Below are 72,089 nucleotides of genomic sequence, written 5' to 3'. Positions count from 1 at the left end.
CCTCTGCCTCCCAGGTTCAAGTGATTCTCCTGCCTCAGCCTCCAGAGTAACTGGGATTACAGGCATAATCCACCACACATGGCTAATTTTTGTATTTTTAGTAGAGATGGGGTTTCACCATGCTGGCCAGGCTGGTCTCAAACTCCTAACCTCAAGTGATCCACCCACCTCCCAAAGTGCTGGGATTACAGGTGTGAGCTACTGCACCCAGCCAGATTTAATATATACGTTTTAGCATAAGGACAATTCATAAAACTGGTATTTTTTTGTTGCTGACCACATATTATCTGCTAATTTAATATAGACACAAGGTATAAAGTGTGCCCGTTTATTAAGAATGCATTGATGTTTCTTCTCTTTAATTCTAGAAATTTCACTCAAGTGACTGTAGTTAATACTTTTATTAGTGATAAGACAATTAAATCACCTTATTTTCTTTATGTGAAAAAGGAGATGTTGCTCAAAAATAATACTATGTCTCCTCTCTCACCAATGCCAACCTGTAACAAGTACAAACACAGTTCAATCATTTATTGCTAATTTATTTTATATTGACTTCATTTTAATAAACTTTAAATATATGAACTAAAATATTAGGAAAGTATTATGGGAGCGGTTATTAGATTATATTAAATAATACTCCCCATTAGGCTTTAATGGAGAAGATAACCAACTTGTAAGGGGTGAAGCTTTCTGTCACAACTTAAGAAGTTTGACTAAATTGACTATTGTTTGCTTATCTGTCCAGTGGTTCTATGAATTAGCTGTAGGCGAAATCATAAAATGAATTTAAAAAATTCTTTAGACTGAAAAGAAAAAGCCTCTCAAGTGACCCAATAATGTTCTCAAGGCCCTTTCAAAGGCTGCTCCTTTGGTTCTAGACTCTTCATGGATTTCCTGATTGACCTTCAATGTTATCCAATACCATTGCCGTAAATGGAAAGGACTGATAATCTGCCAAGGCCTTTCTCAGGCTTAGAAATCCATTTCTAGAAAAAGATTTGACAATTATTCATCTTCACTGATAACAGGGCAACATTATAATAAAATAATAAAAAGAAAAAATAAAACCTTGACTTAAATTTCAGGAAGATTTAGAAGGGTAAGAACACAAAGACAAGTCTTTTCAAAAAACAACAATCTCTTAAAATACTTTTATATATGCCCACCTAAATGAATTTAGAATCAAGTTAGTTTTGCCATAGATACAGAAGAAAGAGTATTAATATTTCTTCAAGTTGAATGAATTTAACATCATAGGAACAGATACATAAAATAATATAAACTATGGAGAGACTGTCTTTAATATCAATATTATTATTAATTTGCAAAAAATTTTAGGGACTAATGCAGTTTTTTTCTCAAGTCCTGGAATCAGTCTCTGTGTACCAATAAATGAAAGTTACAGCTTCCTGTAGGGTACATAGTCCATGTTCAACATGCTTCCCCAATTACAATGAAAATATTTGTCTAATTTTTAGTTTTCTTCCTAATTCTAGCATCAACTAAAGTTGTCCTTCTTCCTGAACATAGGATTAACAGTAAATTAGATTATAAAACTATATTTTGATTATTAACCATTCCACTAGTAAGAAATAAAATACCTTATTCTTAGGAATTTTTACTTTTCCCCATTTAAGAGGGGAAGGTATTTCTGCTTAAGTAAAAAATGTTTCAGTCACAAAATAAAACATATCAGATGATAAAAATGTAAATGTGTATTCATTGGAATACTCACTTTGTTTGAGGAAATCATTTTAATTCAGAAATTAATCAAAAAGAACTTTACACCTAAAAAAGGAAAAACACATTAATTACAGAAATTTGAAAATTCTCATAAATACAAATGCTGCTAGTTGAATTTTCTTGAGCCAAATTTACCAAGATTACTTTATTATGTTTGATTGAATGGTAAAGTAAATCACCTAAAAAAAACTTAAAGAAAAATTAGTAGTCAGATTTATAAATCAATTATCATATATTTAGAAGAAATTTTCTTAAATTAGTTTATTATCAGTAATAACACAGTTTTTGAAAAGATAACCTGTTTATTATTCTGTATCTGTTTTATCTGAATGTGTAATTTGTATATATGATTCTTATTATTTTACATTCCTACATTCTATTCATTAACATTTCTTGAAAATATGTATTAATTCTCACAAGTATTTAGACATTAGTGGGGAAAAAAAACCACCCAAAACTACCGTAACTTTCTACCTTAGAAATCACTGCAGTGTTTTGCTATATTTTAAATCCCATCTGGGAAGTATTTTTGTTAATTTGAAAACATAAAATAGTGCCCTTTACTTTACATAAAATAACATTTTCTTCAAACTTGGTACTTAGAGCACAGTTACAGAACCAGAAATACAAGGAAATTGCCTGGTAAGATATTGAGTGTCCTACAGCTTACACACTGAACCTGAAGAGAGAATGACAGAACTGCTTGTCAGCTATGTAAGGTTTTAGAATTGTTCATAAAATTACCTTTATTGATTTAAGTAGCTTGGTTAGAAGGGACAGTAAATCAGAAGCCTCACCTGGAATCATTCAGGCTGGAAAGAGAGAGAACACTGCAGCTTTAACCTGGAACTCTTATCTTTTGGAGTTGACTGAAAGTAAAGGAATTTATACAGACAACAAAGCACAGAGTTTAGGTGATCACTTAAAGCAGGAAGCATATCACTTTAACCCTATGTTCTGAGCATCATCGTCATTCTGTTCCACATAGCAAAAAGTATTAAGCAATTGAAAAAGTTTTGGAAATGTTTTTAAATATTTAGCCAAAAACAAAGTTCCTAAGGAATAATGCATATAAAAAGGCATATATTTATGTGAAAAATTTTATTCTCCACATACTCCAAAGTAATAAATGCGTGAGATCATTATTTGTAAATCACAACAATATACTGATACAACAAAAAGACTGACTTTAAAATAATATATAATATATAATAAAAATATACAAATACTACGTATTGCATTATATATTATATATGTATACATATATTACATATTATATATAACATAATGTATTGCATATATTATATAATATATTATGTGTATAATAGATGTATGACTTTGATGCTCAATAAATGTTTATTAGCAACAATAAAATAAGGCCCAATAACAGTAATTGCTCACAGTGAGATAAAGTAGTCTAAGCTGACATAAAGTCAAATTAAAAAGAAAGAATAAGCATATTGAAAATTAAACGAATGCATGGAATTTCATCAAAATGTGAAGTTCAACATTGCAATTGATAGTATAATGTAAAACAAATATTTTTCCATAAAACAAATTAATATAGTCATTCATCAAAAGAATTTATGAAACTCCTACTACTATGCATTAAATGTTGTCCTGGGTACAAAAGGTTGAAAGGCAGTTTTAAGGACAGAAGGAGATTGAAAATTTTCAAAGAAATTGTATGTAGTCTCTTGAATTTGCGGCGGTTTTCCAGTTGTCTTTTACTTCACTATTATTATTGTGCTTTCTCCATGGGAGAAACTATCAATTTTAATTTTCCATTTCCTAAATGAATAAAATAGCATGCTCAAATAGTTGCCTAATGCATAATTTTATAGCTTTATTGAGATATTACACATATCATAAAATTCACCAGTTTAAAGCACACAGTGGAATGATTTTTAGCATTTTCAAAGAGTGTACAACCATCAACAGAATCCACGTTTGGAATACTTAACTGGTGCCCAAAAAGCCCCATACACATTAGCAGCCATATTCCATCCTGGCTTCACACCCTGCACTCTCTCATTCGAGACCCCACTTCCAGCCTCAGCTCCAGAGATCCAATGATCTATTTTCTGTCTCTGGATTTACTTAGACTAGTATTTCACATAAATAAAATTGTTCTTTATGTAGTCTTTGTGACAGGCTTCTTTCACTTAACACAATGATTTCAAGGTTCATCTATATTGTAGCATGGATTAATATTTCATTACTTTTATTGTCAAGTAATATTTCATTGTACGATATAACATGTTATATTTATTAATAGATATTAAACATTTTCGTTTTTCCCATATATTGGCTATGAATAATGCTGCTATGTACATTCACCTATAAGATTTTTTGTGTATCTAAGTTTTCATTTATTTTGGGTATACACTGAGGAATGAAATTTCTGGGTCATATGGTAAATTTATGTTTAATTTCTTAGAAGAACTGTAAGTTTTTCAAAGTGGCTATGCCATTTTAACTTCCTACCAGTGATGTATGTATAAGGCTTCCAATATCTCCATATCTTCATCAACACTTCTTATTGTCTGTCTCCTTTATTTTAAGCATTCCATCATATGAGAAATGGTATTTCCTTTTGGTTTTAATTTGCATTTTCCTAATGACTAATGATGTTCAGCATCTTTTTATATGTTTATTGGCCAATTGTATTTCTTTCTTTTTTCCTTTTAGCAATTTCTATTTAAATGCTTTGCCCATTTCATTACTTGTTGTTTTTACTGTTGAGTTATAGAATTACTTTATGTTTTGTAGATACAAGGCCTTGGTCAAACGTGTGATTTGAAAATAGATATTCTGACCGGGTGCGGTGGCTCACGCCTGTAATCCCAGCACTTTGGGAAGCCGAGGCGGGTGGATCATGAGGTCAGGAGATCGAGATCATCCTGGCTAACACGGTGAAACCCCGTCTCTACTAAAAACACAAAAAATTAGCCGGGCGAGGTAGCGGGCGCCTGTAGTCCCAGGTACTCGGGAGGCTGAGGCAGGAGAATGGCGTGAACCCAGGAGATGGAACTTGCAGTGAGCCAAGATCAGGCCACTGCACACCAGCCTGGGTGACAGAGTGAGACTCTATCTCAAAAAAAAAAAGGAAAATAGATTTTCTCATTTTTCCACTTGACTTTTCACTTTCTTGATTATGACCTTTGATGGGCCAAGTTTTTAATTTTGATTAATCCAAATTATCTTTTTTTATTTATATTGCCAATTGTGCTTTTGGTGTGGTATTTAAAAGATCCCTGCCTAACCTGAGGTCATGAAGATTTACCCCTATGATTTCTTCTGTAACTTTCATAATTTTGACAATTACTTTATGTCTATATACACCTTTGAGTTATTTTTTTTGTAAGATGAGATAGAAGTCTAGATTTGTTCTTGTGGATTTGGATATTCATTTGTCCTATCACTATGTATGAAAATATTACTTTTTTCTCCATTGAATTGTCTTGGCATCCTTGGTCAATTTATATTCAATTGATTTATGGTCAATTTGCATATCAGTTGACCATAAGTATGAGTTTATTTCTGCATACTCAATCATATTCTTTTGATCAGTATGTTTATTCTCATGCCAATATTGCTTTGCCTTGATTTCTATCACTTGTCATAAGTTTTGTATCATTTTTATCCCTTCAATTTATGAAGGCTTATTTTTTGGTCTAGCATATGGTCTGTCCTGGAGAATGATTTTATACACTTAGGAAGAATGTGTATTTTGCTGTTGTAGGTTGTAGTATTCTAAACATGTCTGTGAAGTCTAGGGGTTGCTCAAGTGTTCCATTTCCTTGTTGATCTTCTGCCTAGTTACCTCCTCCATTACTGAAAATGGGTTATTGAAATATTCAGCTATTACTGCTCAATGTTTTATTCTCATCCACCACTGTGCAGCAGAGCTGAGTTCTCTGAGTTAAACACAAAACATCGCCACAGTCTGAGAATAGAGATTTTGTAGTTATCTGCAAGTTCAAACAAAATATTGCCTGTGCTCTAGGAGTGATGCTTTGAAGGGAACTCCAGAAGAGGTTAAATCTCATTGTCTGCAGTACTGCTGTATTTTTGCTACTGTGCCATTGATCTGGGGTAAAAAGGAGTGATAGGAGTAGCCTCAAGTTAAAGCACCACAGATCCTGCTGTCACACTTATATTCAATAGTTTCTCTAGGATCACTCTAATTACTAGAGTTCTGCTATGGTAGGTTTTAGGTGGTTTTGCTAGTATTTTTATTATTTTAGAGGGAGTGAGTGTTCACTGAGGTCCTCATTATGTCATACTGTAACTATGTATATGATTATTGCACAATACTAGTATCTGGGAAAAGAAAGCTTTTTAAATTCTTTACTGGAGCTAATGAGTCTTGCTTCCATATTCTAAGATTCTCTAGGAGTTGTTAATGTCATTATAGTTGCAATAAATAAAATAAATATAGCTTCTGAAAAATATATTCTTTAGTTTACAGAAGTAACATGCAGAGTATCTTGATGGGTCATCTTAGTCCATTTTAGCTTCAACTGTATAGTTCTAAAAATCAAAATTGAGCAGAGTATGTAGAGATAATTTGATTCAGAGGAACCGATTCAAACTAACAAACTGAAATGTGTTAACCAAAATGAAAACTTTACTTTGATTTATATTAATCACTATGCCTTACTGAGGGGCCTAAATATTCAGGTCATCAGTATAGCTTGAAAGTGACTTAAAGCCATATCTAAAAAAAATTATAATGCTATTCAATTAACAAGAAACCTAATCATTTATATCAATATTTAAAATATGGAATCACTTATTATGTGCTAGGCATTATGCTAATATTTTTTGATGTATTATCCCACATTATCTTTTCAAACGTTCATATAATGGCTATAATGATTATTGCCCCATATACAAAAATGGACTAGAGTAAGAGAGATTAGAAAATCATTCTCATATTTTAATTAAATATTTGATGGCCTACTTATAGTTAAAACACTAAGAAGATAGAAAGAGTGCAGCCCTCCTTGAAACCTGTTTCTCCCTAATATTTTCATGCCGTATCCTATAATTTCATGCCGTACTTTTATCTGTTAAATAATTTTCACATGTGTATCTTCCTATTCATTTTTGTTACTACTGCCCAAATATAGGTCTTTAATATTTCTTGACTGGGTCATCTTAACAGTTCTCCTGTTGGTTTCTTTCCCAAGTATCTTTGACCTATTAACACATACTTCATATTGCAGCCATAATTATCTTTCTACAATGCAAATATGACGACGACACCTCTAGTTTTTGTACTTTAATTTCCCCCTTCCATCGCAAATGTAGTTGTAAACACAGAGACGGTCTTCTCAATATCATTGAGGGAAATATGTAAAAATTATCAGAGGAATCTTCTGGTAAAAGGCCCTTCTCACCTTGCCAAATACATAATGGAGATTCAAAATGTATTTGTTGAATAAATCAATGAATGCATGAAATATAACACTAAGAAAGTGAAAAGATTAGGGAGATGGAAGAAATAAGATATGTTACAGCCCTTTTCCGGATAGTACTATGATCAAATGATAGGGAGAATAAAGGTGCAACTACATTAAATATTACTGGAGTTATTTTTTCCCCTTTTTTTTATTGTATTTCCCCCATTTTCTCCCAAAATATTCTATTAGAGACAGAAAAATAAGACATAATCAAACAAGTGTTCTACTTCAGATGAAGATGTTTACTACTGTATGAATTAACTAAAAAATGTAAAACTACATGAAACAACAGTTTTCAAGATATTAAACATCAGGCAACAATGGACAGTGAGCCCTCAAAGACCGGAACTCAACAAAGTAAATCCTACAATTGTTCCAGCTTCTAGTCTTGAGAGTTTCTACTCCATAACAGGAAGCGAGTAACTAGTCCAACCCTGGCAGACTCCCTGAACTGAGCCGGCAAAGTTGGTCAGAGTTACTAAGGTGGCCAGAGTTCATGAAACAGATATGGAGATAAGACAGCTGCACAGAGAGAAGGCGGGAGTCTGTGGAGAAAAGGCGGGAGTCTGCGGTGTCCTCTTTCAGCATCCAGCAGTGCTGGTCAGAGCATGCAAATAAGGAAACAGTGGAGACTCACCTCTGTCAGAGGCTTTTAACATCTTTACTATTAACTTCCTTCCTACCACAGTGAAGACTGTTTTTGGCACAAACCTAGGACTTTATAAAGATGTCCATCTCTACTACTAATAGGTAAATAGTTCTTTAGCAGTACTTTCTTCCTGGAATCAACTTAAGATTTTAACATTTGATTGATAAAATCTACAAGTGTGGTAATGAAAGATATTTGTTCCATATTTTGCTTCTTACAAATGCTCATAGCTCTTATCATATTCTCATAACTACCACAAAACAAAGGTCCAGTTATTTTCTTGCACAAGGTAAAGATTTGTGCCTTCCAAAGACTGTGAATATATCATGTCAGTTTTTTCATCAGTTTCATATTACTAAAAACTACATCTAAGACATCCAACTAAATGCAAATGAATACAGTTTAACATAAAATGCTATTTCATTGATAGTACATTTTGTGATTTTAACCTCAATTTTTATCTATATTAAAGTACGAGAGATAAAGATATGAGAAATATCTTCTATGTAAATACACAAAATATAATGGATTGTAATGAAAACATTTATTGCTATATATGAGATAGTATTTTACCAACTGCAAAGGTATTATTTCTTCTACTGCTTTCCATTTAATCAAATACAAAATATGACATAACACTCTTATGAAGTACTTTGGATAAATTATGTATTAAAAAATGTAAAATATATAGAAATATACAATATTATACTCAAATTTGAATTTTTTTAAAATTGTCATGTGAACTATAATGATACAATGTTAATTTTTCTTGTTTAGAAAAATGCATTAAGGTATGTTAAAACCAATGTATATATATTTTTAATTCTAATATCAAAGTTAAAATATTAATGTTATGTCATTTGATATGATAGCTCTAAAATTCAAAATTATTTCTTAAAGAAATACATAATAGTGCTTATAGTAATATGACTTTAAAATATATATTCATGTATTTATGGGAGAAGAGATGGGAGAACTTAACCCTTTTTTTTTTTTTTTTTTTTTTTGAGATGGAGTTTCGCTCTTTCACCCAGGCTGCAGTGCAGTGGCGCTATCTCCGCTCACTGCAACCTCCACCTTCCAATTTCAAGCGATTCTCCTGCCTCAGGCTCCCAAGCAGCTGGGATTACAGGCGCCTGCCACCATACCCAGCTAATGTTGTATTTTTAGTATAGACAGGGTTTCACCATGTTGGCCAGGCTGATCTCAAACTCCTCACCTCAAACTCTACCTGCCTTGGCCTCCCCAAGTGCTGAGATTACAGGTATGAGCCACTGCGCCTGACCGGAGAGCTTAACCCTTAATTGGCATTTTCTGTGATGACATATGAGCCCAAACATCAAACTGCATATGTTCATCCATTCAAACCTATCACATATATGTGCAAAATACCATCTCAGAGCTGGTGATGAACTATTCATAAGTTTCTATTTGTTTACTCAGGCACAATTCTAATTTCCAAAAGAAAAATGTTTTCAGTTTTCAACCTTTTAATGTTAAGTGTTAGCCCTATACATACAAAATTACTACTTCAATAAAAACTCATTAAATTTCATGAGAGGGCTGCAGAATAAGGTGGAGGAAATCTTCTGGAAATACGACAACAGTACCAACATATTTTCAAAAAATACATGAAAAATAAACTAAATTTAGAGCATCAGAATCCTTGGATAAGAATTCTGCTGCCAATAAGCTAAATGACAGAAAAAGAAAGAGGAGAGAAAAAAAAAGATTAAAACGATGAAAGGCATTTACCAAAGAAAGACTGCTCAAATAGAACAAAACAGAAACCCAACACAAAAATTAGCTGTTGGGGTCCCAGACATGATCATAATCATCCCTGTGGCAGGCAGAAGCAAGGGATGGGGTTGCAGAGAGCTCATGTCGACTTTCACTAAACTTCATTTCTTCAGGGTTACCCACTACCCTTCACTGAATTTCACTGGCCAGATTTTGGTCACATGGCCCAATCTAGCTACTAGGGAGGCAGTTTACATGAAATAAATTAAGAAGAAAAACAGGCTGGGCATGGTGGCTCATGCCTGTAATCCCAGTGCTTTGGGAGGCCGAGGCGGCAGATCACAAGGTCAGCAGTTCAAGACTAGCCTGATCAATATGGTGAAACCCCATCTCTACTAAAAATACAAAAAATTAGCTGGGCGTGCTGGCACGCGCCTGTAGTCCCAGCTACTCGAGACGCTGAGGCAGAAGAATTGCTTAAATCCAGAAGGGAGAAGTTGCAGTGAGGAGTTGAGATTGCACCACTGCACTTGAGCCCAGAGGACACAGCGAGACTCCGTCTCCAAAAAAAAGAGGAAATAATTGCAAGGGCAATAGTACCCTGTCTGGAATTGGTTCCTTCCGGTGGGTTATTGGTCTCACTGACTTCCAGACTGAAACCACAGACCCTCGTGGTGAGTGTTACTACTCTTAAAAACAGCACAGACCCAATCACTGACCATCAGATTTACTGCTAAGACCAAAACAACAGACCCTCCACACCGCAGTAGTAGACCCAGGTGAATCGCCACTACTGACTGGCACAACCAGCTTTCATTCCCTTATTGGCCCCACCCACACCCTGGAGATTGGTTCATTTTACAAGAGCTGATTGGTCCATTTTACAGGGTGCTGATTGGTCCGTTTTACAGAGTGCTGATTGGTCCATTTTGACAGAGTGCTGATTGGTGTGTTTACAAACATTTAGCTAGACACAGAATGCCAATTGGTGCATTTACAATCTTTTAACTAGACGGAAAAGTTCTCCAAGTTCCCACCCGACCCAGAAGCCCAGCCAGCTTCACCTGTCAGTACTATAGTCAGAGAATTTACAAGAACTTGAAGGACTGGAATTGATACATTAGCACTGACAATAGGGGTGGCCATGGGAGTTAATGGCTGAGCTAAGTTGGAGAAATGTTATTAAATTCTAAGAGGTTAAGGAACTGAGAAGAAAAGTTTTTGAATCTTTCATGGGAATGATGATAATATCACCAAGATTAATAATAGAAGGACTAGATATTTTAGTAAATGAGGAGAATGATCAGGAGGTAGATGATAACTACATAGGGAAATATGGGATGGTATAATCATTTGACATCTGGGTCACATGAGTTGTGAGTTTTAAAGGCAGAAGATAGAAAAATGATTTGAAAGTGGTAATGAAGAAAAGTGTGAGTCCTATACCTCACCACTGAAACCTGAGCTATTTAGTTAGGAGAGGAAAGGAAAGAGTCCACCTGAAAAAGCTGCAGAGAAGATGGTGTCTTTATCAGAAACTCACTTATTTAGAAAACTGAGTAAGGCTTAAGGAGAATTGCTGATGATAGCCCATGTATTTCAGACTTGGGATGTATAAAACATTATGAGCGTTATAACTGGTTGGTATAAAAGGGAGTGGAAAGTCGGTGTTTGGGCAAAGATATTAGTAAAAAGAGAAGTAGGACATCATGGAGTTAGTACCTAATGCACTCAACTGAGTATTTCCGGTGACTCATTGTTTTCAGAGACAGGTCACCAAGACATCAGGAGACTGTTAACTCCTAAAGGAGAGCTCTTCTGGAGTTTGATGTGGTACAATTGTGCTCAATAAGTTTAAAAGTAATTTACAAATAAAGCCATGGTTAGAAACATGAAAATTCAAAACTATCTGAAAACACTGTTATCTATAAGCAGGAATAAGATTATTACAGAGAGTTTAAAATACAGGAAAAAAAGAGGTTAAGATGCTGATCAGAAAGAAAAACTATGCAAGAAAGAGAAAAAGAAATGGAGGAGAGCTACCTAACAACGGGAAATGGAACAAGAAAATACAGTGAACGTAAACAGCACTGAAAGGGAGCACTGTCGGCAGTGATTAAAAAATAAAACTGTACGGTTTTCTTGAAGGACTGCCTTTGACTTTACGTCGTATTCAGCTTCCTTTGCTCCCCATACACAACATGCTTGCGAGCCTCTAATAACCATTGACTAGCAACATGAGGCCTAAGAAATACAATGAATTTCTGTGTCCACAAAGAACTGCTTTTATTATCTGCCAAACACAGCCTAGAATAAAGTTTTGGCAACAGCTGAGTAAATTGCTTGAGTAGATGGAAGTATACTTTTCTTGGCTTTCTAGGTAGGAAACCTCCAGGGGCCTCTGGAGGCTGACTGAGAGAATGGATCCCATTATTTATTGATATATCATCTCCTTAAGACTGATAAAGATGTTGTGTAATTATTTTTATCTCTTAAACTCCTATTGATATCAGAAATTAGATTTTAGTCTTCATTTATCTGTTTCTAAACTTCAACATGATTTAAAGTATTTTCAGCTTTCGTAATTCTCCAAACTAAAATATTGTGGGTTTGTTATCATGAAAACCTATTTCTCAAAAAGGCACTTCTCTCTGAGATAACACTGGGGGCAGCAGTGCATATACTGGTATATTGGATATTCAATGCTGGATAATTCTGAATATGATCTTAGTTCTAGTCTAATAGCCAGGCGTATAGTGTTACTTATAGCCACTACATCAACAGAAGTTTTTGTTTTAAAAGAAGATGCTACAGTATTGAACATACTAATACAGAACTAAAATGTTTGGGGAAAAAAGACATTATAAGAGTGTGAATTTTAAGCTGTTTTGTTTCTCTTATTTAATCCATAAATATAGTGCCATCATTAGGTTCAGAAAATTAAAAAGATGAAGCTTTTATAAATCAGGAAGTTTTAAGTCTCTCCTAATATTGAAATAATCCCATACATCAAGTTTCCTTACATTCCAAATACAAGAGCAAGACTATTCTTAGAAATCTTTACATCGGGCCGGGCACGGCGTCTCAGTCTCTAATCCCAGCACTTTGGGAGGCCGAGGCAGTTGGGTCACCTGAGGTCAGGAGTTCGAGACCAACCTGGCAAACATGGGGAAACCCCATCTCTACTAAAAATAGAAATATTAGTTGGGTGTAGTGGTGCACACCTGTAATCCTAGTTACTCAGGCGACTGAGGCAAGGGAATCACTTGAACACGGGAGGCAGAGGTTGAAGTGAGCTGAGATAACGCCACTGCATTCCAGCCTGGGTGACAGAGGAAAAAAAAAAAAAGAAAAAAAGAAATTTTTACATAGCTAGATTTTAGGAAGAAAAATATTTCTTTTTTCATAGAGCAGTAAAACCTTATTTCCCACACAAGTATGATTCTTTCATAATCAAGTCTGCAGTCATCTCTTTCCACAGAAGAGAAAAACTATACGAACCCACCCGAACCAATGGAGAAAGTGTGTGTGATAAAAAAAATGTATGCTTATTTCCTTAAGTGCTTGAATAAAATAGCCAGTCAGCCAGGTAATATACATAATTGTTCAGCATTTTGAAAATATAAAAAACAAACTTGAAATGGCAACACATTTTTTTATTTTCTTTTTTTTTGTCATTTTTTTTTTTTTCTTTTATGAGACGGAGTCTCACTCTATTGCCCAGGCTGGGGTACAGTGGCACGATCTCGGCTCACTGCAACCTGTGCCTCCCAGGTTCAAGCAATTCTCCTGCCTCAGTCTCCTGAGTAGCTGGGACTACAGGCATGCACTACTATGCCCAGCTAGTTTTTGTGTTTTTAGTAAAGACAGGGTTTCACCATGTTGATTGGCCAGGATGGTCTCGATCTCTTGAGCTCGTGATCCGCCAGCCTCGGCCTCCTAAAGGGCTGGGAGTACAAGCATGAGCCACCACGCCCGGCCCATTTGTCTATTTTCTTAATACTCAACACTTGAAGGCAAATAATGTACAATAATAATCTGACAATTATTGAAAATTATGTATTTATTTAAAATAAAACTTCTGGTTTCAAAAAGTTTTTTAATGTGGGGTACTGTATTTTCTTAATTATAACTCATAGAGAACCTAGCCAATTAAGAATGTTCATAAATCAATAAATATTACTTGAATAACGATGCTACATACAAAGACCAAAAGAAAATTATGTGAGCAAATTGTTGGCAGCAGCTAGATTTTCTTTAGAAATTCCTTTCACATAACACTATTTGGACAGAATGTTACCTATTTCAATCACTTCAAAACCATCTTGAGAAAAGAAAGTCAAGGAGAGTTGCAAGGTTTTTTAATGTGTGATGAGAACTTTTCACCTTTCCTTTGATGTGTAACTTTCTCTTGAGCAAGGCCTAGGGCAGCTCTGACCCAGATTGGCATCTGAAGAATCTGAGTGTTGCAACATTGTGGTCCCTTCATTGTACTTGTTTGTAGGTAAATATTTTATAAAAGCCTTCACAAATAAAACTTCCCCCGTCATGATTATTAACATTCTCTCTGGTTTAACCAAGTTTCTTTTCTTACTTTGTCTTAATAATAGGGAAACTGTAGTAAGCACTTTTCAAACATCAAAATCAACAAGCTCATAAAGAATCTTTTATATTATAAAAGATTTTGAATAGACAGTTAAATACTAATCCTAAATCATTTCAAACAATGCTGCCTAGTAGTTATCAAAAACTAATTTGTCATGATTGGCATTTTATTATAATCTTTAACAATAATAAAGTGATTGTGTTTGATCACTTTCAAAATTTTAACAGAGATCTGTGAACTCTTTATGAATGAGTATCACAAAAAACTTGAGTGTTGTCTCTATGTTCCAAAAATATCCATACATTTTAAACTTCAATTATTATGGGATTCATCTTTTTGACTAAGGAAAATAGTTTAAATAACATATTCTGTAAAAAAGCAGTTCTATCAGAAAAATCTTCAAGTCGTGGCGCACGATGGCTCATGCCTGTAATCCCAGCACTTTGGGAGGCCAAAGCAGAGTGGATCACTTGAGGTCAGAAGTTCGAGACCAGCCTGGCCAACACAGTGAAACCCTGTCTCTACTTTATTTTTTTAAATTAATTAATTTATTTTTACCTCTGAACTTCTTATTGGCCTCTTGCTCTCCAAAGAGTACCCTGCTGGCTTAATGTCTCAGAACTTTGATGGTGTTAGTCTCAGATACCACTTTGTCATCCACTATCCGGCTGGTGGTGGACTTTTGGTTGGTTTGCATGGAGCTGCTGCTGTCCAGGGCATCACCACGATTGAAGTTCTCGCCATCTTCCAGTGGGCTGTGGTAGGTGGCAAGCCTCCAGCTTGACCTTGATGTTCAGCAGGGCCTTGTACTCCTGGGCCTGGTGCTGTCCCTCTCCCTGGGTCTGTGCCAGCTCTGACGCCAGGTGCAGCAGGATCTCGTTGAGCTGCTCAATCTGCAGGGCATAGCGGGCCTCCACCTCCCTCAGGCTGTTCTCCAAGCTGGCCTTCAGATTTCTCATGGAGTCCAGGTTGATCTCCAGGGACTAGACTGTATGTCTCAGCTCCGTGAGTGTCATCTCAGCAGCTCCAACCTCAGCGGACTGCACGGTGACCACTGTGGTCCTCTCCTCAATCTGCTGACACCAGTACTTGTCCAGCTCCTCTCAGTTCTTCCGAGCCAGCTCATCATACTGGGCCGAATGTCTGCCATGATCTTGGTGAAGTCCTGAGATTTGGGGGAATCTACGTCCATGGTCAACCGAGAGCTGGCAACCTGGGCTTGTAAGCCTTTTACTTCCTCTTCATAGTTCTTCATGAAGAGCAGCTACCGCTTGAGAGCCTCAATCTCTGTCTCCAACTGCAGCCAAGTGACATTGGCATCATCAGTGACCTTGCAGAGCCCATGGATGTCATTCTCCACAGACGGGCGCATGGCCAGCTCTGTCTCATACTTGACTCTAAAGTCATGGGCAGCAAGACGGGCATTGTTTATCTGCAGAAGGATGCGGGAATTGTCCAGAGTATTTGTGAAGATCTGAGCACTCAGGTCCTCAGTGGTCTTGAAGTAATGGCTCCAGTCTCTGACGTGGGGTCCCTTCTTCTCCAGGTGCTCCCGGATTTTGCTCTTCAGGATTTTGCTCTGTAACTTCGAGTTTTCGGTCTCCAGGCTCCTCACTCTCCAGGTAGGAGGCCAGGCAGTCGTTCAAGCATTGCATGGTCTCCTCGTTCTAGATGCCTCCCATTCCTGCCAAATCCCCTACCATCCCCATGGCCAGGCCCCAGGACCCCATGTCACCCAGGAAGCTGGTAGAGAGCGACATGGAGATGCGCGAACCAGAGCCCCTGGGGCCTTGCATAGATGCTGGTCATGCTGCTGACTGGCCGGGCACCTTAGCTGGATGCCTGGACAGAGCCCAGGGAATGGTCATTGGTGGAGAAGGTGGAGCGAGTGGTGAAGCTCATGCTGTTTGGGGAGGAGAGCAAGAGGACAGGACTCAGGCCTTGCCAACGACTCCCTGTCTCTTCTTTAAATACAAAAATTAGCCAGGCGCGATGGTGCATGCCTGTAAATCCAGCTACTCGGGAGGCTGAAGCAGGAGAATCACTTGAATCCGGGAAGTGGAGGTTGCAGTGAGCAGAAATCCCACCAATGCATGTACTCCAGCCTGAGAGTCAGAGTGAGACTCCATCTCCAAAAAGCAACCAAACAAACAAACAAACAAACACAATCCTCAAGTCAACCCAAAAATTGTCGATAGGCCTTTTTTTTTTTTTTTTTTTACCTAATTTCTCTTAAATTAATGTTGCTCTTAACTCTGAGATAATAAAACAAGGGACTGGTTCATACGCAGGAATCAGTAGAAGTAAAGAGGGAGAGGAACTATAGGAAATGATATTTCAAGGTGAGTGCTTTAATGTGGTATCGTTTAAACCCAGCTATTTCAAAAGATTTTGTAGTCTTATTGATAATAATATGTCATTGTCATGGGAAGAAAGATACAAACACAAGTTAAAGACAATATCTGTAATCTAACTTTGAAACAACTTGGGTGCTACTCAGAACTCATAATAACGAACTCTAATATTGTGACTGCTGAATAAAATTACTTTAACTTCCAGTATCTTCTAATTCATGTACATTTTTATTATATTTCTTCTTTGTGTTTGTATAGATGTATACAGCATGGGTTTGTAAGAAATTTTTCTTGTTGAGAATACATTATTATTAAGCCATAAACTCAGGACAATTTTGGTTTACTAAAGGTCAAGGTTGCTTTCATCACTTGCACTAAAAATGGTTTAGTGGTACCACTCACCACCGTTGCCTCTCCTTTCCAGCTCCAGAACATTTAATTCTCTGTCCTCAGTCCCTTCATAGTACCACATGTATACTTCTGTCCTAGCACTTGCCACATTGTGTTGCCAGGTTTTACTATACTTGTGGGCCCAGGAGAAAACTGAGCAGCCCTGATATAGGTTTCTTGGTATAGTTGATACCTTTTCTTTATCATTTCATAACCTGTGCTGAATATAATTTCTGGCTCTTGTTGGATCTCAATGAGTATTTTTGAAAGAATAAATAGTGTGAGCAATGTGAATTTCTGCAAGCAACTTGCTTTTGGAAATAAGTTAATCCATTTTCCTATTCTGTGTGGATAGGGAATGTGCAAATTGTTAACCTCCAAATTGTGAATGTTAATTTTTATTCTTTTAAGTAGAATGAGCTGAAAAGAAGTCAAATTGTACATTAACTCAAAAATTTACCTGGAACAGTAGTAACTGAGTCAATGAATTCTGGGAAGAAAATTCTTCTTGAGTTTTTAATCTTGACTTGTAAGTTATAAATTCTCTGAATATATGCTCCCTGTGTATGCCATAGCATGAAAATAGTAATAATGGCAGAGTGAGCACATCTACAATATCAATTTAACAAGAAGGAAATGGGCCAGGTGCGGTGGCTCATGCCTGTAATCCCAGCACTTTGGGAGGCCGAGGTGGGTGGATCACTTGAGGTCAGGAGTTCAAGACCAGCCTGGCCAACATGGTGAAACCATGTCTTCACTAAAAATATAAAAATTAGCTAGGCCTGGTGGCATGTGCCTGTAATCCCAGCTACTTGTGAGTCTGAGGCAGGAGAATCACTTGAACCCGGGAGGCGGAGGTTGCAGTGAGCCAAGAACATGCCACTGCACTCCAGCGTGGAGCAACAGAGCAAGACTTCCATCTAAAAAAAAAAAAAAAAAAAAGAGGGAAATATTCAGACACAGGACATGAAATAACCTCATTGATATTATGTTGGATAAAAGAACCTAGATACAAAAGAATATATACTGTATAATTACATTTATATAGAGTTGAAGAACAAGCAATCCTAATTAATGTTAATAGTTGTAAGAATAGTGGTAACTTCTAGGGAATAGGTTACAATGTAATTAAGAACAGGGGCACCATTAGAGTGCTAGATGTGTGTGGGGGTTACATAGGTGTAAGCCTAGTTATATATTTGTGGCTGCACTATTATACTATTCAGATTAGTTCACTTTGATAGTAGAACTTTCCATATTAAAAAAAAAAAAAGGCTGAATATGGTTTGTAAGAAGGTGTGAAAGAATCTGAGAATAGGTGAACCGCGTTAATTTGCACTTTATGCAAATTACTCGGTATGTTTTGTGTTTACTCAGTATGTTATGTGTCAATAAATTCAAGAAGTTTTGTCTATACAGATGTCCATGCGTGGAGGAGAGGAAGATGAAGATGAAGAGAGAAAGGAGGAAGGCTATCCAGCAGGTGTCTTTCCCTCACTAGTGTTTTCTGTGAGGTAATAACACAACTTTAACAATTGGAGGACCAATTGTCACTATGTCTTAGTGTTTCAGATGGCAGTAAAGACATCTTGAGAACCCCACAAAAGAGATTTTCATATACTAAGTGAGATCAAAAACCCCCATACGATTTCAAGATCCTTTTAATAGAAATGTGGATAAAGATATCAAAAAATAAAATATATTGTCCACACTACAAAGTTAAAATCTAGAAGAATAGGCTGATCATGGTGGCTTACATCTGTAATCCCAGCACTTTGGGAGGCCAAGGCAGGCAGATCACTTAGGGTCAGGAGTTCGAGACCAGCTTGGCCAACATAGTGAAACCTCGTCTCTACTAAACCTCGTCTCTACTAAAAATACAAAAATTAGCTGGGCGTGGTGGCGGGCTTCTATAATCCCAGCTACACGGGAGACGGAGGCAGGTGAATCACTCGAACCCGTGAGGCAGTGGTTGCAGTGACCCGAGATCATACCACTGCATTCCAGCTTGGGCGACAGAGGGAGACTCTCTAAAAAAATAAATAAAATAAATAAATAAATAAAAAGTAAAATCTTGAAGAGTAGCTAAGATTTTACTCAAGTAATTATCTATTGAGAGACTTACCTGGACATGATTTTGTTGCTGATGGAATTTGGCCTTGTCACCACTTCCGGCCCTAACCCCCTTTTGAATTTGCCTTACACTGCTCATCTGCAAAGCTCTCTGAAACATAGCACTTCTTTGCCAGGGTAGGAAGCTTTGTTTTCCTGCCTTCAATCTCTGAGGACTATGTGTTAGTAATTCTCTTTGCTTAAGGCCCTGTCAACATATGCTGTGTGAGCTTACTGATTTGTTAAGATACCCACAATGGTACACTCTCACTAGAGTAGAAATGTAAGGTATGGATAATGAAGTTCAAAAGGTTTCTTGAGCCATGAGAATACAACATACATCAGTATTTGGGAGACAAAAAAGTGTATTTTTCTTTTCTTTTTTTTAGACAGAGTCATGCTCTGTTGCCCAGGCTGGAGTGCAATGGTGCAATCTCAGCTCACTGCAACCTTTGCCACCCAGGTTCAAGGCATTCTCCTGCCTCAGCCTCCTGAGTAGCTGGGACTATAGGCATGCACCACCATGCCTGGCTAATTTTTGTATTTTTAGTAGAGATAGGATTTTGCCATTTTGGCCAGGCTGGTCTCAAATTCCTGACTTCAGGTGATCCGCCCACCTTGGCCTCCCAAATTGCTAGGATTACAGGCATGAGCCACCACGCCAGGCCCAAAAGGATGTATTTTCTCTATCTTTTAAATTATTCTCTAAATATAATACATATGTAGAGGAATTTAGAAAATATAAAAATGTCAAAAAATATTTGGGAGTCTGACCTATTATGACCTCACAGGATTTTTCAAATTTGCTTCTATGACACTATATCATACTAATACCTGCAATTTTGATAAGTAGGAAAAAATTGTATATTGCTTTTAACAAAAACTTTGATTTAGGCACTGAATTATTCTTTCACAATATTCAGTTTGCTTTCTGATTTCAATAAATTTGCTATTTTAATAAGTCCAGTTTCTTAGCCTATTATACTCTGACATTCATTATTAGCAGGATTTTGTTAAATAATTTGAAATTATCTGTGTGGGACCAAGCTGAACTAAGAAATGTGGCTCTAGACCTGTTTTCATTAGAGACTTGTCTTAATTTCAAATACTGACTCCATGTGCACATATAGACACAGCACCTCAAGGAGAAATTGAGCAAGGTTTGCCTCACCAGTGATTACCTGCTGTTCTCTTTCCTGACACTAACAGCGTCCAAAATAGTAATCACTGCTTTAGGTGTGTCCAGATAACTCTGTTCTAACCAGTGAGATATAAGTTGACTTCACAGAATGAGGCTTCTAAGAACCTATAAAGGGAGAAATAGGCTGTGAAAACATTTTATCCTTTGTTCTTCTCTGACCTGGAGTGCACTAAGTGATGTTGAAGATGAAGCAGGCAATGAAAACCTTTTCACCTTAATGTCCCCACTGATTATTTAGAAAACTATCACTGTTACCTCCTAAAACAAGCCAGTAGACTGACCAACTAGAGTATTTTTTTTTTAATTTAGAGAGACTATAAATTGAACCTGTAACAGAAGCATTTAAAAATCTGTTCAGACAGAATTCTGAACTGAGTATCCACAACCACCAACCTGATAAACTGTCTTAAACGGATACTCTTTTTTTTTTTTTTCTGCCTCTACATATCCAGAAGTTTGAAATAGTCCTGGGCTAATACAAGAGTTTCAGGAGATCCACCCATCTCAGCCTCCCAAAGTTCTGGGTTTACAGGCGTGAGTCACTGTGCCCAGTTTAATTTTATATCATTACAGACAGAGAACAATATTGCATAAGATTTTATTATTCTGAAATTTGAGTCTGGTTTTATGGCCCAAATATAGTAGAGCTTACTGAACGCTCTATGTGCATTAGAAAAAATTGTATATTCTGCAGTTGGTGGGAATAGTATCTTATAAATGTAAATTAGTTCATGCTGACAATGTTGTTCCAAAGACATAAATCTTATTATTATTATTATTAGTTTTTGATAGAGAGTCTCACTTTGTTGCCCAGGCTGGAGTGCAACGGCATGATCTTAGCTCACTGCAACCTTTTCCTCCCGGGTTCAAGTGAAGCCTCAGCTTCCCGAGTAGCTGGTATTACAGGCATGCACCACCACACCCAGCTAAATTTTGTATTTTTAGTAGAGGCAAGGTTTCACCATTTTGGCCAGGGTGGTCTTGAAATCCTGACCTCAAGTATCTGCCCGCCTTGGCCTCCCAAAGTGCTTGGATTACAGGCGTGATCCACCACGCCCGGCCCCAAATCTGATTTTTTTGTGTACTTGTTTTATTAATTAGTGAGGAAGCAGTGCTAAAAACCTCTAAGTATGATTGTGACCTTCTCTGTTTTTATTTTTGTCACTTCATATATTTTCCTACTCTATTATTAGATATATACTAATTTTGTATTGCCAGGTTTTTCTAAAGAAATCACTCTTTTATTATATGATGTTATCTCTTAATCTGTGGTAACACTCCTTGCCTCAAAGTCTTTTTTTGACAATGTTAATATATCCAATTTTTTTTGAGCTTCTACTTGGTACGGTTTATCCTTTTTTCATCTTCTTCCATTCAGCTTATCTCTGCATAGAATAGGCAAGTCTGACATGGAATCACTTTAAATTGCAGTATTTAGTTCTTTATATTTAATAAAATTATTTCAATTTGTTTTTGTTTCTGCTATCTGCTTATTTTTTCTTTTATGTCTTTTAAAAATAACTGCTTGAATATTCTGTTATTTCTGCAATTTGCTTTTTAGAAGAAATTTTTTGTATATTTTTCTAGTGGTTTCTCCAGAGGCTAAAGCATGTCTAATTAATCTATCAGTCTACTAAAAGTAATGTTGTACCATTTCAGGTAAAATCTAAGAACTTAATTGCAGTATCATCTCATTGCACTCCTTACCATATTTTATATTATTATTGTAACATATTTTACTTCTAAATATACAGTGCACCAAATTCTAATTTTTTTCTTTGAAGAGTTAAAGTACTTTTAATGAATCGAAGGAAAAATTAAAATAGTCTATATTTGTCCATATCTTTATTATTTCTATTATTTTGCATTTCTTTCTATTGATAGAGTCTCTATCACTTGATTGTTCCCTTAAGCATGAAGAGCTTTATTTAGCATTTCTAGTAGCACAGGTAAAAATGAATTCACTCAGCTTTTCTTATATGAAAATGTCATTATTTCATCCTTATTTCTAGGATATTATTTCATTTGATAGAGTATTCAAAGCTAACTTTATCCCTTTCTCATGAACTCTAGAGATAGCATTGCTTTGCTTTCTAGCATCGAAGATGAGAAGTCAGCCGTCATTCCTATCATCATGTTCCTCTGTTTGTGAAGTGTTTTTAACCTCTCTGATTGCTGTTGAAATTTTGTCATTGAGTTTGACTGTATTCTTACGGTATGCATAGATTTGATTTTCTCTGTTTTTATCCTGCCAAGGTAACTCTTAGCTTCTTGTATCTGTAGACTAAATTTTTTCACAACGTATTAAAATTTATGCCATTACTTCTAGGTGGTCATTTATCCTACAGAGAGACGCATTATCTTGACATTTCGGATAGCACCCCTATAGTGTCATACAATATTCTCACTGCTTCTTGTATGTTCTGACAAAGGTTATAGAGTCATGCTCAAAACAAAGTACGACATTTTGGGAGAAAATAGAGCTCAATACTGTTTTATACGTTGTGTATTCCTTTCAGGAAGCAAACATTACTATATTGTTTTTCTCTCTGCAGTGTTTTTAAATAGTAATAATTACAGATCAATTTCTTCATGTGCATTTGCAAAATAATGACAGTGTAATTTATCATATTTTTTAAGTTGAACAATTTATATAAATTCAAGTATCTCATTTTAAATATGTGGTTCCATAAAGTTCAATTCATACAAGAAAACAGGATAGTGCTAATTTTTTGATATTTATTTACAATGTTTCAAAATAACAAGGTGGTTCACTAATATTCTCTATGGCTATACATTTTAAAATTATAATTAAAAACGTCTAAATTAAACATTTTAAGTATATTCATGCATAGAAATTAATATCTTATTTTCAAGCCAACAGATGTCCAGCTGCCTTAGTTAGCTCTGTTTTCTCCTAAACAAATGCTGCTGCCATGTGGATATTGTAGCAGCCAATGGTTTTTCACCAGTTTCTCACATTTTAAAGTTCCTAAGGACACCTTTTCCCCCAGTTAAGCCGTAGATTTTAGCTGCAGATTTTTTGTTCTACTATTCTTTTTGAAAGTATATAGGAAGAAGCAGGAAGCATTCTGTTGTTCTGCTCTTAATAATCTTGAACTTTCTAAATAAGTCGATGCTGATGTTACCATTATTGCTCCAATTGTTGAATGTCTATCCAGTTATTTTTTATGTGGGTGTATGTGAAAATTTGGCATTATGATAATGAATTAGTTATAGGGCAGGAGGGTTCCATAACCTCCGCCATAGTAGATTGCATCCAAATATGCTCTGCTGAACATAAGGAGTGGCCTTTGTTGTCTAAGTTTCTTTGTAGGTGAAAGAGAGGTTATATTTGAAAGGAGTTATGATAAATGATCTCTGGGGACCATATGGGTACTGTGTGCACTTTAAACCTTATTCAATAGGGAGGCAATTCATAAGAAATGAAATATCTCTCATTATCAAGAAGAACACAGAGGTTTTCTTTCTATTTAGAAACATTATTTAGTATTTTCCCATTATAAACTTGCATAATAACTTAGAGCCCAATTTTGTATCTTTTTCTAGCCTGTTAGTATTCAATAAAGAAGCACATGCAACAGGGAATACTAATTTACAGAAACATTTTCCAGTAAACATAAACCCTGTTGACATTGTGATTAACATAAAATCTCCCATTAGTAGTTTTCTATGGAGATGACTGTACTTGTTGAATGATGATGCATTTGCTTCAGATATCTGTAGGTCTTTTTGTTTCAAACAGATACAATCAACCAAGACATATTGTTCCAAAGAAGAAATAAGCTAAACCATCTTCTTACCAAGGCCAGAGATTGATTGTTCTGATCTATTTCCACTCTGTAACTACTTAAAGCAATTCACTTTCATTTCCCACAAGAGGAGATTTGGAAGTGCATCAAAGACAAACTTGAAATTGGGTTAACCCCTTTGTTCTCAGTTTTTGCCACTTGGTATCAACTAGCTCTATAAAGAAAGGAGAAGCTTGGAGTGCCACTTATGACCTGATTTCAAAGGCTATAACTGAAACTCTTTGGGAAATAAGTGGTCATTTTTGTTCAATTATTTCATGTAATTTTTTTTCTAATTAAATTAGTGGAAACTGTTTTTGCTTCTAGGCACTAGTTAAGGTCTTGTTACACCAGTCCATTGGAATCGTATTTTAATTTATATACTTTTTAACTTCAAAAGGATCAGTCATTTTAATTTCATATCCATTGCCTTGCCATCCACTGCTTCAATTTAATTTCAAATTTATTTTAAATTATGTGAACATGACCTGTTCAAAAAAATATTTGTGAAGGACACCTTTTTTCTTGGTTAAAAACTGAATATTCCTGCATACATTCTTAAATGTACAATAAACCACACAACTATGTAATTAGATTTAAGAACATGCAACACGACAAAGTGAAAATTAGCCATACATAGATTAAAATATTTATGGCAATATGCTCAGTCAACCCATTCCTGCTTTTTTTCTAGTTGAAGATATTTGTGGTCTTAAGAGGTTTATTTCCCATACTAGTTTGTACTTCCATTTTCAGTTCTAAATAGAATCTGTTTTCTCCAATTAGACTTCACGGGAGTTATCTGTTGTTCACTCTGTTTTTTTAGAAAGCAAGTTTGCCAAAAAATAAAATAAAATAAAATAAAGAGAGAGAGAGAGTTTTCCACATTTATGGGTGTGCAGAAGCAGTACCAAGGGCAGAAGTAGTTGTAGTGACAACTTCTTTATTCTTTTAATCCCTGCATTGGAGCTATACTATACATTCTCTGGATTCCAAGATGTCAGGAAGCCATTGCTTTGATAGCGATAGGGGAGAAAAGGGAATTTATTTTCCTCATTCATGTCAAGGTTAATGGCTTACACTCCTATAACAGAACGTAGATTAACATGAAGAAAGCATAACAAATTTATTTAACCAAAGTTTAATGTGACATGGGAGCCTTCAGAAGTGAAGACCCAAGGATCCAGGGCAAACTCTATTTTTATGATTAGGTTCAATAAAACTGGATAGTTGTGTAGAAGTATGACTGGACAAAAATGGGGTATGAACTACTGGTAATAAACTTGGAGGAACTTAGCAAGGCTTATATGTTCAGATTCTTCTTGGCCTGTGGATATACGGTAGAACGCCCCAGAAATGAGGTTCTTATGACCTACTACCAGGTAAGGAGGGCCAAAGAATTTTCTTTAGACCATGCATCAGGGAAGAAAGGTGGGAGGTGGTCAGAGTAACCTTCTCGCCCCTGCAGTTTTCTCAGTGCCCAACTTGTCATATTGTGAAGTGTCTTGTTCTCAGCCCTGACACAGAATTTTAGGCAACTGTTGATTTCTTGCTTCCAACATACAAGAGTAACCTAGAGCAGGTTGTATATATTCTGAGAAAGTTTCTTTGAGGTTCAGCCTAGAATCTGGACTTTCGAAATTTTCACAGATTTTATAGGCAACAAGCTCTTGGTTAAAATAACTAGACGTGGCCCAGTGCAGTGGCTCACGCCTGTAATCCCAGCACTTTAGGAGGCCAAGGTGGGTGGATCAGGAGGTCAGGAGATCGAGACTATCCTGGCTATTATGGTGAAACTCTGTCTCTACTGAAATACAAAAAAAAAAAAAAAAAAAAAAATAGCCGGGTGTGGTGGCACGTGGCTGTAGTCCCCAGCTACTCAGGAGGCTGAGGCAGGAAAATGGCGTGAACCCCGGGAGGGGGAGCTTGCAGTGAGCTGAGATCACGCCACTGCACTCCAGCCTCGGTGACAGAACGAGACTCAGTCTCAAAAAAAAAGAAAAAATAGACTTTTATGAACCAAGTCTTGACTGATCCAGACACTTGAAAGCACAAGGATTCACATGCACTCATTCACATTTTTTCACTACTCACTTGCAATTTCTTTTCACCCTCAAATGCCTATTTGGGGATTATTTTCACTTCTGATAGAGGAGGACATGTGTCTAAAATCCAGTTTTTACCAAATTTCTGTCGTGTTAGGATTAGTGCCATGCTCTTCCTGTGTCTTTCTGTGTTCTTTCCTGCTTAGAAGTGTTTTTCCTTTAATAAAATAAAAAAGATAATATTAGCAAAAAAAAAAAAAAAAAGCAAATACAACAACAATAGTAACAACAAAAACAGAAATATATGTACGAAAATAAAACACATCTACGGATTAATTTACCATCTATATATTGGTTAATTGGAAATAGCATTCCCATTAATTATGTAATAATTTAGTACCATTTTGTGATCTAAAGCAAAGAGCTTTATGTTCACTTGTCAAAATGCCCTGAAACAAAGCACCACGGAGTGGATCTGCAAAAAGAAGGTCTTTATTCATGGTTAGCATAAGGGTCACTGTGAAAGTAATACTCTCCTGCCTTCTGACCATAAGCAAACGTTTTATATGTCTCAGGGAAGTGGGTTGATTGGGAGTAAAAGGAACAAGGAAACAAGAATGTGTTGTGCCAGGCAAAGTAGTTTTCTAAAGCAAATGGCCTCCGGGTAAGCAAGGCTGGAAAAGTATGTTCTGCAGGTTCAAGTTAAGAAGGAAAACTGACAGTTTAAGCAGGTTTTGAGTTTGACAAGTACTTTAAGGCTAGAGGAATATTGTTGTAGGTGTTACACAAAAGATCTTAATATTTATAATCTGGAACAATATATCAGTTTGTTCTGGGTGTCTTAAAAAGGTACATACCTGTGTCAAACCTGAGACACTGTACACTTAAGATCTGTGCTTTCTATTGTAAGTAAAATCTCAAAAGAAAAATAATTAAAATGGTGAATTCTAAGTAACAATGTGCATGCTATTTACGGAAAGCTGAACTGACTTCTAAATTTTACTTTTTAGACATCATAAATAAAATGGAATAATAGATGGATAAAATGTTGCATAGATATAAGTAACATGCAGTACCATGTCAGTGGTAGACATTTGACAGATATATTAATGGACACTGTAATATTATTTCAACTATGCTACATATTTGAAAATATTTCTAAAAATATTTGGAAAAAGAAGCAGCATTTTAAAAAAGACAGGATTCAATAAGAGTTTATGAATACTAGGATGTTTGAAATAAAAAGCATAAATAAGTGATGATACTTTCTTAGGGAGCAGGGCAGGCATGCAGCATGCATAGGAAATCTATAGTAAAAGAAACTAACTCCACAATCCGCTTTATTACTATCCTTTAAATAACCTTGCTGAAATCAAATACATGATATAATGAAGATAATAATATATCTCATGACTTCTCATTGTATTGTGAAGATTAATGTTCAAATTACTATGCAAATATATATTTGTATTATTCAAGTTAAGGATTCCATTTAATAACACTCTAGCAATACACAAATTCAATGCTTGCCTTTTAAGCACAGATTGGAAGGTCAGAAAGTGAAATTTTCCTCTCTAATCCTTAGGGTTTCTTTCCCTTCTATTTTAGGCGGGTGTTAATTGCTGATAAATGGTGGCAATTTGTTAGAAGCAGACAGGATTGTATCTAACCAGTGGAGCAGAGTAAAGCATTGTTAAGCAAAACCCCTCAGATTTGATGGAGATCTGTAAAAAAACAGTATAAAGGCAGCATTGAAGTTAGTCTCCATTAGAAAAAGGAAGAAACCAATACAATGACAATACAATGTGTCCCGTTGTTAACTAAGACACATGAAAGTGCGATACCAGCAATATCCACAGGGTTATTGACAGAAATGAGGACTAGTGCATTCATTTCCTGTTGTGGCACAGCAGAGGACCACTCCCGTGGCAGCTTAGCACACACGTTTATTACGTGACCGAGTCCGTGGTTCAGGAGTGCTGCACAGGTGAGCAGGGACTTCTGCTCAGGGTCTCTCTGGTGGAATTCAAAGTTGGCAGGGACAACTATCTCATCTGAAGTTCAGAGTCCACTTTTCAAGTTGGCATGTCTTTTGATAGAATTCAGTTTCTTTTGTTTGTAGAACCAAAGTCCACCCCCTCACTTTTTTTTGTTTGATAGTTGTCAGGCAGAGTTTAGTCTCAGCCCCTGAAGGCTGCTCTCAGATTCTATCCACATGGCCCTGTCACAGCATGGAAACTTGTTTCTTCAAAGCCAGCAGGAGACTCTCCCTCTGGTCTGCTGTAATGGATGGAGTCTTATATAATGTCACATAATCACAAGAGTTACTATCTCTTTAAATTTAGAGGTTCTGTTCGTAGTCAAGCAGAAGGGAATGCACAGAGTGTCCATCAGGTGACAGGAATTTTAGGGGCCATCCTAGAATTCTGCTGACCACAGATAGGTACGTTGACAAGAAAATTAATATTGTCTTAATTTTAAAATTTCAAAAAAAAAAAAAAGTTCATCCAGCTTGTCGAAGAAGATGACTGATTCATGAATAGAGTGCAAAAATAATACTAAAATACTAGGTCATTAATGATTCCAATAAAATAGGGAAAGTTTGAAGTGAATGAACTGAGAACATTGGGACTCAAAAAGGAAACTAACAGAAGCAAATGACAGCTCTGGGTTTTTGCAACCTATACAGGAAACTTAACAGAGGCAGTGAGACAATCAAAAAAAGAACGTCATGATCCAAAGACATCACTGGGCTCATGAAGGATGTCATCACCAGTCTGCATGGTAACTAAAGAATGAGAGGTCAGTATAGTCTGAACAGCATCAAAATGCATTAATTTACTCATTTCTTCATTTACTTAGTAAAGTTGTCTTCATTTGTGTCCATATGCCTATTACCAATTGTCATCTTTCTGGTGTTATGTAAAAGTGAAAAAGAGAGGTCTCACTCTCAAGAAGATCCCTTCCTACTGTGAAAATACTCAAAAGAAAAATAACTGGCAACAGCAGGGAGCAAATGATGGTGGTGTGCATAGGACTTTCTAGTTGCATAAGAGGGGCACCTAACATGAACATTGCTTGTCCGTGTCATTTTCCTAGCATTGATGACACTTCTGTTGCCCTAAGTTCAATTTGGACTGGGCTAAGAAAGGAACCCATGATCAACGTTACAAACAGAGTGAAGTACACATTTAAAGGGATAAAATTATGACAGGCTTTTGGGGAAGCAAACAAATGGATAAAAAAATAGTACCTTGGTTTGACTAGAACACGCGTGGTGTGACAGGAACTGGCAAAGACGTGGATCAATAGGGAAGATTTATATGTGGATGATAAGTGATTAAGAGAGATCTGGGTAGGAGTTTTATCTCCATCAGTAAAGGTAGATTACTTGGGCCAATTAATCAAGCTTTCCAATTCTCAGTTTCATCATCTTAGAATGGGGTAATATGTATCACAAGGATATAGTAGACCAAAAGAGATCAAGAATATACAGCCTGTACTCATGCTCGGCACTGAGAGAATCTTCAGTACATAGCAACTATCATTAACTAGGTAATTAGTTAAATTCTAGGCAAAGGAAATTTTTTTTAAAAATCCAATAAATGGTTTAAAGCAGGTGGGTGTGGTGTAGGTGGCAGCATGATGAGATTTGTATTTTCGAAATATTGTTCCATCAAGAGCTTAGAACATTGATTAAAAGGAATTGAGGCTGGAGGCAGGGAGATGAGTAAGGGCATAATAATGGGGCCTTTCGCTAAGTTCATGGCAGTAAAGACAGTGAGCAGAGGAAGGATTTGAGAGACATCTAGAGTAGAAACATTAAAAATTGATGATGAACTGAGAAGGAAAAGCATCAAATGATTCCTAAGATCTCACAATTGTCTGATTAAGTTAATAGCAGCATTATATACTGATGAAACAAGATGTGTTATAAAGAAAATAAAAAAGATAACATTTCAATTCTTATTTAACTACTCCCACCCCAAAGAATTAAGGGGGCATGGGGAGACCATGGAGAATTTTGCAGGGCTGGAAGCTGTGAAAGAAAGTGAATGGCAGAAAGAGGCAGAAACTGCCAATGAGGGTGAAAAGAGAGCCCTCAAGAGCCAAAATAGGAAGGAGATTGTGATTTTGAATGTGTGGGTGTTAAGGTTTTTATTAACATTCCTTTTTAAAGATGATGTAGAACATCCAGGATCTTGGAGGGGGATGGTGGCAGATTGTGGTCCAGGAAGGCTGGCTCGACCAGGTACTGCCAAATTCTGCACATCTCCTTGTATCCAGATATAACACAGAAACAACCAAAGCATCCACCTGCATACAAACTTCAGGTCTCAGGCAATATATGTTCCTGCAGGGCACAGTGTAAGCTAAGATTATAGGACTGAACCACAGGGTTCTGGAAAATTTATTTCCTCTGAACTTTATCAGGCCCTGGAGAGGGAGAGTCCTCAGAAGTGCTGAGTTTTAATTTTTGATACCACAGACAAGAAAGGTTATTTAAGTTAGAAAGATAAAAATAATGCGTGTTTTCATATAATCTGATATAGGTGAAACATAGTGGAAATAATTTTGCTAATTGCATGTGAAACTGTGAGAAGTTTGTAAGAATATGTTGCAAGATCTTGAATGACATGTGAATTTGCTTCTGGGAAGAGACATTTGGAATAGAGATATAAATTCGGAGGTCATCAACGTATAGGTAAAAAGTAAGATGTTGGGCATATATTAAATCATCCAAAGTTAAAGAATGTAGATTGAGACTTGAAAAAGGTCACAGACAGAAACCTTAGATATATCTTCTTTCTATGTGTGTGAGAAAGAAGGGCTACGAAAAAAGAGTAAGACCAAAAATTACAGTCTTACCACTATCTTATAAATGACTTCCCTGAGAAGAAGAAAAACGAGAAAACAAAGATGCTTTAGGTCACATTAAAGGAAAGAGCCTTAAAAAATAAAGAAGGATCCATGGTAAGATAAGAAGTAAGAAATTATTGAAAGGTGAACTAAAATAAATATATCCTGAAAAATATCAATTGGATTTAGTAATTAGACTCCAATGAGACAAGTCTTAATTTTTTTCATAGCTTAATTTAAACTGTTATAGATTATGTCAGTGGTAAAATGTCATTTAAAAATATTGTGCCTATAATTTTCTTCTCAATAACTTTAGAAGATAGGACAGTCTTCTTCATCATGTTTATGATTCAGAAATCAGAGCCTTGATGAAACATGGTAATTTTTTTCAGTGTCTCACAATTAATAAGAGACAGGCCTTGGATTTAGATGTGTTTTAGTAGATCTCAAAGGAGAAAGGTTACTGGAGGAGGTTCAGGTTGCTGTGAAATCTGCTCTGCAATTTCATATGATGCAGAAGATCTAAAGAGAATGGGGTCATATGATGCAGAAGATCTAAAGAGAATGGGGATGCTAAGTGGTGTCTCAGGCCACTTGGCATCCTCATTCAAAAAAAAAAAAAGACTTCCAGAAAGAGCTCTAGGATTCTGAGGCAACATAATGCTCTCTATGACAGAGTCAATCACTCTTGAAAGCAGCAGTTTCTAGTTACCCTGCATTAAGTAACAAGTGGTGTTTTGCATCATGAGCTAAAATTTCACAGATTCACTGAGTCATTCAGTTGAATTGGAACAGCTATAATCTATTGTGTGTTGAAGATGCATGTCCAGAATTAGGCCCAAACAAATCCAGAAGTTAAAAATAAATTATATAAGTAGGTGGCTTAGATCCCAGAGCATCTAGCTGTTGAATCGGTGCCTCTTTCTCAGCTTGGCTTGTGGACACATAATGGCTCTCCTAGGACAATCGCCAAAGAAGGAACTAATTGGGTCTGGCTCATCAATGGATTGATATAATACATTGATGGTCGCAGTAGACCTAGTCAGGGACTGGGCCTATAATATGATGATAAAAGGATATGAACAAATTTGAGAGTGGTAAGTGTATAGACGTTCTCTCTGAATTCAGGGAGAAGCAACCCAGGGTACAGGTGAAGATGGAGTCCCAGATGGTAAATAGTAAATAGGTTGCCTGGTTGATTGAGGACTTGGAGGAAAAACAAATGAAAAGAGAAAAGAAAATGTTGAGAATGGTAATGCATGCAGACTGTATTTCTGAGTTCTAAATATGCAATCTTTCGTCCGACCAAAGACTATCCACTAAAAAAGACAGCCAAGTGGATAGGATACCTGGCTAGCTTAAATGTCAGCCAGCTTCCCTCTTTAGCCATTTAAGTGCTGCTGCAAAAGTCTCATGATTGAACTAACTATGGCTGCTGCTTTTGAGGTGACCCTAAGCTAAGACAAATAGGCTTTTGAAAGGCAGGTCCTCTGAGCACCCCTGAGTAACTTGTTTTTGCGATTGTCTGTTGTTGATGTCAGTCAGTTGATGACTCTGGTCTCACAGGAAAGTTGGTTCTAATATATCAACCCCCATAGCTTCTCAACTCTTTCTAATACTATGGCAAGGCATTTTTGTCAAGTCCATCTAGCTCATTATCATATCCAAACTTCAATAAGTCATTCTGGCAACATGTTAGCACATCTCCAATATCCTGGCTAAAAAATTAAATCCTGTATGATGGGACAGTATAAGTAAGTTTAGCTTTTTTTTGTTTTTTTGTTTTGTTTTGTTTTGTTTTGTTTTTTTTGCCATCCAACTTTACATTCTGCCACATCTAAAAAATATCTTTGGAAAACTAACTATATTTTCATAAATTTCATCTCAATACATGATAGCAATGCCCTAGATTTCCTCTGGAGTTTAAGTTGCTTCTTACCTGATACATATTCTCTCCATGGAAGTTGGTGTGAAAGAGAAGTTAAATATTAAATTTAAACTCAAGTAAACATGGACACAAACAATGGTCACCAAGTTCTGGAACAAGTTGTATGAGCCCCTTGAGGCATTCATCCAGCACTTTTTCTTAGAAATCTCTATTTCAATCTATTCCTATATGTTAGTTATTGAAAAATAACAGACAGTCACAAAAGCAAGTTGACCTTTTTGTGTTCCTTGAGCCCAGCTGGGAAGGGCCCTTGTGACTGGGCTTCATGCCAAACAACTCGTCACTGAAAGAAGTAGGGTCGGCCGGGCGCGGTGGCTCAAGCCTATAATCCCAGCACTTTGGGAGGCCGAGGCGGGCGGATCACGAGGTCAGGAGATCGAGACCATCCTGGCTAACACGGTGAAACCCCGTCTCTACTAAAAAAAAAAAAAAAAAAAAAAAAAAAAAAAAAATTAGCCCGGCGTGGTGGTGGGCGCCTGTAGTCCCAGCTACTCAGGAGGCTGAGGAAAGAGAATGGCGGGAACCCGGGAGGCGGAGCTTGCAGTGAGCTGAGATCGCGCCACTGCACTCCAGCCTGGGCGAGAGAGCGAGATTCCGTCTCAAAAAAAAAAAAAGTAGGGTCCTAGACTGCGCCGAGGCTTCATGAGACCTCTCCTGTCTGTGCACGGACTAGTGGCCAATTCTGGAGCCAAATTATTGTATGCCCATTCTTCCCAATCTCAGTCACTCAGAAACACTTTCCTTCCCGGTCTGGTGGTGAATCCTTTATAATCTGGTGAGTGCAGTGTCTGACTCTGGAGCTCAGGCTGCTGCTTTCCGGACTGGTGATGAATCCTTCATAGCTGGGTGAGTGTAGTGTGTGACTCTGGAGCCCAAGCTGTTGCTTCTCGGTCTGGTGATGCTTTCTCCATAGTATGGTGAGTGTAAATATATGCATTATCTTTTCTCTTCTCCCCTTCCCATATCAATTTGCTTATTATATCATTTCTTATTATATCTGTATTGCCATATACTTTGGATAAAGGCTGGTTACCCTTAAAAGTATTGAGTGTACCTTTTCTTTTCCCCTCATGCGTCTCCCGCACAGAACAGTTGGTCTAAAAACAATGCGAATTATTCTCTTTAGTAAATTGGAGAAAGGAAGAGGACAAGTGTCATCTGGTAAAGCAACTTCTTCAAATGTGATCTTTGCAAGGTTTTCAGATAAGGGGAACCTGCTCTTGTTCACAAAGAAATAAAGTAGCTACTTAAACAGAAGCTTCAAGAAAACCTGTGCATTCAAAATTCTCAGTCTGCTGTCCAAATTTTCACATACCAGAATACGGGTATGAACTCATACCAATCATGACACTATTTTTGACCTAGGATATGTATCATGGTTTAGCATTCAATCTCCTATTAGCTTTCCTACCCTTACATTTTATTCCTGACCTGATTTTCACCACAGTCAGGCCTGAGGCTATAAGAGTTTTATGCCTCCTTAAATGCTACTAAGAACTCCTCTGGTTTTCAGAGCATGTTATGGCTTGAGAGTTGGCTGACCTAAACCTGTTATTTCCTTTTCTTAAGGTTTCCAAAGCAAGCAAATAAAGCCAGGCAACTTTATAGTTTTTATAATCATCATTGGCCTCATAATGTTCAAGTGTCACATGTATTACTTAACCCAAATTATAATAAGAAAAAAAGTGTCATAGAGACTGATGAATGATGGAGACAAGGAAATATCATGACAGATACTGCAGTTGACAAGATGTTAAGCATAACTTCAAAGCATCGAATTTTTGTTTTGTTGTACTTTTTTATGTTAAAAATATCGTTTACATAAAGAAAAATACACTCTTTTACAGTATATAATATTCGAAGGTTAAAAAAATGTATATAGTTGTGTAATCATGACCAAAACCAATACAAAGAACAATTCCAAGAGTCTCTGAGATTCTTGTATGCCCATTCCTCCCAATCTCAGTCACTCAAAAACACTTTCCTTACAGTTTTATCTTTTCCAGAATGTCATATAAATAAAATCATACCATATGTAGGCTTGGAGGATGGCTTCTTTCCCTTGCCTTCTAGCAGTTAAGATTCTCCGATGTTGCTGCAAATATCAATGATTTAGCCTTTTTAAATTTCTGAGTTGTTCTATATATATATATACACACTTCAGTTTATCAATTCATCAGCTGAGCAATATTTGGATTGTTTCTACTTTCATTACAACATGTTTTCTAATTACAAAAAACGGACAAATCTTTTGGAAAATACACACCCAGTCAAAAATAAATTCAAAATATAAATAGTTACATATCAGTTTTTAAATTTCACAAAGAAAATTCTAGCTCCAAATATGTTCACTAGGGACTCTCTAAACAGTTTTCAAAAATAATATTGCTCTTACATAAGTGTTCCAGGTAATAGAAAAGAGGGAAAATGTTCTGATTCATTTTGTGAAATAGCAAAAAAAAAAAAAAAAAAAAGAAAAGATAGCAAAATCAGACAAGGATATTAAAGTAGAGAAAAATTAAAGGTTAATATCTTTCATGAACGCAGATGCAAATAATGTTGTAAAATATCATAAACAGAAGATTCTTGCAAAACAAATGTAACAATATACAGAAGAAATAATATATAATAGAGAAGTGGAGCTTGCTTTAGAAACATAAGGTTTCAACATTTGAAATTAAATCATTATGATTTACCTTTAAATTAGTGTAATTAAAATTACCACATTAGTGTGTTAATATCAAATGTACTAATGTGTTTAAATGTATTATTATGTTAAAATAAAAGGAATAACTTGGTTTATCTTAATAGGTACAGAAAATATTACTTAACAAAATTGAACGTTTGTTAATCATTTATTTCTTAATGGCAAGAAAATTAAATAAAAATATGTCTCTGTCTTTCCATACTAGCACAAAAGCAAGATAAAGTTGTCCATCTCAACAATTCTATTGTTGATATAGTAAGAATACCAACATTATATTAGTGTTCTTACTCTAGGAACTATAGCAATTAAAATAAATAAAATGTATAAATCTCAGAAATAAATGTATTAACTTCAGAGAGAAAAAAACAAAACTAACGTTAGCAGGTGCATGATTATATATGCACAAAATAAAAAAATCTAAACATTTAGAATTAATGTTAATTTCATTCAACATTCAAAAATCAATTGAATATGTATATATTAACACCAAACAACTAGAAAATAAATGTAAAATGTATGTTTTCAATATCACTAAAAATCAAACACATGTAACTTTTTTTTTAAATTTTTTTGAGACAGAGTCTTGCTTTGTCACCCAGGCTGGAGTGCAGTGGCGTGATCTCGGCTCACTGCAATCTCCGTCTCCCAGGTTCAAGCGATTCTCCTGCCTCAGGCTCGCAAGTAGCTGGGACTACAGGTGTGCACCACCACAGTTGGCTAATTTTTTTTTTGTATTCTTAGTAGAGACAGGGTTTCACCATGTTAGCCAAGATGGTCTCGATATCCTGACCTTGTGATCCTCCTGCCCCGGCCTCCAAAAGTGCCGGGGTTACAGGCATGAGCCACTGCTTCCAGCCCTCAAATTTTAAACAACAACAAGTAATGCAGAAGAGTTGCTGTAGCTTCACATGCTTACTGGTATTCTGTAACTTTTTAAAATTAATTCAGAGGGTGTGCAGTGGTATTTCATTGCAGTTTTATTTTGCATTTATCTTCTAATTGTACTGAGTACATTTTCATGGACTATCATGCCATTGTTTTTCTATATATTCCTGCATGACATCAGTTCATATCATTTGTCCATTAAATAAATATTTAAAATATAGTAAACATAATAGCTGTATTAATAAATAAAATGTATATGAGGCACTATATAAAGATTCCTGGAAAAAATCTTACCTATATATTGAACCAACAATCAATGATAGAACACAAAAACACACAAAAAATGGGAACTTAGTATTTGGAGCCACATTTATTGTGGAGCCCTTTGCCTTTTCTGAAAGACGATTGAGTTTGCAGAGGGCTCTGACAGCCTCCGTGTCTAGGGAAACAAAAGTTGCTTTCTGATATTGGAATGCTAAGACACAGGCATTAATATAAATATAATTCTGTTTCAGTTTAACTTCAAGAAGGTAAAAGAATATTCACAATTGTAGCTCAAAACTGGAAAATATAAAGAATATATAACATATTTGAAAAAAATTAGATATAGATTTGTAGTGAAAATAGCCTCCAATACAAATTTGAAAATTAACAAGCTAAAAGATTCTTCTTAATTCAACACAAATAATGCAACAAAGGAAAACCAGTGACAACTTCAGAAGACAGAGCAAGAAACAGTAGATAGTGAGACAAATCTAATATAACCATATTCTGAGAGAGCATAAAAATCTGGCACAGAAATAATATCTGATGACATAATGTAACCAGGCAGTTTAGATTCAAGATGCATTTTTTAACATTTTTCTGCTTCTCTAGTCTTAGCTTTGAGATGTGCTTCAGAATCCTTCCCCTCCCTTGCTGGCACTGCATTTGGTTATCTAATTATTTGCTTGCTTAAAATTTCCGGGGTTAATCTTGAAATGAACCAGGCCTGGATACTCAGTTGAGGAATTCCCTCCCATTTAGAGATCACTTCAAGTCAATTACTCTACAACCCAGTCATTGCTGAGATGGTGTCAGCCTGTACTTCGGATGGACACTAACTCAAGTTGGTTATTGAAGCAACACATGTAGACCCCATATCCCGGACCATTTTCGTGTGCTTCTCACACTTAGTTTCCCTTCTTAAATTCATTCGAAATTGTGTTTTAGAGGCATGAGCCAGGCCATTTCCAAACTGCTATTTGATTAACGAAGCTGCTTTCCCTTCACTAAACCTTACCTTTTAATAGGCTTCTCAGACAGTGAGCACCGGGACTTGTATGTGGTTACAATACTAACTAAGGATTTCCCAGTTTTCATCAAAGACTGCAACTCAAAAGATTCAAATTATGAAATCCATCTAGGAAAAAAAATTTTTACAAGAGATGTGAATGTACAACCACACTGGAATAATTTACCCAAATTTTCCCTCCTATCAGATCAACCATAAATCTAGAAAAATAATGACAAAGCTATTTTGAGACACTAGATTGCATCCAGATCAGGATTGTGATCCTTAAAAGAAGAAAAAGACACACACATTGTCCGTGAGCTGGGGTGTTGTGCTTAAATGTAGTATGCAGTTTTGCTGAACTGAGAATGCAGGACTTCGGTGCTACTGAAGCTAGAATTTATGGGCAGAATATGAGAGAGAACATGACTACACAGCGCTGAAACCCCAGAGAGTAAGCAGGGGTTACCATTGGTTCTTGGCTGGGGAATTAGCTGCACGCAGGCAGGGTGAATGTTCATGGGGCTTTTTGATGAGTTATTTCTGAGGGACTGGGAGCCAAGCAGAGGTGTCAGAGGTCATGCAGGCTTGGGAAGTGCAGGGATCCTGTCCCAGCCTGGCTAGAGAGACCTCACTGTGTACACTGCACATTCAGCAGAAACCTCAGAAAAGTCAAGCCTTAGCAGTAAGGACTTACACCCTTGGATAAGAAAAAGTGACTAAAGACATAACAAAAATAAGCAAGTTCCAACAAAAATTAAAATCACACTGAAAGGGTCAATAAAGTCTACCAGTAACTTTGGTTTAGATAAAATTAAAACACTAATTAATAAGATATAAAAGAACCAGATGGAACCTACATATATTATCTGATATTTAAAATTTACTGTATAAACATAACAGCAGATTGGACATAACAGAAATAAGAGTCGATGAACTTCAAGATATATTGGTAGGAATTGTGTGATTGGCAGGAATGGGAGAAAATAGTCAAAAATAAAGAAACAGAGCATCAGTGATACTCAGTAAGAAAAGAAAGGGAGTTGGGGGAAGAAAGAGAGAGGGACAAAGACAGAGGCAAAGGGAGAAAAATATTTAATGAAGCGAAGTCAAAATGTTCCCAAAATTTGAAATTAAAACATCAAAACTATAATTCTGTAAGCTTTTTAAATACAAATAATGTCATACCTAGACACATTATAATTGAATGCTGAACATAAAATAATAAGAAAATTTTTGAAAATGCCTGAAGAGGGCTAAAAAAAGACATATTATACATAAGAAAGCTACTAAATGAATGATGGTTTACTTCTGAGAGGGTAATGAAAAAGCACAAAGTGCTGAACAATGACAGAACAAACTCAGGATCATATATTTAATGAAAATATCCTTAGAAAATGCAAGTGAATAAAGGCATTTTCAGACAGACCACATTGGGGAGGATTTGAAGACAGTTGACCTTCACTAAAACATATGCTCTAGGGAGGTTTTTAAGATGAAGGAAATGGAATGTGATGGACATTTGAATGTAGGGTAAATATTAAAGGACACCAGTGACAGTAAATATGCACAAATATAAAATACCATTTGTTGTCCTAATTTACTGAAAAGACATTTGCATGTTTGAGACACAAAATACACTGTTGGGATTAAAATATACATAGAGGCCGCACATGGCGGCTCATGCCTGTAATCCCAGCACTTTGGGAGGCCGAGGCGGGTGGATCACCTGAGGTCAGGAGTTTGAGACCAGCCTGGCCAACACGGTGAAACCCAGTCTCTACTAAAAATACAAAAAAATAGCTGGACGTGGTGGTGGGTGCCTGTAGTCCCAGCTACTAGGGAGGCTGAGGCAGGAGAATCACTTAAACCCAGGAGGCAGAGGTTGCAGTGAGCTGAGATGGTGCCATTGCACTCTAGCCTGGGCAACAAGAGTGAAACTCTGTTTCAAACAAACTAATTAATTAATTAATTACATATATATAGAAGTAAAATATACACATTTATAGCAAAATAGACAGTGATATTTAGAATTACATTGTTGAAGGATTTACTTTGCATTTCATGTAAGTTGTCATGACATTAATTCTAAATTATTTGTGTCAACATAGCTAATACCACTGTAGTCACACAGGAGATTAGTTCATTGTAATGGTGACTGTCTTAAACCTTGAGATGTACTTGTCTCACAGGACCTGGTTAAGAAAAGATAAAAACTAAGTAAAAAACAAAACATTCTATTCTTACTCTACTTAATCTTCCTGTGGAATTCCATTCATTTCTACAATTTCAACTAGTATGCATATACTCATGTCTCTCAAATAGTAAACACCAGCTTACCTATTGAATATTTATCTTTGCTAATTTCACCTCAAAATCTACATATACAAAACTTGCCATGTCATTTTCATCTCCAGTTATACTAAGAGTAGGTGTCTTATCTCAGGGAATGGCGACATTCTCCATTTGTTGCACAAGCCGCTGTCTAGGGAGCATCCTTTAATCCTTTTCCTGCCCCTCACCTAGCCCTCATCTGGGATGTCACAGTAGCAAGACTTTGACCATATAACAATTGTTGAGAAACAATATTTGTGTTAGTCTTCGGAGGCCATACAGCTGCAGTGCAGATGCATAGCTGTGTAATGGTAAAAAAAAAAAAAAAAAAGAATGGGAACTCAACTTACCTGTTTAACCCTCAATTATTATTATACAAATCCTCATAACAATGTGATATAATTTCTAATAGTGCAGAGACTACAGCCAATAGAAGGAACCCAGCTGAGACATTCAGGTGTGTTTACTCCTCTACATTAACTCTGTTTACAATACTTAGGGAAGTTGAAATGTCTTTACTAGAGAGAGAAGAAAAATTGCTCTTTAACGGGAACCCCCAGATATGCTATGGTTCTCTTCAATATATTGTTTTTGTTTAGTTTTGTTATTTTTTTTTGTCAAACGAACTTATTTTATAATGATATTTGGGATTGTTTTGATGTCCTATACAACATTTACTTCATCAAGCAAGTTGCAAATTGACCTTCCACCAGATGAAAACATCAGATGTCAGCTTATTAGAAAGAACATTCCAGGATGCTCAGAATGGGAAAGTATGCATCCTTCAGCCAAATTGCTTAATTAATGAGTACCCCAGATGGGAGAGGTTATGGTCAATGTAAGGGAAATTTTACCTTGGTACGGAAATATTTTAACCATATATATTTTATCCAATTACGTAAATGAATACACTGTGAATAAGAAATAACTGGAGATATATAAGCTCAACTAACTCAACATGCTTTGATTTTATTCCCTGTGTTCTAATGCCTTTTGATATAAACTTGCCTACGATCCCCAGAGTAAGAAGATTTTATGGGCCCTGTAAAAATTAATTAGCCAAAAGAAAAATCTAATTGGTTAGGGGATACAAGAGACATTAATACCCATTAGATAGTTCAAGTACTAGTGGTCGCAGATGAATCAATTTGTCTCTTTTCTATGTTAAATAGAGTAATCAAGGTTTATAGGACTGCACTGTAAACATAAAGGGTCAGTAACACCTTTTCAGACACATTTGTCCTTGCACTAAATTATGACCCTTAATTAGTAAATTTTAACTAGACTGTAAAATGAAGATCTTGATGCTTGGATGAAGGGGCCAAACAAATTATAGTCTGTTGGCAAAACCCTGTGACATTAGACAGGGGATAAATCTCTTTCTTGCTGGGGGCAAATGAAGGTTTGTGTGAGGTTAAACTTCTTGCCAACAGAAAAAAATACCTTTTCCCCTCATCGTCCCTGTAATGGACTTGACCAGAAATACCGCTGTGCCTGGGTTGATGAGGGTGTTATCACTACCGGTGTGACTTATTTGGTCAAATGCCTTTTAGAGAGGCTACAGTGAAAACCTGCCAAACAGAGAAGCTCAGAGACCTTATACTTGGCTGGAATGAAAGAGAATGGAACTACTGGTTTTGCTTTTACTCACGCTATTAGCTTCTCAGAAAAATGCAGAAGGAAAGTTAAAAACAGGTGAGCTGACACAGTCTAATCAGCAAAGTCATGCAAGGCTATATAGCAGTCTGATTTTCAAAGTGGTTGCAATGAATTGACAAAAACCTACCATCTCACAGTGAAATACCGCGTAGCCTTCCAAACTCTGTCATTAAAGAGTGACATCAGCTTCTGACAAAACAGCATCAAAATCTACTGATATTGCATCTGCTGCTGGTTTAAACCTACACTGGACACTTCATGCTGGTTTATTCCTACATTAAGAGTGGTCGCTGAATTGGACCACCGTGATTGACCACTTATAAAATAAGACTAAAAAATATCCTGAAGTGACAACTGAAGACAGGCTATTTGAAAGACTGAATAGAAAAGAAAAGAAAATTTAAAAACAGATTGCTTGGCTTAAAACCCAAGTCCAGAAATAAAACCTAGTTATTTTATGAGTGGGTTATGGATAAACGTTCAGATTTGATAAAAACCCCAGATATTCTGATAATCTATATAAAAGAGAAATTTCCAAAATGGGATGAAAATGATACAGCACTCTGTTTGATATGTTAACCACTGTATCAACTAGAAGTGGTTAAGAATGTTATGGGGTGATGCTGTCTTCCTGAATTGACTTTGGAAGATCCAAGTACCTTTTTCCAAAACAATCCCCCTCATTTAAATAAGGCATATATAATCTCAATATCTTTCTCATGTAGAACTTATGCCTTGTGATAGTATTGATTTCACTCCTTTGTATATCTGTATTACAGGTTCTTTGCCCTGCAATTTAAAATATATTCTTAAGTCACATGTTTTTGGCTAATTCATTGATGTATCAATAATTGAAAAATGTTGGAGATAATGTAATTGTGAATAAAATAGTCATATTTTGTCCTCCTTTAGAATTGCTACATTTTTATTTGATATTTGAAATTTAGTCAAATTGTAAGTATTACAAAAACATAGGTATCTTAAAAGTGCCTGATAATTTTAATCCAGTGAAATAAGAAATTGTAGCATTGGTTCTGGTTGTTCATTTGAAAGCCCTGCTTGAGTGCAGGTTTCTGTGCAATGGTAAGAAAAATAATTTAAGAATGTGGTACATCCATTGAAACATGACTTATTGTTAGAAAAATACCCTATAGCAATGTGCCATAATGTTTAATAGTTCATACAAATCTGCTACTTGATAGAACAGAACTGGGGCTTTCAGAGACATTATTTCTATTGTGCTACCTTGGCTTGGAATTCTTAAGGATGGTGAAAATCATTTATCAAAAATTGAAGCCGCTCTTTAACAGGAATTACCATTTATACTGTGGTTCTGGAACTCTACATTATTTTGTATTATTTTCTGTTAAGTGAATAGCATTTTGCAGACATTTGTGAAAAACATTGGGGAAAACATAGGCACAATGGGGAAGAACTTAAATGAAATACATGGGGAACAACATTGCAGCCAGGAAATGAAAGAGGCATCAGAGATAAGGCAGGAAATTATATCTCCAGAGGAACACTTGTGAAGGCTCATGAAAATACTGAGATTTATTCTTGTGATTATAGAGTATCCTCCTCTTACACACCTTACAGCCAACTAGAATAAGACACCAGTATAATAACAGTGGATTATAGGTAAAAGAGAAAGAAGACACAGACTCTTTCTGAGAAAAATGATTAGAAAACCCAAAGTCAAGAGGGAGACAACAACAAGGACACTAGGGAAATTTGTAGATTTTAGCACCTACAGCTACAAAAAGACTTTTAACCCAACCCACCTCCTACCCAGATTAACGTAAAACTTCATGCTAAATGCCTATTTATGTCAGTTCCCATTACCCAAAACACCATGTCCAGCTTTTAGGAAAAACTTGCAAAACATTGTAAAAGACAAGAAAAAATATAATCTGAAGAGAAAAGCAACCCTGACAACCAGACTCAGATAATGCACAGATACTGAAATTATAAGATGGATAATTTAGAATAACTATAATTACTATGTTAAAAGAAATAATGGGAAAAAAAGTAATGAGAGAAAACAGATGGATGATGTGAGAAGAGAGATAGAAATTCTAATAAATAAATAAATAAATAGATGAAGTCCTAGAACTGTGCCAGGCACAGTGACTCATGCCTGTAATCTTAGCACTTTGGGAGGCTGAGGCAGGTGGATCACCTGAAGTCAGGAGTTCAAGACCAGCCTGGTCAACATGGTGAACTCTCATCCCTACTAAAAATACAAAAAATAGCTGGACGTGGTGGCACATGCCTGTAGTCCCAGCTACTGGGGAGGCTGAGGCAGGAGAGCTTGAACCTGGGAGGTGGAGGTTGCATTGAGCCAAAAATACGCCACTGCACTCCAGCCTGGGTGATAGAGTGAGACTCTGTCTCCAAAAAAAAAAAAAAAAAAAGGTCCTGGAACTCAAAAACAGTAGCAAAAATGAGAAATATTTTGATGAGCTCATTAGTAGACATGACATGTCTGAAGAAGGAGTTAGTGAGCCAGAAGATACGTAAACAGAAATATTCCCACATGAAAAGCAATAATAATAATAAACAATATCAAATAAATGATATCAAAAGGAGTAACCTGCCTGTAAATAGAATACCAGATGAGAAAAAAAAATAAGACAGAGAAAGACAGAGAGGAAAATGCAGAAAGAGAGAAAGGAGATGAAGACGTATTTGAAGTAACAATGAATGAAAACTTTTCAAAATTAATGACAGACATAAAATCACAGATCAGAAAGCTTAGAGAACAGCCAGCAAAATAAAAACCAAAAGAAACATAGCTAGTAATAAGACATAACTTCAGAAAACCAAAGGCAAAGTGAAAATCTCAAAAGAGGCTAGGGATAATGAATGTGAAACTACCCTACTTATAGAAGAGGAAGAGTAAGAGTTACAGCAGACTTCTCGTGAGAAACCATGCAAGAGAAAGGAAAGTGGAGTGAAATTTAAAGTTTTGCCAGAAATAAAATAATGAATAAAAACACCAACAGAAAATTCTATATCCAGTAAAATTATCCTTCAAAGTTTCAAAAGAATAAAGACTTTCACAACTGAAAGCTGAGGTAATTCATCATAAGCAGATGTGCCCTACAAAATTGGTTAAAGAATTTATGAAGAAATAAAATAATAGTTTAGAAACTTGAAGCAAGAATCAAAGAACATCAGAGAAGGATTACAAAGAGTATCAGAGAAGAATTAAGTAAATATAACATATTATTTTATGTTAACTTATTCCTAGGTGATCTAAAAAATAACTTTAAATTAATAACAGTAATGTGTTAAATGATTTTTTACATACAAATAAATGAAATGTCACAAGAGACAGAAAAGAGAAGTTGGAAATATGCAATTATAGCAGGCCCACACTGTACTCTTAAGTATGAACTACACATAGTGACTGTTTCAAATAGTCCAGTAGGGAAAGTGGGGAGAAAGAGTAACTTTATACTAAAGAAATCTGAAAAGCACTACTTTAGCCAGTTGATGAAGGTTAACAACAGAAGTGCTAATTCACATTGAAAGTATGTTTCCTTTATATGATACCATGAAATGGCACTTTATTTGTATGGTTTTCCTCGCCCAGACCCATAACCCCAGTCTAATCATGAGAAAAACATCAGACCATTTTCAATGGAGGGACATTCTTTAAAGCAGTTCAACTGGCAATACGCAAAACTGTCAAGGTCATCAGAAACAAGAAATGTCTGAGAGACTATCGCAGCTGACAGGAGCATAATAAATAAAAGTAATGTGATATTCTGGATAATCCTGAATAAGAAAAAGAATAGCAAGGAAAAACTAATGAAATCTGAATCAAATATGAATGTTAGTTAACATAATATATTAATATTAGTTCAATAATTATGGCAAATGTACCATACTAATGTAAGATGTGAATAGTCCAAACTGGGTTCGGGTATATATGAACTCTGTCCTATTGTTGTGACTTTTTAGGGGACAGGTGCATAATTCTTTTGATAGTTTATCTTTTTAAAATTGAATAACCAAAGACTTTAACTCAACATAGATAATAGGATAGCCCAATAAATTCACTCAATGAAAATGAAAGCATTTTGTCGTGAGACCAATAACAAGAGATTTAAGAAATCTTGAGCAGAGAGTTATTTATATTTGACAGATCACATCATTGTTCACCAAATGTACTACAAAATATGTTCCTTTCATTCATTAAGATTTTTATGGGGAATGTTCTTTTTTATTAGTTAATGAGATCAAAGAAAATTAGATAAAGCTATTTGTGTTTCATTGCTACTATATTCCCTACAACCTAAATTTTGCCAATCATGAGTGAGCCAAAGTAGATGTGTAGAATGTGGGATTTGAAGAGCTTTGAATTTGAATTTTGTGCTCCGAGGTTCATATAAAAGAGTTACTTAAGTATTAGTATTTAATACTACACTGTGGCCCAGCAATCATACTAATACATTATTTTGCTGATATTATAGATCTTACTAGGAAAGCAAATTTCTGTCCTAACTTCTAAATTCTTGAGAGATCTTTGGTTTTATCTATAAGTACTGGCAGTAGCTTATAATTTAAAATTACATTTGTTTTATAAATATCAAAATATTAATTAAAATATTTAATTAAAACATTAAAACCATAGATATGGAAATTACAAAATTATGCATTGTCAATATTTTGTTAAAAAATAGATGTCATTAGGGAAAATAAATGAAAAATAATGAGAGATAATGTAGGTATTTTAGTCTGTTCTCACACTGCTATAAAGACACACCTGAGACTGTGTAAGACTGGGTAATTTAAAAAGAAAGACAAAAAATGTAATTAGCTTATGGTTCGGCAGGCTTTACAGGAAGCATGACAGCATCAGCTTCTGGCAACTTCTCAGGGAGCTTTCACTCATGACTGAAGGCAAAGTGGGAGCAGGCATCTTACATGGCAAGAGCAGGACCGAGAGAGGGTGAAGGTACCACACACTTTTAAATAGCCAGATCTCGTGACAAGTTCATTATGAAAACAACATCAAAGGGATGGTGCTAAACCATTCATAAAACTTCCACCACCATGATACAACAATCTCCCGCCAAGCCCCACCTCCAACATTGAGGTTACAATTGAATATGAGATTTGGGTGGGGACACAGATTCAAACCATATCAGTAGGTATTAAAGTTTATTAATGTGACATTTAAATAACTGTGATTAATATGTTTAAGAAGTAAATAAAAAGAGAATTTCACCAGGAATTGCAATCCATTAAATATTAAATTTAAACATAAGTGTTGTAAAATATAACTCTTTTAAAAAATCCATAAAAAAATTTAACAGATGAGTCATTTGACAGATTTGTGAACTGAAAATGATATCAATAGACAATATTCAGATAGACAGTAAAATGTCAGAAACATAAAGAACACATGAAAAACAGCAAGAAATCTGATATATTGCAAGCTAACATAGTTCTAGAAGAAATTCTAGAAGATAAGAATTGAAACAATACAAAACTTGTGTTTGAAGTTTTCTCAAACTATTAAAGAATATCAATCCTGAGATAGAGCAATCTTTACAAATCTGAGTCATAATAATAAAAAGGGAACCACATCTAAGCTTGTCATACCGAAGTATGTAAACATTTAAAAAAGGTAAAATTCTAAATGTAGGCTACACAGAAATATTACTTTAAAGTAACAATGCTAAATTTAAGAGGTAATATTCCAGATGAAACAATGGAGCTCAGGAGAGCCTGAAATTGCTATCTCAAAAATGATGAAAAAATATCTTTCAACCCAGAAATCTAAAATTAATAAAAATATTCCTCAAAGTGAAATTCCAAGACACTTTTGGACAAATAAATATAAATTAATCATATATAGACCTGCAATAGTCATACTAATGCTGTTACTTCAGGTAGAAAATAAACCATTCCAAATAGAAATGTGAAAATTTTGAAGAAACTTATGACCCCCAAACAGGCAATTACGTGCAAAACTCTTAGTGAATGTCAACTGACGATAAAAGCTTAAATAGTAATAGTAAAAATAATGCTGTCTTGTGTGATTTAAAATACCTGAAATGCTTGGGTTCCTACAGAATTATGACAGTTGCCTGATTTCAAATCTCTCAACATTTTCTCAAAAATATCATACATGTGGAACAATGCAGGACAAAAACACTAGACTGAGAAGTAGCAATCTTTTACATTTGGGAGTGATCCAACTTGGAAGGAGAAGATGTCCAGTGGAACTAGGAAGAAAGGGGAAAAATAGCAGGTAGTAGAAATTAAGGCTTCTACAGAAAGTAAAATGAATTGCAAAATTAAGAACATGTGCTATCCCACTCTGCTCCAAAAGGCACCATCAGTTAAAGGCATTGTACCTCACTTTATTAATCAAAAAAGGCACCTGTGAAGTGAGAACTACAGAAGGTTATCAAAACCTTTAATTTTGGCCTATATACTCATTATTTCTGGTCCAGAAAAGTGCAACACATTTAAAAGTGAGAAAGAAATTTATATGGTTTGGATTTGTGTCCCTGCCAAAATCTCATGTTGAATTGGAGGAGGGGCCTAGTGAGAGGTGATTGAATCATGGGGGTGGATTTCCCCTTTGCTCTGCGCATGATAGTGAGTGAGTTCTCACGAGATCTGATGGTTTAAAAGTGTGTGGCACTTCCCCCTTTTCTCTCTCTCTCTCCTGCTCCAACATGGTAAGACGTGATTGCTTCTATTTTCCCTTCTGCCATGATTGTAAGTTTCCTGAGGCCTCCCAGTCATGCTTCCTGTTAAGCCTGGAACTGTGAGTCAGTTAAACTTCTTTTTTTCATAAATTACCCAGTCTTAGTTAGTTCTTATAGCAGTGTTAAGAATGGACTAGTACAGAAATACACAGTTAGAAGGCATACGTAGCTACTATAGTAATACAACAATATAAAAATCAAAATGTTTTTAACGTTAAGACATCATCTGATAAAATTTATATCTAGACCATTTACAAAAAAAAGAAGAAAACTAACACAACATTCAGATTTAAATATGTACATACTATTTAACAGAAAAAAGAGTTTATCAATGGGCTTAAATTTGTGATATTCAAATGATTTGCCATATATCCACATTCCTGGAGTGGATTATTGAAGCCTCATTTATGTCACTAATTATAAGATGTAAATTGAATCTGAAGTTAAAAGACACACTTATTAATTTTAGTCTCGTATATCTCTGGCCAAAGGCAAAGAAGGTTACTATATGGGCTAGTATAGCTTGTCCTAATTATTACGGAGAAATTAGTTTGTTCCTATATCTTTGGTATGTGACGATCTATTCGTAGGTAACCTGTTAACACTTCCATTTCCACTAGCAAAAGTTAATGAAACATTACAGCAATCAATGCAAGTGTGGGTAGGATCACTGAGGCTACAGATAGTTTAGAGATGAAGTTTTTGTTCACCCCAATGCTCACATCACCTTCCTCCTTTGACAGAGGGTTCCCCATTATATTTTGCTATTTGGTGGCTTTAGATGGAGGCTTGAAAGCCAAAAAGGGAAAAAAGACTTGCTTCTTCCAGTTCACTTGCTAGTCCTACAAGCTTCCCCCTAGCAATGGCCCTTGCCCTGACCTGAATCTCATCTCTATTAAGCCCTTCCTCTGGACTCCACAGATATTGTCACTAGCTAGATAACACCTCTGAGGCCTATGTCTTAGAATTTTGGAGTCTCTTAAGCAAGCTTTCAGGTTTTGATAAAGCCAACGTTAATTTTGTTGTCATTATGAAGGATAGCCTTCAACTTGGCAACTGCTTCCTGTGATTATTGCGTTGTGTTATACAACACAATTAGTACCTGGTGTGGGTGTGGACAAGAGGCTCCTACCTATTTTTCTGACGAACGTTTGGTGGTGCTGCCAGATACTCCCTTGCTCCCCACCAAGATGGTCCCAACTTCCCCTAAGACCACACCCACACTCCATTTGGGGCAGAGAGTGGCAGAGTCACAGGCTGCTGATGGAAGAGGGAGCTGGGTAGGGCATGGAGCACCAAAAGTCAGGAAATAGGCTGCTAAGAACCCAACCCAGGAGTGGAGGGAGGCAGTGTGGAACAGCCATGTATGAGCCGAGACTCCAAGTTCCGGCATATGCTTCATTGTCTCATCTGACTTCACATACAAAGCACACATTCATTGATAAAATTATTGTGAATTTCAAGATGGCAACCACAGAGCATTAAACTCTTTCTATACTGGGGTTTTGTGTGACTGCACCGGTTGCTTATCTACGATGCCAGCTCTGTACACTGGCAAGGTAAATGCAAACACTTTACTATTATTCAATAAGGAATGCAAATTGCACATTTTCAAGGTCTGTGTAATATGAATGAGAGGATGAGGTGTGATTAACTTTTTAATTGCTTCTACAAATTAAGTGCCTGTCTGGTACTTGGTAATTTTTTCCCTTGAATCATTTCCTCAGACTGTCTGACTCAATTGCCAGAATTGCTCTATAAATTGCAGTTTTTTTGTTGTCTGAAAATCATAATGATTTTACAAGAATGTGGCATCACTCTATATAAGTATGTTTATATCATGCATGTTGACAAGCTTATCAAATACTTAATGTGGTCTAGAACCATTTCATTTCTTTTAAATTTAATTAAATATAGGTATTAAAATTTTACTATAATTTTACTATAACTTTTCTTTCCTTTTTTCTGTTTGATGAATACATACATTTATGATCCCTTATCAAAGTAGTAGCTTTCTTTTTTACCTGATCACAGAATTTATACAAAATTAATCACTGATTTGCTGATGGTTGGAGAAGAAGGTAATACACATGGCCTTTAATTTATTTCTTGATTAACTAATGGAAGGTGCTACCTGAAAGGAATGAAAGCAGATAACACAATTTATTTCTTTTTTACAAAGCTGCTAATGACCAATCTCCTATAAATAGGCAAAATATATTTTAGATGAAGAGGGATTTTTAGGAAATTCATTTAGCAGGATACCCTTGGTTTGGCATTGCATAGGCAAAGCAAAACTAGGATATAGGGATTGATGAGGTATGGCTTTTGGTAGCATATTCCATAAGCTATACCAAGTCTAGAAAGTCTGGGATACAAAGTAGTGCTGTTTTACCATGTATATAGTAACTAACCTGTATCCACTGTTAAAGGCCCCATACATTGCCCAGGGCCAAAAAGCTTATGTCTGATATGTGAAGGAAGGAATCACTCTAACCCCGTTTCTCCTTTGTTTATTTATTGAATAATTAAAATAATGGGCAGAATCTCTGAACTGAGTCTAATTTGGCAGTCAAATTATTTTCATAATTACAAACATATTTGAATTTAAACTTAAGGACAAAAATATGTGTCTTAGCCCCATATATTTCAAGCCACTTGCCCTTTAAAATTTTGAAATTTGAAACAATGTGTTTGACACAAAGCCATTTATCCGGAAAAAGCGGGAAGAGAAATTCTTGATGTTAATGCACACAATTATACACACTTAAAACATTTTAAAAGCTGTCAACTTCTTGGTTCATCAACCTTAACAGCAACCCATAAAAATGCTCTTGTTTTGTACATCTTTAATTTGAAAAGCAGAGAAGCATGATGTTGTACAGCTTTGATAGCATCTGTCACTCACATCGGGGACATAAGTTTGTTTCCGTAATGTGCCTTATCTATATTGAAGTTTTTGCCATAAATCTTATTTTTTAAATAAGTAAATTCATGAAGCTTATAATCGGCACATTATGTACAATTTTAATATATAAGATGATAGCACCCTGTAACATTGCTTTCACTTAATCTTTAACCTGACATATTGCGGATTTTACAGTAGCAGTTTTCACATTGAGACTCCATCTGTTAATGGCAGGAAACGACATTGCTATACTCCAGGAAGCTGCCAAAAAGTGTAAATGACTTGATATGCCGTGCACTATGGTGTTCCACTGTACTTAAAGATGTTCTTTTTGTATTTCCCGAATACGTGGTAATGGCCATGAAATCATCTGATAACAATCCCTGAAGATCAGTATCAGTTACACATTTTAAGACATGATGGAAACAACAATAATTTATATCTACTACTGTTGATGTATAAAAATTCTTGCAGCATCTCTCAGAGAAGTACCTAGGCATTCTGACAGAACTATTAAAAGTGTTAGTTCCTATCAGTGAGCTAAGTTAAGGTTGCCAAATGCTTTCTTAAGCTCTACAAGTCAGTGAATCTTTAAGTCATCCTACTTTTGTTATATTAGTTACAGGGCTTCTCATAATCTTTCCAAGCATGTCAAACTGGAATAATGTGAGCATTCAAAAGCAATTTATTTCCCAGAAAATCTTCCAAAAATGCAAAAGATACTTTTCCGTAGATTAAATAGGGGACCACGTCTTGATAAATAGTCTTTTTCCAGGTCAGATTAATAAATATTCATTCGGCACCTACTGTGTGTCAGGAAATTGCTGAGTGCTGGGTCTATAGATATCACAAAATATGTTTTCTTCTCACAGAAAACACATCAATAAGTTACTGAAAATGATACACCACATGGAACTGGAAGGCAATCCATTTGTCATAAAAGCACCAGAGAGAGAGAGAGAGAGAGAGAAGTAACATTGTAGTTTAGGATAGTAGAAAGAGCTAGAATTTTAATTGACACTGGCTTGAATAAAAGCAAACTTTAACACATATTTTTTTGTTGTTGTTCAATGACTTGATAAAGGTCTATGATTTATATAACTCTGTTTTCTTATCAATAAAGTGGAAGGTGTTTATGCCTACCAAAGGGGGTAGGTTTATTGTAGGAATTAGATGAGATGTGCAAATATATAAACTTCAAAGGAAGAAGAAATTTAATGATTTTTTATGGTCATATAAAACTTCACATAAACTATCATACTTAACCGAGGTATTGAATGCTATCTATGTTTTAATAGGTGGAAGACAGAAAGAGAAAACCATGTGAAAAAGACACACATTTCTGAAACAGTGTCCTGTCTTTGAAGAGTGGCAAATACTATTCCGTTTCTGAGTACAGAAACAGATCGAACTCGGAATTATAAAACAGAATGCTAAGAATGTAAGTAGAGAAAGATAGATAAACTTGTTGTTTTCTATATTGGATATTTTTTCTCTGGATGTAGTCATTATTGTTTTTTCATCCAAACATGCTGTAGAAGTTGGATTTGTTTTACTAATTAAGTATTCTATTTGAAATAAGATTAAATTAACATCAGAAGGCAGTCTAAAAATGTAGTAGAAATTCCCTAAAAGGAGAAGGTTCTACAGTGTCAGCTTCATATAGAGACTTATACTATCTAGCATGTATCTTATATAAAACACAGTTTAAAATATATGTTGAGAAAATTATGTTAATATTTGAAATGTAATACAAGTACATATAGTAAGCATCATAAATTTAGAAAGCAATTATTAATCATGCAGTATCAATACATTATGAAAGGTTATTTTTAATTATAAACTTTTTTGTGTATTTATAGAATTATCTCACTCTCACAAGGCAACTTTAATAGGCTACATACATTAATTCATCTCTTTGGAAATACTATTCACATAGAATTATCACTGAAGTATGAAATTAAGATTGCTGATTCAAAAGTTCTATAGTTTTAATTTTGTCAATAAAGGTAAACATCTCATAATTTTTCATGACTTTTAAACTATAATACAGTCCTGATATATTTTAAGTAAATTAAATTTACATTTCAAAATTATTAATTTTTAAAATTCATTCAGCATAATTTACCATAATATATCAAATATGAGAAAGTTCATGAATTAGTTCCTTTTTTGCCTAGTATTAATGGCAGATCTGCTTACATTAACCCAAGGAAATATTGATACTACTGTTTTACTCAGAATTACAAAGACAATTCCAAAAGACTTGCTCTTTAACTCATTCACATGTTCACACACTCACAAAGTATACAATACTTAGGGAGAATTTTTTTGATCTCTACCAGTGAAAAATACTGCTTTCCTGGCTTCCAAAAAGGGTATTGTTATATTACATACATTTATTTGGTTGGCTAATTTAAATCTGTCCTCAACTTAAGTGTGCAAAATCTTGATTCTTCTCATATTAAAGAAGTCAATTAGTGTCATGAATTTGTTTTCACAAAGCTCATGGCAGCCTGTTACCTCTGTTGTGCCATTGTTGTCCACATCCATTGGGCTTCTGCGGAAATGCAGCTACTGTTTTGCACCATCTTCTGGACGTCTACAACTGAGTCCTATGGTTGCTATCTTCTTTCCATCAACATACTCTCCTAAACTCTTGTCTGGTTGAACCTCCCTTTTGTGGCATCTACAAGTCAGTTCAAATTTTGTTTTGGGATTGAGAAAGGCTTTTTTACATTAATATTACAATGATGAAACGTAAAATGTACAGCATAAAATAACTTGTTAACACAGAAGAGTTAACAAGTGAAATTTAAAAGACTGTAGCTCTGGGTGTAAGTTAAAATTGTACCAGGCTACTAGTAACAAATAAATCATAGGAATTTAAACAAAATAAACATTTATTTTATCTATGTGGCAGGGTGTTAGACTACTGGGGAATGTTGGATTACTTGTGGATATTGTTCCGAATCTTTTCCTCCCTCCCCGGAATAGAATTTTGCATTCCTTTGTTTCTAACTTTTCAGTGCCTCATCACTTGGACTTAACCATATGACTTATTTTGGCCAATAAAATATAAGTGGAAATTCTACTATGCTACTTTCAAAAAAGTCTTAAAGAAGTATGGAAATTTTCCACAGCTCTCTATACGTGTCTCCCGTCCCCAGTCAGAAGAACACATACTAGGAAGTTGTAGATTCTTTAGCTTAGATCCTGGAATGAAGACACCTGGAATACACTTGAAAGTCTGAAGTCCAGCTGACCCCCAGCTCAGAATAGTGAAAATACAGTCCACCAGCCAACCTGCGAACAGGAAATGAACATTTGTTTTAAGTTGCTATGTTCAGAATAATTGTACTAAATCTATCTCAGGTTATCAGTTCTCCAGGGATAGTGTGACAGCTGCCTGTTGAGACATTGGACACTTTTATGTTTTAGGCACAATATATTTAACTGACTTCCATCTTCAAGGAAACAGCTATCCCCAAATAGCAATTGGAATTTGCAGGTAACATTTCTAATAAATATTTTGCCAAACTTACCTACAATAGAGCCATAAAACTGTAATCTTTAACTAGGAATATTGCCTGTTGTTATAAAATTGTGGCTCTGTTACTAAGAAAATAATGGATGTGGAACAGACATCTGGTAATCACTGCCCAATTCTAGCATAGCCCTCTATTGTAGGCTACATTGTGTTCTCCCCAAATTTATATGTTGACATCCTAACAGCCAGAACCTCAGAATGTGACTGTATTTGGAAATAAGATCTTTAAATCGGTATACTTCATTTAAATTAAAACGAGGTCATTAAAGTAGGCTCTGATATCCAATATGACTGGTGCCTTTATAAGAAAAGACATTTAGGACGCAGATGGGTACAGCATGATAACCATGTGAAGACAAGGAGATACACAGTCTCTACAAGCTGAAAGAGAGGCCTCAATAGAAAGTAACTCTACCAACATCTTGATCTCAGACTGCTACCTTCCAGAATTGGGGTACTTTCTTATTGCAGTTTTACCAAATAAATACATGTTTTGATACCAGGAGTGAGGTACTCCTGTAACAAATACTTAAAGATGTGGAAGTGGTTTTGGAACTGGGTAACTGAGGCTGGAAGAATACTGAGGTGCATATTAGGGAAAAAACCTACATTGCCTGGAAGAAATTTTGTAGAAATACGGACATTAAAGGCAGTTCTGGTGAGTACACAGAAAAAAGGAGAGCTGAGAGCTTTTATTTTCAGAGAGAATGCATATATAATCATGAATGGAATATCAGTAGATATATGAATGTTAAAGATGCTTGTGGTGAGGTCTCAGACAGAAATGAAGATGTGATATTGGGAACTGGTTGAACAGTGATTCTGGTTATGAAGTGGCAAAGAACTTGGCTGAGTTGTGTATGAGGGTTTTGTGCAAAATAGAACTTTTAAGTGGTAAACTTGAATAATTAGCTAAGGAGATTTCTAAACAAAGTATTGATGGTGTTTATTGGTTTCTCCTTGTTGCTTATAGCAACCTGAGTGAGGAGAGAGATAAATGGAAGAACTGTTAGGCAAAAATGAACCAGAATTTGAAGACTTGGAAAATTACCAGATTATTTATATTGCAAAATAATACCAAAGAATTTTGGGAAGAGAACATCAAGGATATGACTGGGCTAGAAAGATCTGCTAGAAAAATTACAGGTAAGTGACACAATAAGATATGCATATTTGATCTCTGCACCTGGTTGCTTATACAGTATTCCTAAAACTCTTATAATTTCCTGAGTGATGGCAGTGATAGAAGCATCTTACCCAGATCTTCTAAGTTCTTTGAAATTTATTGGGTGACAGGAACATTTTCATTTTTATGAGGCAACTCTTGATGGGCTCCCAGACAGCTTCAGGGTGGGGGCAGGTCACGAGAAAGACCAAGCCATTATTAGCAGCTAAAAACATTTATTCCTACCCCCACATCCTCTAGCGAGGGAAGTGGGGTTAGAGATTGAGTAAATCCATCATGCTCACATGAATGAAGCCTCTATACAAATTCCTAACCTATCGGATTTGGAGAGCCTCTGGGTTAGTAAACACATCCACATGCCAGGAAGGTGGTGTACTCCAACTCCACAGGGACAGAAGTGACTGTATTAGGACCCTTCTGGACTCTGTTCCATGTACATCTTCGTCTGGCTGTACATTCGTATCTTTTATAATATTCTTTGTAATAAACTTGTTGAGTAAAGTGTTTCCTGAGTTCTATAAACTGTTATAGAAAATTATAGAATTATTGAACCTGAGAAGGAGATTATGGAAAACCCTGATTTGTGATACTTTTGGTGGTAGTCTTAGAAAACTAATATATTATCCCAAAGTCAAACTTGCTTACTATATTCTTCTTTAATTTTTTTAAATTTTTAGTCATTTTCTTACAAAATATGATCAAATCACTATATTATACAGATAATTTGACATCTCCTTCATGCTTTAGAATTTTTGGTTGACAGATTGACTTTGTTTTCTATATACTTTTGCTTAATTACTAATTTTAAATAATGTATCTTGTATTTATTGATCTGTTAACTAAGATCAACTTAAGATCCTCAATTGACTGATTTCTTATTTACCTTCAAACTTCCTTAAGCTATCCCTTCCCTTTTCTATTGCTAAGGTTTACATAAGAAAAGTTTGTTCTGTAAATACAATAGTAACTTACAATTTGTTTCAAGATTTGTTTAAATAATTGAAAACTGATAACAGCATTTACAAAGCCTTAATTATATAAATGTATTTAGAGGACTAGACCTATTTAAAAAGAGGCAAAATGATTTATCACCAAAAGTAGGCTTAGCAGTTAAATATTAAAAGCATTACTATCAGATTGACAGCATTTTCTAAATTATAAGAATAAGTCAAAATTATATCATGTCTATGCTTTCTTTTTTATCTGAATTATCTTTTATAGATTCTCAGACCAGTGAGATTTATTAATTGTGTTTATTTTTTCATGTTGACAGAAGAATAATTTGCTTATTTCTCATTCCTACTACTATCCAGATTCCTAATTGGGCTTCAGAAAATTTACTGATTTACAGAGTAATTATTCTCAGAACCTTGTGAACTTTTGTTTAAACAGTCATTTTCTAGGAGAGGTGCACAGCTTTTATCATAGTGCTTTTATTCTTTATACTCTGAAGTAGAATGCATTTTGGAAGGCAAATTTTCTTCTTCTTGATTCATTCTTTTCTCTTCCAGAATGCATTCTCTTTTGACTTTTTCATTAAGCAACATTCTGAAGAAGTAAAATTTCTGAGTCTTAGTATATCTGAAAATATTTCTTTTCTTGGTGGACATTTGATGGAATACCAAATTTTAGATCCAGAATTTCTTTTGCTTAGAATTCTGAAACTATTATTTTATTCTCTTTTGCCAAATTATGTTGTTGATGTGAAATTAGGTGTAATACAACCTTCATTCTTTTTATGGTAGCATGCATAACGTTAGTATGTGTTTTACTTTTGAAACTTCACTAGAATGCATGTTGGGCAGATTGCCTGTCTGAATGCTGGATCTCCTCCTTCCTCGAACTGCCAATTTAATCTAATCATTTTGCCATCTCTAAAATTAATTGAGAGTACTTTAAACTTGTCAAGAATTGTGATATAGCCATAACTTTGTCCTCTTTTCACTGAGCAATTTTGTCCAATTGAAAGAATACACTTCATTCCACACACTTAGATGGACTTTTACTATGAGGCATCTTAAAGCTTTTGGATAGCAAGTATATTGATCATCCTTTTAATTTGATTCTCCACACAAAGATGGGCTTCAATCTGCTTTTATTGATCAAAGTTTTTCTCAGTTTTGGTTTTAAATAGTTGGGAATAAGAAAGATGCCTCTTCCAACACTTAAAGTTCAAAAAAGTTGGATTCTTTTATTTGTCTATTGCAAGTGGTGAATTCTTTTTCTGAATTCATCTCCTCTCTGTAGTGTTTTGACAAATAGAGCACATTGTGATAAAAATGTTTTGTGAACATATCATTGTATACTTCTCCCCAAATATCTTGGCAAACCAATTCTATAACAAATTACTGTTCTCACCTCCCAACTCCCAACCTCTGTAACTGAAGTAGGCAGAATAGCTTGGAGGTTGGTGTTGCAGACTGCAGTGTGTCACACCAACACTTACCAGTTGTGCAATTTCAGACTGATATTGCCTGCCTTCTTCGTGTCTCCTTTCACTCACCTGGGAATAATGACAGTTTCTTTCTCATTGGGCTGTTATTAGGAAACTAATCAATCAATTGATCTACCAATAGATAGATGAATCAGAACATTAGCTAGAATTTCCTAAGAGCAGCTGCAAAAGCAGTAGTAGTTATAATTACTGTTTAATTAATTGTCAATAGCAACAGGACAGTGAGGTGGGGAAGTGCCTGTGTGCTAAAACTTGATGCAATATTTAGAAGAGAAGTAATTCACACGTTTTTCCTTTAATTTTAAGATGTTTGGGGCAATTTCAAGGCAAATGGAAGCAGCAATTAACCTGCCACCATGTACTCAGGCACCTAAGTATGATAGATAAAAAGTAACTTTTTAAAAAATGTTATTTTAAATTAGTTACCTTATCCAAAATTTTCCATAGGTACTGGATATATATTTTCTTAATCAACCAACACCACTTTCTCTATTTGTGATAGCAGAACCTCAGTTTCCCATAGAAAACCCATTTTTTAATGGATTGGAGAAGGGTCTTAAGCTATTTCTTTCTATTATAGCAAAAGCAGTAAGCGAGCCTGATTCCTCGGACCTAGAAGCCAAAGAATTCCATTTCCCTGGCCTCGGTGATTAGTTAGTTTGCAAAATAAAATCTTTCGCATCACCATGGCATCCATGCATAAAATGAGGATGAAGTCTCAATACATATTTTAAAAATATGGATTATTAATTTATTTCTGGCCATTACAAGATGATAATGCACTCTTTGAGGTTTTAATAATAGGTTGTTGACTTTTTTAGCTTCAAGGAATTGATATAACTGCTTAGCAAAAGGCATTCAAAGCTCTATAAAATCATAAGTATCTACTATTAATTTTGCTTTTAATTCTACTTATTTATTAATGTGTTTTTTCATTTATATATTATCAACTTTAAAACCATTATTTAACATGTATTCTAAAGTTTCTGTTTATTTAATCACAGTTATATTGATAAAGATTTTCAGATGATTGGCCCTATTAATATGACTAATCATTGACGGAAGCCAAAATTAGAACCCAGGTTTATGAGACATAAAATAATTTACTATTTATCATCATTCTGTTTTTACTTTATTATTCAACTGTTACCAGTGTCTGCTATTTATTACATGAATTAATAATTTGCATAAGGCCAATAAACTCAAGTGTAGAAAAGTTTCATGATAATGCATCTGGGAAATGTCAAACTTTCTACTTAAAAATTAGTAATCTCTCAAAGTATCAAAAAGGAAACATATAGTCTTTACCTTGGATAACAATATTCTAAGAATTGCAATGTACTTTACTCATGAGGAAATAATAGACGTTAAAATACAGGAAAATAAGGTAAAAATAAGGAACTATGAAAAAATACTCTGAGAATCAAATGAAGATCTGCGCTCAAAAATTTCTTTAACATTAAAAGTGCACAATTGGCTGGAATAGATATTACGCGTGTGACACGTTATAGACAAGTCTGAGACGTAATCGTTTCTTTCTTGTAATAAGAAAAAATAAAATTATTCTAAAGAATAACATATTTGTTTTTCTGTGTGTATTATTCATCTTCAGCAGTGAATTTTTCTATTAATTATAATGAAAATGTTTTCAGTTAAAATTAAGTGCTGTGCTAAAAATAATAATTAACACTTATTGGGTATTTTATTATGCTAGACATTGTTCTAATTATTTTGCACACTTTTACTCATTCTATCTTCAAATTACCAGGAATAATTACTCCAATTACAAATGATAATTTCAAAATTGCAGATGGTAAAATGAGGCAGAGGGCACAAATAATTCACCCCATCTTACAAATGATAAATATCTGAGCTATGATTGGAAGCCAGGCAGGGCATGTCAGACGCTAGATGCTTAACTACTATACTATACTACCATGTTATAAGTAATTACGTATAAAAAATAAATAAATAGTTTTAATACATTTTTTTCTGTTGTGTTGAGAAAGTTGACCTAGATGTCTTGACATCAACATGCAGAGAAAAATGACTATAGATCAAAGTAGCATTCAACTGTGTAGCTAAGACTCACATAAAATTTTCAGTGCTTTTCAAATTGTGGTAGAAAAGTTATAATTAAATACTGAAGATTCAACTGTTTTTTTTTTTTTAATTCTAAACTAAAAACATAAAGCAATGTTTAAAATGTTACTCTCTTTAAATTTAATCATCATGTGAAGAAATAGCTAATCTCAAGCCTGCTTCATTACATCAGCTCTGCCAGGAAAAAAACTAAGAAATTATCTATATGGCATTGGACCATGAGATTCAGTTAAATTTTTGTTATCCTAAGAAGACTGATCTCACATAGCCTCATTTTTCCTGCCTCCATTACATTCTTCATGTAAACTACGTATTAATTTTTAGTTTTTCTACTGTTAAAAGGAAATCTAAAATTAAATATTTAGAAAAAAATTTAAAGACATCAGCTTCTGGTTCAAAATTCAATAAACTAAATAACTTATTTTTATGCAAAGACTTATTATAAATTAGGAACTAACAAAAGAAGGGTCAAAGTTTTATTGTCAAAATTTGAAAAAATTAAAATGATGAATTTGTGTAGCTCTTTACAATTTACAGAACACTTTATCATAAATTGTCTCATTTTATTTAATCATTACCACACCTTTATAGAAACCATCCTAGCATATTTCAAAAATGACAATGGTCTTCATAAAATGTGGAACAATAGAAAACCAAACTCTGTAAAGCCTAGGAGAGTCCTGATCCTAAGCAGAATTAGAAAAAAGTGGATTTTTATAGTCAGGTGCCAACTTTACCAAAATGAATCTTTTAATTTTGTAAATTTATATTTTTTATGTCCTCCATATTTTTTCCTCTTGTAGTTACTATGGTGCTCCAACTGGCTGAACATGCTGTTACTATGGAAACAACAGTATATTTCTCTGCATCTCATACATTTTGGTACATTCTTCAGATCTTTCCTCACATGTACATTTATTTTCATATGACAAATATGTAATTGAAAGTTCTATAATTCTTGAGCAATTACGGCAACTTAGACATTATTTTCATACTTACAGAGCAATTGGAAATTAATGACAGAATATACACAATATTGTACATTTTTACTCATCTTGGTATTCAACCAAAAATTATCAGCTTACTTTCTGCATGTGTTCTTTATAGAAATAACTTCTTTATTTAAAATATTTTATGATAAATTATTACATATTTTCTTGGTGCTTCCCAAACAAAATGAACAAAAATATACTTACTGGCAACACAAAAAGGAAAATATGTTGCAATAACTGTTATGATGCCTATTAGTTAAAAGGAATAAAATATTTTTGTCACTGAGTGAACTCCAATAAGAGAAAATAAAATTACTCTAAGGAATTATGTATTTATTTTTTTCTGTGTGTATTCTTCATCTTTATCAGTTCACTTTTCTGTTGATTGTGATGAAAATATGTGCAATTAAAAATAAATGTTGCCCTAAAAGTAATAACTAACACTTATTGGGTAGTTTTTTGTAATGTAAGAAAGCCAATAAAAATAAGTTTACATATATTTTTCATGTATCAGTTTCAGTGAAGAAAATTCCTGTAAATATTCATATATTATGATTGTAGGCATTATCTTTTTAATTATACTACTTCTGGATTTATATACTTTCCACTACCCTGCATACATACACTGAAAGACATTTGGACGACTAAATCATAATTCATTACAACTTCCAGATAAATTATAATTAGGACTTTAACAAAACATATTTTAAACTGAAAATGCAAACTCAAGATCTGCAATGAAGCCTATTGTTGCACAAAATTATCTTTCTACTAATGTTTGTTTTGTGTAGTAGGCTATCATCACTTTAGAAATGCTTACAAGTATTTACTTGTGTGTAGATGGCATGATGTTCTAGTCTTTCATAATCTAAAACACGTGTTTACCATACATTTTACATTTACCAAACCAGCATGTGAAACCCAATTTTGAAGTTTATACATTCGTGCTACCTAAAATCGATTTGACACTTTATTTCAAAGAGTTATAGATTTAAGGACAGGTGTAAATTGGTGCTCCTTCTGTATCTAATTTATCCTTTTATAGGAATTGCACATTAAAGTAATACACATTCCCTTAAAATTAAATATAGGTTATTGAATACGTTTAATATGTTAGAGAAAGACTGCACTATAAATAAATGTAGCACTTAAAAATATGTTTTGTAGTCCGAGGCATGCACTGAAGTGATGATTACATCCTTATCTTGATACAATTAGGAAATATTTTTGCAAGTGAGGATGCCCTTTATGGAGAGTAAATACTTGGAGTTATTCATCTCGCGCTAAAAAGATAAAGGAAATGGACACACACAAGGAGTGAGTTTAGGAGCGGAGGTTTAATAGGCAAAAGAAAGAGAAAGGAGAACAGCTCTCCCTCAGAAGACAGAGGGGCGCACCAAAGGGAAATCTAGCCCACTGTGGACTGCACCAGATTTTATAGGTAGGCTTGAGGAGGCGGATTCTGATTTACATAAGGCCCACAGATTGGTTGGACCAGGCGTGACATACTAATCTTGAATAATCTTATTATGCAAAATGACTTTCCAGTTGGTTGGCACCATGTTGTCGGCATCTTACTGTACACGTGACTGACAAAGAAAAGGGAAGATGGAGCCACCATTTTGAATATGCCTCTTCCCAGGTAGCCTTTTCCTATTGGCACCGCTGCCGGCATTCGCCCAAGCAAACCTTCAGCTTGCTTGTCTACGTCTGCAGCTCGATTTTACTGGCTGCTCTTAGAAAATAAAATGATTTGGGGGCCGCTTTTCATTAAAAGGAAAACCTTACCAAGAGTAATTTCCTTACCCTCACTATCTGCCTAAATAATTTCTTCTAAACTTCTATATCATTACTTTACACTATTTACCAGTTATTATTATTTTTTTTAAACTTCTTGGGCAAAGGTGTAATAAATTTATTGAAAAACGTTATGTTAATGCTCCGTTTTTTCATGTTATGCTGTTTGGATAGTTTTGTAAAGAAAATGGCCTCTAAAATACTATATTTAAATAACAGCAATTATATTAATTATTGTAATACTTGCTTTCCTGATTACCCATTTTTTTATTTAATAAAGACAAATCAAAGGAATTATTTAACAATTTTTGCACAACCATGCTTAACTGACAAAGATGATTTGTTTAGGATCTTAAGGGTAACAAAGATATATGCTAAGAGGGTACCACCAGGAAAAAAGACAAAAACATTCTACCACAAGAAAATGCTTCAAGACCAAAAATATTAATTCCATAAGAAAATATTTCGTATCTCTTTTATCAGACAGACTATTAATTAACTCATTTCTGTAATCCAGTTATGTGGCATATATTCCTTTTTCTTGTTTCTCATGCAAAAGGTTGGAAAGTTTTTCTCTAAACAGAGCAAGTCAGTGCTAATGGTTTCAAGTCAGGGCTGGCAGTGAGCCTGGAAGAGCATGCTCAGAAGGCCATTTACACTTACCCGACCCCTGCCTGATACTCTCCCCCGCTCCAAAAGGGTTCAGTTAATTTCTATTACTAATGAATTATCTCTTATACTTAACAGACATATGAATTACTACAAAGGTACCTATAAATTAACAGGATATCATTCAATGTGGAGGAGAACAGCTGGAACCTAATGACACCCTGGAGGTTTCTTGGTTACTGTTTTTAGAAAACAGAAGAAAACCTTCCTCATTCCAGGTAATACATAAAAATAACACTTTAACACAAAGTGTTCATCCTGCCTGTATGCTTCCCCTAAAATGCCCTGTAAGCAACTCAGAATTAAACAAAATTAGGATATAAGACTTAACGAGTACACCCCAAACAGACAAGAAGTTTAAGTAAGGACTGCTTCCTGTAATCTTATCCATATTGTTTCATGGATAATTTTCAGAACATAAAAGTACAATAAATACTGTAATGGAAATATAGGGATTCATTTATTACTTTTTGCTTTGCAATCAGACACCCAATAATACTTCTATTTACTTCTTATAAAAGATTATCAATTTACATTTAAAACAAACAAACAAAAAGCATAAAAGAAATTCCAAATGAATTCCTACAGACAGCACAAAAAAGGGGGAAAAGGAAATTCTTTTCCCTGCTTTCAAGCTTTATTATGCAGGTTCAAAAATGATTATTTTATGCACTCCTTAAGTCAAAGAACGTACTGCCATGCTTCTTTGCACTGAGTTTTAGGACATGTTAATGTTGCCAAATCAAATTTAAATATAGTACCAATATCATCACAGTTTACAAATGCATATGCCAGGATTAAGGGTGAATAGGGGGAAAAACTCCAAATGTTTTAGAATGCATTTTAATCAAATGAGTTAAATGAAATAAGAAACATTTAATTTAGTAGGCTATCTTGTTAAATAATGAGTTTGTGTAGAAAACATAATCAAACAGAACTAAAAATCATGTCTAGTAAATGACACAAATGATTTCTCAAATGTTTAAGTTTGACTTAAGTTCAAAGTCTAGTTGGTGGGGATTAACGATCTATATACTCTTTATACTAATTTTAGAACTTTAAATTCCAGAAAGACAAACTAATTTCTTCATTAGTTTACTTTTGACAACAGAATTCTAAACACACAGAATTAATGCAGTGGCCTCAGCACCCTCCCAGTTAACATTTAAGTTAGATTACAAGAACAATAAAACATTTCAGGCCGGGCGCAGTGGTTCACGCCTGTAATCCCAGTACTTTGGGAGGCCGTGGCGGGCGGATCACGAGGTCAGGAGATCGAGACCATCCCCCGTCTCTACTAAAAATACAAAAAATTAGCCGGGAGCGGTGGCGGGCGCCTGTAGTCCCAGCTACTACGGAGGCTGAGGCAGGAGAATGGCGTGATCCCGGGAGGCGGAGCTTGCAGTGAGCCGAGATTGTGCCACTGCACTCCTCTGGGTGAAAGAACGAGACTCCGTCTCAAAAAAAAAAAAAAAAAGTTTCAGAAGACATACACTCCCTATGCACTTCATAGGCCTGCCCAAGTTGTCCCCAACTCTTTTGCAAGACACAAAGACAATTCACCTGATTCTAAGTCTATTTGGCAGAAATATAAAAATCATACAAATATTAGCATATTTTCAACACATTATGGAAATACATTTGGAGAGATGGAGTACTCGATATATATTATGTTGGCCACTTTAAACCGAAGGCATCATTATTTATTCAATTTTCAGACATTGTCATGGTATCTTATACCTTCATATAAGGTAGGTCCAAGGCCAGAGACTTTAGTGTCATTCCAAAGAATATATATATATATATACACACACACATATTTCTTTTAAAATAATATTTAAGAGTTTTACTACAGAAAGTCTGGCTTCAGCATGGAAGCATTTTTCCTTTACAAGATTATACACCTGCATGAAAGTAGGTGATTTCCTTTACATTTAATTTTTTTCACAGTAGCAAAATAGACTTCTTATACATTGCATTTAAATTGACAAATTTAAGATATAAAGTTCCATGTAACTTTTTGTATTGTGAACTGCTCTCTTTAAACATACTCCAAATACATTTTTGGTTATTTAATACAGTACAACTTGGTCAACTTAATTAGAAGTGTTATGATGAATAAGCTGCTAAACCAAATGTATCTTAAAACAGTAAGTAGAGTTTACTATTATGATTAAAAGGGAATTTTAATGTATCCTTAAAATATACATCAATTTTCTTGCTATCACTTGTTTCTATAATGCGTTTCTTTCTAAAGCTAAAACCACATGCATAAAAAATAAATATCTTCAAACTCATTCAACAGTTTGCTACTTTATGTGGTATGTAAATAAAGGCTTTTATTTAATTTCTTACGCATTATCTTAAGCATGATTTTATTTTTCTTGAAGGAATTCATCTTTCAAGGTCAAAATTAGTACACGTTTACACATGAGAACATTTTCTTAATGTTATTACTACCTGCAAATACATTCTTCCATAATGGACTTTCAGTTTTCGTCAGAAAGATAGCACATGCCTTTTTAAAGTCCTATGAATAAAATTTATATGGGGAGGAGAACGCAAGTATGGTGAATACTCTCACTTCCAACAAAGTCTCAAGAAATCCTCCTGCTTCAAAACATAAACACAATCTCACAGGATTTTTGTTTGATCATAATGTGGGCAAGAAAACTGTATTTCTATTCTTTTTGATAGTAACAGTTTTACTGAATTTGTTTTCACTTTCCATCAAAAAACACATAGCATATGTTGTAACATGGATTCTCAAACCTGTTTAGATCCAGTATGCTCATTAGAATAATATAGCATTCTGATTTTAAAAACAGCTGATTGCTTATAGAAAAATGATATGCATCAGACATTTAATCAGAAAAGAAAAATGAGAACATGTCTTTCATGTTTGATATCATTTAACTTACAGGATGACATGAAAATAGGTGGGTTATAATTTTAACAAAATTACAAAATTAAAACCCACTTCAACTAATGAAAAAAATAAAACACTGAAGAATCAAATATCTACCAACTTAACTAGTATTACTGTCCAAATAAATGTCTTCCATTGCACTGAACATTAGAATTAGAAATTCACTATATGTTAAGGCATGTTTTAATTATGCTCCAGAATTGCAGTTACACTGGTCAGTGTTCCTGTTTCCCTACTCTTGCCTTCATCCCACCCCTTTCTTCCAGGGCTCAAAATATTAAGTCATGTTTTGGTTAGCTATTGTAGATTAGAGCTGGCATAACACAGTGTGTTCACTAGGGTTTATGAGCATAAACATTAAAATGTTACATAAAATGTACCATAATTTACTTTACACTCCAATCTAAGATGGTTTAATATCTTGACAAAAGGTGAAATGACTTAAGTATATTTTACCTTTTGTGCATTTAGACCACCATATGCATAGATGTTCTAACGCTGAATTTTTGGTCTTCAGTATCTCATAGTGCTGGATGCTTGAAACTATGACAGAAACTTGTAACACAGTCTAATCACAAAGTATCAGATGTTTCTTGCCTTTTGTGATCTTGCAATAAAAATGTGCCAGGTGAGGATCACAAGGATAGTATTAAAATCATAAGGTATATCCTGCAACTTGTTCAGATGTTTTCTGGCTGCAGGGAGGCCAGACGTTTATTTATTCAATATGTACTTCTTAGTTCCCATGCAGTAGTTCTCTATATATTCTGCCCAGTGTAACTGCTGTACATCAATATTGAAAGTCTTTTATCTTCAGGGTTTAGTTGATTCATTAACATATTGACATTTTCAGTATTCCAAATCCAAGAATTACTTGTGAAGTACTCAAGGAACATCATAGCTTTGTGAAGATGAGTTATTGTTTTCATCATCCCTGGGCTTCTTCCAGTCATCGTGAGGTAGATATCATAGAGGAATGCTGGGGCCTTATGACTTACAGCAATCCAGTAATGATATAAAAGGTGACTGGAAGTTAGATGTACATTGGGCCATTTGGAGGCCTGCTCCAGAGGATTCCTCTTGAAAGTGGAAATTACGTGGTATTCAGCTTCACCCAGTGGAAAGGATTAGTGCTATCTGTTGTACAATTATATGCCATGAGGTTTCTTGATCTATTAACTCCGGAATACCAGGCTGCCACAAGACTCTTGTTCACAACTGCATCTAAGGAACAAGATCTGCAAGCGCATTATTGGAGACATGCATTGTTCAAAGAATTCCTTTCCCTGCCACAATAAAGAGACCACTTGGTCCATTAAAGTTATCAATCCATCCTGGAAAATGTTCTTTCCAACTGGCACCAACAATAGATGGCCTTACAATCTCCACGTTTAGCTTTGTTCCTTCTTGTTGTACAACATATTCTGCCAATGCTTTTGTGTATATGTATGTGTTAGGTCTGTCTCCTATCAACTTTGTCATGATATCATTTACTAGGCCACAATCCATCCACTCTAAAGAATCAATCAGCTTCTTGAGATTCACAGGTGGTGGATAGACTACTTCATCAATATGCTTTTGATTACAGTAGGCATATGCTGTTGATACATGCATGAACACTTCCAGATTCTTTATTTGTTGTGCAAATGAAACTGTCCCATTGCAATCACATTGAACTGAACAGCATCTCTTAAATTTTTATTAAACCTTACTGTAGCTGCACAGTGGAATATAATATTGGTAGAATCTGTGATCACCTCTTTATCTTCTTCACTGAGAGCCAGTTTAGGTTGGGTGAGTTCACTGTTGATTGCTGTAATTTTAACTCTAAAATCTCGATTTTCATTTCTCAATCTGTCAAACAGACTGCCACTGAGGACTTCTTCCACTCGCTCTTGTGGTGTCTGTCCAGATTTCTGCCTCACCAAAACATATACTGATTTCACCTTAGGATAAGATATCAGCAACTTTTCCAGAAGCACTTTCCCTAGAAAACTAGTAGCTCCTATGAGGCGGACATTCTTGCCTTCACAGTATTCTGGCATTGAAACCATTTTGATCTTTCTGTATAAATTTTGGCTCACAGGCTTAGTATCCAGATCTGATTGAGAAGAGCATCCAGCATGGGTACTCTTTCAGGAAACCTTCCCTGATTCACTCCATGCCACTCAGATTACTTCTCTGCTCTGAGTCACCGCAGCACTTAAGTATTCTGTTAACCTTCGCCACCTCTATGCTGCCTCCCAACCCAGGTGGTGCCCCTAGGTTCCATGACTGCAAACCAGACCTCACCGTGCATCCCCCTTATGGGGGGCAGTGGTGGGGCTCTTATTAATATCTTAATGAGCTTCAGTGAAATGCTAGGGAGAAATATCTTCTTATTTTCACATTTGATTTTAATTTATTGACATAAATTCTCCTATTATTGTTGCAGTTGTTTCAATCCTATTGTTAAAGAGTGGGTGAGAGTCTTACAGCTCTTTTACTTCCCCATGTCATTTTCCCTTGGAGGTGAGCTTTGGATTCTTTTCCCACAACCAAGAAAAATAAGGTGCATGGACAACAGAGAGTGAGTAAGGCAAAGTCAGATTTACTAAGTGACAGAAAAGCTGTCAGCAAAGAGAGTGGCCCCAAAAAAGTGTTGCCAGCTATGAAGCTGAGTCTGGGGTTTTTATGGACTTGGAAGGGAAAGAGTGTGCTAGCTGGTCTGCAGACCATCTTGGAGAAAGTACCACTCAGAAAGAGGTATGACTGTGTAAAGAGCCAATTGGAGGCAGAGGTGAAAGCTTGGCCTGGGACCTTGGCTGGGGAACAATCAGGGGCTGAAGTGATGATTAACTCTATGTAAATGAAGACTTGCCCCACGGCCAATTCTACAAGTGTAGGAATATGTAAAATAGGTGAAAAGAGATTAAGACATGCCAAGGAGAGAGAAATGTGTCCACAAAAGAAGTGGAATTAGTTCATGTGGGTTTACAAAGTAGGTGTTTCCATTCAAGGATGCAAGCTCTTTCTTATTTGGGCCTGCAGTTTGATTTTTTAGGATGTTCTTTGTTTAAAGGAGTTTTACCAAGGACCCACTCTAACTGCCTACGTGACCAGTTTCTTCCTCCTCTCGCATTGTCCCTTCAGGAATGGAGATCCTAACTGCTGTTATGGAAGTGAGGCAATGATCCTTCTGGCTGTTTCCTGTTAGAGTGGGGGACTGTGTGGGGAATGGCAGCTAGGGTTCCTACCAGGCCCAGTCTAAGCATCCTCAGAAGAAAAGTGAATTCATACATGGTTACATTTGCATCACCATTTAGAGCTTGATAGCCTCTAGGTGAGAAGAAATAATCTGGGTTATAGCATTGGCATGAAAGGCCCAAACATTAATACAAGACAAACAAGGAAAAGAGGTCTTAACAAAGGAGCTAAGCAGGTCCAAATATAAGACTGGAATAGTTAAGAAGAGATTGTAGCCAACTGGATCCAGAGACAGCCTTTTCTCTCAATCTGCTAATAATTCTAATTTTGTCCTTAAGCAGCTGTAAGTTTACTTCTACCTGACTGGAAGTGTTGATCCAGAAGCAGCATGTCTCATTTAAGGGTGCACAGCCACCCCCTACCTTGACTGTAAGGACATCAAGAGCTCACTTATTTTGCATTTCCACAGAGGTTAGACAATTTATGGATTGTTGTTGGGTTTCTATGGCTCCTACTGTTGCCTTCCACCCTCGTTACATCATAATAGAGAGATTAAGTACTGATCAAATTCAAGAAGAGGAATACTGGCAAATTAGAATAGGCCTCTGCCTATAGAATTCCCTATAAATGGTTTTTCTAATATAGGATTGTCATGGGCCTGTCCTCTTTAGTACCCTCTGTCTGTTAAATCTCCATATGATGGCATAGAGATAAGTGATCTCCTTGTTTGATGTGCACTGGAAAATGCACTTTCCAGAAAAAAGGCCAGATTGGGGATTTCACCAGATGATACTGCTATGTCAATGGAGTTTAAAAATAATAGGTCACAGACCACTGCCACTATGGTGCATGTTCCCCTCCAGTGCCTGGGGAGGATTAAGTGTAGCCAGGCGCCACAGAGAAAGTAAAGCCTCATTTCTTGAAGGGATGGTTCTAAGTTGTGGTTTGTGAGGGTTCTAGCTAGATTTAGTCCAGGCCCTGTAAGGTCGTCTCCTTTACATCAAATGAGGGTATTTTTGGGATACGGATATCCATACTCACTATAGTCACAGCACCATTTGAAGTTTTACATGCTAGGTGGAAATAATCTTTTTTGGCAGATGGAGTTTTGAAAGATCAGAGACACAATATGTCCTGGCCAGTATCTTAGATAACCCTCTTAATACGGGCTATTGGTCCTCAAGTTCCCTGTTCACTTGCAGATTTGTAGATCACTACCATTATCAAATATCATACAAGGGTCCAGGATTACATATGTGGGCATGTTTGGGAGGTCCATGAGTTATTTATTACCTGATAATAATGCTGGCAAGAGGTGACATCCCTGGTCAGGGGTAACAATTCCCACTTGGAATTCCAACCAGGTCTAGTTAGATTCTTAAAAAATTTTCCATAGCCTTTCCCAATGTTTGGTGTCACCCATGTTCCTTCTTAATCTCCAAACCTGTGCTCTCTCAGCAATTAGAAGTGTAGTGTTGCAATATTTGATGTCCCCCAAGAATAGTCCTTTTTCTCTGCTCCTAATGCAGAGGGAGGTATTTGCCATCATTTTGTTAACCTTACCCAGTCTAATGGTATGAGTGTTAACCTTGGGGGATATGTTTTTATAAGTGGAGTTATAAGTGCTCTCATCTGTAAAGAGAGTCCAGTCTGGGATTTCTAGGGAAGTTTCTTTGAGGGTCTCACTGGTTGCATAGGTTTGCACTACTGCCTGTTCACGGTCATGTTCTAACTCTCCAGTTTCCTCTAGAGGCAAGTTCAGGCAGGGCAGGTTTTTAACTTCCT

At 35.4% G+C, this 72,089-nt stretch overlaps 2 pseudogenes; both read right to left on the bottom strand.

The window, feature by feature from the left end:
* Positions 1 to 14,341: 14,341 nt before the first annotated feature.
* On the bottom strand, positions 14,342 to 16,251 carry LOC116270534 (annotated as a pseudogene).
* A 9,896-nt stretch (positions 16,252 to 26,147) lies between these two features.
* Positions 26,148 to 70,657, bottom strand: LOC100997199 (annotated as a pseudogene).
* Positions 70,658 to 72,089: the final 1,432 nt, after the last annotated feature.

This window comes from Papio anubis, chromosome 15, assembly GCF_008728515.1.
Source record: "Papio anubis isolate 15944 chromosome 15, Panubis1.0, whole genome shotgun sequence".
Taxonomy (NCBI): Eukaryota; Metazoa; Chordata; class Mammalia; order Primates; family Cercopithecidae; genus Papio; species Papio anubis.
Note: the sequence above shows the minus strand (reverse complement) of the source record. Positions and strands in the feature narration are given on the sequence as shown.